This window comes from Cryptotermes secundus, unplaced genomic scaffold (assembly GCF_002891405.2).
Source record: "Cryptotermes secundus unplaced genomic scaffold, Csec_1.0 scaffold417, whole genome shotgun sequence".
In the NCBI taxonomy this organism is placed as follows: Eukaryota; Metazoa; Arthropoda; class Insecta; order Blattodea; family Kalotermitidae; genus Cryptotermes; species Cryptotermes secundus.
Genome location: NW_019739949.1, coordinates 502,952 through 575,040, shown reverse-complemented (window position 1 = coordinate 575,040; position 72,089 = coordinate 502,952). Strand labels below are relative to the sequence as shown.

General features: G+C 39.6%; 1 protein-coding gene across 1 annotated transcript; it reads left to right on the top strand.

Annotated features, from left to right (window-relative positions):
• Positions 1-29,136: 29,136 nt before the first annotated feature.
• Positions 29,137-60,108, top strand: LOC111872114 (UPF0183 protein CG7083). Its single transcript, XM_023865688.2, has 11 exons — positions 29,137-29,329; positions 29,600-29,682; positions 29,903-29,986; positions 30,100-30,143; positions 30,235-30,394; positions 37,801-38,017; positions 38,876-39,087; positions 39,636-39,718; positions 41,564-41,666; positions 44,272-44,418; positions 59,859-60,108. The coding sequence occupies exons 1-11, from the start codon at positions 29,266-29,268 to the stop codon at positions 59,925-59,927; spliced, it is 1,266 nt and encodes a 421-aa protein (XP_023721456.1). The 5' UTR covers positions 29,137-29,265; the 3' UTR covers positions 59,928-60,108.
• The last annotated feature ends 11,981 nt before the right edge of the window (positions 60,109-72,089 follow it).

Genomic DNA, 72,089 nt, shown 5'->3' with positions numbered 1-72,089 from the left:
AATTGTTATTCATTAATACCAAATTCTGACTTTTATCTATTACGTGTGGTTTTATAATGTTTAATACTCACTGTGCCCTTTGTTGTGTCTTGCTCCTGTGACTGCGTGCATTATACTACTGGATATGTGTGTGTGTGTGTGTACTGTCTTCATTTTGATTGAGTTATGACGTTGTGGCGGTAGGTGGTGGGGTGTTGTTATGTTGTTCTGTGTAAATAGTGTGTAATTCGTGAAATATTGGGTTATATATTTCTTTATTTATATTGTTCATTTGCGTGTTTTTCTTTGTCGTTCTGTATATATGATAGTTTTCCAATGTGTTTAAGTATTGCCCTTTCTTATTTGTTGCTATGATATTCATAGTGTTTTCTATAGTACCATATATGCATGTCCTGTTCTGAGTATCTGAGTGTTCTGAGTATCCTGTATTGCTGTTATTGTGTCTTATGTCATGTATGTGTTCTTTTTAAATTTCCTCCCAGTTTGTCCTATATATTCCATGGGGCAATCTAGGCATTTCATACTATATATGCCACTATTGTTATATTTATTTATTCGTGGTCTTGATTTTAATATATGTTGTAAATTGTTCTTAGTTCTAAATGCTATTTTTAATTTTGTGTCTCGAAATATTTTTGTTATATTTATTGTTTCTTTTCATATATGTGTGAATGTTGCCCATTTCGTTTTTTGTCCTTCTGAATTGTCTGTAATGTTCTGCTTTTTTGCAATGTTTTGTTTTCTGTTATTTATAGTTAGTTTTGTAATTATATCTGTGTTGTACTTATTATTTATAAGTATGTTGTTTATAGTATCTATCTCATTATCTTTTGCTATCTTGGTAATGGGGTAGTTATTTACTCGATCTGTGAGGTATTTAATACCAGATATCTTGTGTTCATGTGGGTGACATGGGTCACTTGGTATTATTATGTCCACTGCTGTGTGTTTGCGGTGGACTGAGAATTGTAACTTTTCCATTTCTCTATATATTCCTATATCTAAGAAATTTTTAGATTTATGGTTCTCTTTCTCTATTGTGAAATTTATCGTTGGCCGCAGTGCAACAGGACGCTAAAATATAACAGTCTTATATCTTGCTAAAATTGTTGCACTGTATGTCAAAATTTCGTATGGCGTGTGAACGCGGTATTTCCTTATTAAAATAAATTAACCTTAATTAAACTATGTAAATTAGCATCACAGTATTTTCCTTATGATCGTCGTCCTCTCTTCTCACGCCGTCTCAACCGGTCTCAAGTACCACCATATTATGACAGGATCAGTATTGTTACCTTCCTTTGCAGAAGGTAATTTCGCAAAATTAAAACGTACAATCATGCATTACGTCGGACGAACGCACCCACTTCAGATGACGCGAGGAACTAATCGAATATGACATATCATGGACAAGATATAAGACACCTGATGATGGCCGTATACAACCAAACCTTGTAATATGGTAGAAGGGTTACTATATAATAAGTTGTATCTAAGACTGAAATATATGTGAAATAAATGCTACTTTAATGCAACTGGGTGCCTAAATACAATATTAGGAAAATGAAACATTGGGTGCATCCGTTTTTCTGTGACAATTTAAACTGAGGAGCTTATATTGTTTCGAAAGAACTTAACCTTGATCCAGACTCCTTCGTCTCATGAGAAATTATTTTCGGAGCCAAATCTGTTTTGACCTGCTTAGCATAGTCTGAGTCACGTCTGTCATATACGGTTACAGAACAGCTGATTCTAAGAAACCACGCGGCAACGCAATTGTAAGAAGACTGGCATGCTCCGTTACCTGGAAGTTGAGTTTCTCAGTCTCTCCGTGAGTTGCGTTGCCGTATCCTCAATTTGCGCTGCTCTATTCACTAACATGGGTTCAACTCAGGCTGATAACAATTCTCGGAAATCGCGGTTGCTTTGCGGTTGCCAGTTTCCATGGTGTACCTTCGTCCTTATTGTCCATACCGAATGAGCCATGACGTGTCCTCCGACTGATAAACCAGCTAGCTGTGAAAGATCCGCTGTTATCCGCTTTCTTCGCGCTAAAGCATGAGTGGAGTGGAAATCCATCATGAATTATGCGCGGCGGTTTACGCCCAAAATGTAATGAGTTAAGGAACTGTACAGTTGTACTATTTAAAAGTGACAGTCCTCCGACGCGAAGTAGGAGAAGTATTGGTAGTGACGGGGAGAGCTCCAGCATGCTGACTAGTGTGGAAGGGAAATGCAGTACAGGCGTTCTCAAAAGGAAATAATTTCTTACCGCACTGTGTTGCATAGTGTTGGCGGTTTAGTCTCGTTGATGTTCACACAACCGATGTTAAGTTTTAAGTGCTGAATGGCAGACTATTATGCACTATACACTATTATACACTTTTCACTCTTATATACATGAAGAGTTTATTTACAAATTACACAGGTCTATTCTAACACCGGCAATATCCGCATAGAAATCATCTCCACATGCCTGTCCTTCCTTGTCACCACCAGATGAATCGGAGCTATCATCAGAACTGTCATCACTATTACCGCCAACATGGAAGACGAACTCCCGTCCTGCGTCCAAAAGGCCTTCCCAAGCCATTAATTGTTGCTCAATGTTCCTTACATGTTGGCACCTACGTTGCCATTTTTCTGCAGTTATGGAAGCCAATTTTTGGTCTGCCAGTTTAATGACATCATCTATCTTAAATGTGGTATTGTTTTGAGCAAACCAGTTTTTTACGGTGGCCCATATCAACTCAATTGGGTTAAGTTCTGGGTGATACGGAGGGAGTCGTAAAATATTGTGATTGTGTTCTGCAAAGATTTCATCTATTTTATAGGAAAGGTATTTCGGTTTGAGTGGTAGGATCATATTATATATGTCTGGATTCGGCAAGGATGGAACATCAGTGTTATTGAAGGTAATAGATTTAAGATGATATTTTGGCCATGATATCATAAAATCTCTTCTTGAATTTGAGTTAGGGGCTCTGTTTAGTTGTACGATGTTAGGGAGCATTATCAATGACAAGGACAGAATTTGGGGGAAGGTTAGGAATAAGTCGGTCCTTTAACCATTTTTCATAATTGGTGTAGTTCATGTCACTGTGGCAGTCTCCTGTTCTTTGGTGGGATCTGAAGCGGACATAGGCATTAGTGATCAAAAACTTGCTCTCCTCCTGCATGGATAACAATGAGCTGATGGCCTTTGGACACAGGGGAAAATAATCCCTGGATGGATCCATCACTCCATGCATATGGGGTGGTGTGCGATGAATGAATATAGGTTTCATCCATGTAGATGATTGGGCGGACCTCTTCCCTATATTTTTTTTAATTTGCAACAAATACTGTAGACATTTGGCTCTGATATTATATCGTTCCACCAGTATCTGCCGATTATTTTTTGTTTTCTTCCAGCGGAACCCCAGTTTCAAAATCACTTTCTTTAATGTGAAGATACATCTCTCAAAAATCTAAAGTTTTCTTCAACTTTTCGTGAACCTTTTTTTTCAGGGTAGGTCTCTGTTTTTCGACTATGTAAAAATCATTAATTGTTCTTTGCACCACAGATTCGTTAAAGTCGCCCAAAGTGGCTACTGGAGATTTCCTAGGTCTTTCTTTATGGGGTGTCGAAAAGGAAGTGGAAGCCCCAGATTTGATATTTTTTGTTTCTCTTGTTATTCTTCTGACACTACTTTCCGATACACCTGTTGCCTTTGCTACTTCCATTCCTATGTTCTTCACTGTAATTGTTGGCCCAGCCTCTTTCATATACTTATATACATTACTAACAATCTCTCCTGATTGTGAATGCAGCACTTTTCCTCTCAATTTACTTCGTGTAGGTGGCATGTTAAAGGAGAAAAAATGTACAAATATAAATAAACAAAAAAGAAAATCAACGAATAAAATAAAATATTAATACAGTAAATAGAGAATAATACACTCAAATATGACTCCAAGAGTCAAAACTTTTTAACTTGACTGTACAAGGAAGAATGCTTTTGACTGAACTTGAGACGTCTGCTCGCACTAAAAACAGACAAATGACTAATCACAACACCCCTCAGCTTTCACGAATGGACCTGCCAATCCACTGCGCAGCTTTTCCTGGACTGTCACTTCTAAATACTACAACTGTAATGACCGTGGGGATCCGTTGCGCTGACCACGCGACATCCTTTATTCGCTAAAGTTGGCACTAATATCGTCGACAAGCGGCGGTCGCTCGGTCGGTATAGTTCGCTTGTGGACTAAAGCCACAGTGTTTTGGGGATGGGAGATTTCCATATACCATTTATTGACTATAAGAAAGCATTCGATAGTGAAAGAAGGAATAAATTAGCACAAGCTATGCATGAAACGGGAATACCAACAAAACTCATTAACTTAACAGTGATGACACTACACCAAACTTATGCTAAGGTGAAATTAGGAAATGAGACTGGAGGAAGGTTCAGGTATTGTAGTGGCGTTAATCAGGGCGATGGTCTGTCAACAACATTATTTAACGTAGTATTACAGATCGCGATCAAAAAGGTAGACAAAAGAGGTAACATATTCACAGAACTCTGTCAAATTTGTGCTAATGCTGATGATGTAATAATTATGACCAGAACAAAAAAATTAATTACAGAGAGTGTATCTGGCTTTAGAGAAGGAAACAAATCAGCTTGGCCATTTTACAGACATAACAAAAACAAAGTAAACTTGGTCGTCGACTTACGACCGACTTCCGTTCTGACTGACAGGTCGTAAGTCGGTCTGGTCGTATGTCGGCCATATATTTATTAACAGTATTTTAACCTTTCTAATATTTTTATCATTTTTATTATTTATTTTTTAAAACTTTTACATTTTAATCATATTTTATTTTTCATTTTTTTTTGTGGTCGTAAGTGCGGTCGGTCGTAAGTCATATAGGTCGTAAGTCGACGACCAAGCGTACATGCATCTTAATACAAATAAAAGTGCAAATATAAGAGAGAGGAAGTTACGTATTGGATACAAAGAATTTGAAATGGTACAGAAGTTTAAATATCTAGGTGCAGTAATAGAGGAGAAAAATAATATAACACACATCATACAAGAAAGAATACAACCGGCAGTAAGGCATTTTATACCAATCTACAGTTACAAAAATCTAAGTACAAAAACAGAAATATGAGCATGAAAATATAACAAAACATTAATACGTCCCGTAGCTCAAGAGGTTATTCGCTGGTTTCCCACGGCGGCGGCCCGGGTTCGATTCCGTGTCTGGTCAAGTTGGATTTGTGGTGGACAAAGTGGCGCTGGGGCGGGTTTTCTTCGAGTACTTCGGTTTCCCCTACCAATTTTCATTCCACCAAATTCTTCATCATCATAACCACCCGGGGCAGGCTACAATAGACCCATCAGTGGCCGCCGTGACGAGTGGACCCAACTGGGCTCCATCGTCCACTAAGAGAATTTTAAAAAAATTAACATATAGCAGTGAGACATGGGCGTTGCAGAAAGAGGACGAAAGTAAATTAAGAAGATTTGAAAGAAAAATTATTAGGAAAATGTGGGGGCCAATAAATCAAGAAGAGCAGTGGAGAATTAGAAACAGTGAAGAAATAGATGAGTAACTGAAGAAAGAAGATATAGATAGACTTATAAGGGCAAGAAGAATCGAATGGCTGGGACAAGTAGAAAGAATGGATGCCAACAGAATGCCACGGATAATCTTGTATGAGAAGATCTACACTAAAAGACTAAGAGGTGTGTTATGCCGCAGATTTCGAAAAGGGAAATTTGAGACATTGCCCCAAATGTTGTGACCATTGCAAAAGTGTTTTACTCCATTAGGGCAAAGATGGCAACACATAGACTGTGGAACTCAGTCAAGAATGTCTTAGTCAGCAGAGGTGCGTAATCGCACAAGCAGGAAGCTCGCTTCAGTAGCCCACTGGTGAGAACGAAATTACCAAATGCACAAGGGGAGACACCGCGGATTTGCCCGCGAGAATAGGAGTTGAACCAATACAAAGCCACCACCCTTAATGAGGGCAAAAGGAAGCTTTTGGAAGCTGCTTAGTCAGCTGCCTTAGAGTATAAAGGTGGGCAAAGAGGCTCCGGGACTCTTTGGACACTTGTTTTTGTGATCAAACGTAATATTTAGAAAAGTGCCAAAGGCCCTTTTCGGCATGGGTGCAACAAGATGGTGGTTGGTGGTAGTCGCCTGCATCTCTACTTCAAGTAAGTCAATTTGCTCATACTATCCATGTATCATAAAACTCCTGTTGTTTGTTAACTTGTTGAAATGAAATCTCCAGTGTGCCCTGCGAGCATTATGATAGGATAGGGTCGCAACTACGCAGAGAGGGTAGGAATGAAGGAAAGTGACAGTCCCAAGCCAGACTCCCTAAGTGGGAGACCAGAGTGAAAGTGAGAACTAGTTAAAGGGCCGATACTATANGACAGTCCCAAGCCAGACTCCCTAAGTGGGAGACCAGAGTGAAAGTCCCAAGCCAGACTCCCTAGGTGGGAGACCAGAGTGAAAGTGAGAACTAGTTAAAGGACCGATACTATGTAGACCCGACAGAACGTCGGCATCCTTATACTGTATCTGTACATATGTGTGTAACTAGACCAGTGTTATTAGGGTAGGATGTAACTCAGAGTTGTAATTTACCTCCACTACGGAACCCTTCCCCGACCGACGCGGAGCTATCCTAGTCCAGACAAAAGCAGATCTGACCCCCAGGCAGCCAACAGCAGCCGCATGCCCGAACAGTTAAGGGTGACGAGAATCCAAGTTTCGGAAAATTAAATAACACTCCAGTCCTTGGGGGCGTGACAGTTAATGGGTAGAGACCGGATAGAACCTACACGCCCTCTATATCCATTACGAAGTGGTGCCAGTGGTGGGAGTAGCCAACGAAGGGACGGTTGGCGAGCGAATTAGAACTTTCTTTACCCCCATCAGGCAGTACAAAGTGATTTGATGATGTCAGAGAAGACTTTGGGGTATTAAAAGATAAAGATTGGAGATCCACGGCGAAGGACAGAGATGCCTGGAGGCCAAGACCCACAAAGGGCTGCAGAGGCAGTTGTTATGGTATGGTATAATTAATAATGTGACGTGCGGGCTGAAAGGCTGCAATCTGCCCATTTGCTGGACGGAGTTCGCGGAGCAGGTTCCCGTGGTAACACGAAATGCTCCGTTACTCTGGGTTTTGATGGAACTGTTGAACACATTTTTTCTTTCGTTGGCACTACAGCCCCAGTGGGCCTAGGCCTACCTCCATGAACTTCTCCGTTCACCTCGGTTTTTCTAGATCTTACACATTCGGTAGGACTTCTTGGGCGGGTGATCAGCTCGTCGCAAGGCCTCTACCTGTACACAAACACAGAAAAACGCAAATACACAAACTAAACATTCATGCCCTGAGTGGGATTCGAACACACGATCCCGGTTTCCAAGCGAGCGAAGACAGTACATGCCTTAGACCGCTCGGCTACCGTGACCGGCTATTGAACACATATCCATGGTATACTAGGTAATCTGTACCAACTTTGTCACTTGAAAAACAAATACTGGTATTAGAAACAACAAGTAATATATCTTTCTTCTCAACAGTTTTAGAACTGTACAGTGAAACAGCTCTATCTCGGAAACCGTTCGAAAAAGGACACAAGTACATATACGGTTCCTTGCTTAGAATGACCGATACTATGATCTCATGGGACGCTCTGTATATACGTAGTAGGATGAGAAGGACAGGGCATTTAGAACATGGGGAGAGGAAGATGCCAGAAGAAAGCAGGCGACTAGGAAGACCTAGGCGTCGATGGAAGGATAGTATAGTATTAAAATGGATCTTAGAGAAATAGGATGGGATGGTATGAACTGGATTGATCTGGCCCAGGATGTGAAATGAATTTTCAGGTACCGTAGAATATTGGGAAATTATTGAGTAGCTGGGCGACTGACGGCTTCAGACGGACTCAACTCTGTGGAGTCAATTCATTCATTCATCAGTAATCTGTCAAGACGACAGGTCCACAGTCTCTTCCAAAACAGTTCCTCTACTTAATGCGATCTCAAGCTTTCTCCTTCAAATGAAAATATCCTCTTCTGTGCCCAAGGTCATCCAGCATCTTCTTACGTCTTCTTCCTCGTCTTCTAGTCACTTCTATCCGCCCCTCTATCTTTACTTCAATAACTTCTTGTTGAAGGCAGTTACCGCGTAAGATATGACCAATCCAATTAGCCTTCCGCTTTCTTATTTCGTGTAGGATATTCCTCTGCTCACTGACTCTAAATAACACTTCTTCATCTCTCACATAATCGGTCCAACTGATCTTCTCCATCCTTCTCCAACACCACATTTCAGAACTTTCCAGATGTTTGTGATCTACTGCCCTAAGTGTCCATGTTTCAGGCCCATACAGAGCTATGCTCAAAATGTAGCATTTCACTAGTTTCTTCCTCAAGTCCAATTTGCTGGTAAAAAGATTCTTCTTCTTGCTAAATACAGCTTTTGTCATGGCAATTCTGGATTTAATTTCACTAGTACATCTTCCATCATTTGTTAACAAGCTACCCAAATATTTAAAACATTTCACATTTTCCAGTTGTTTTTTTATTGTGACTGGGGTTGGTTGTCTCGAAATTTTCATTACTTTTGTTTTTCCACATTCATTTCCATGCCATAACACCTTCCAATTTCAGTTAGTCTATCAATCATGCCCTGTAGCACAGTTTCTTCCTTAGCTGTTAACACTAGGTCATCTGCATATTTCATAGTTTGAATAATTTGCCCTCCTAATTTGAAGTCTCCAAGCCCGTCCAGAGCTTCTTTGGTAAGACATTTGCTGTACAAGTTGAACAAAATTGGTGATAAACAGCATCCTTGTCGAACTCCTCTTCCAATCTTCACACTTCTTGTCTCCCCTCTGCCCAGTCGTACTCTAACTTTCTGATCCATGCACAATTTACTAATCAATCTTCTTTCCCACCAATCGATACCTGTTTCCTTTAGGATCTGCATTAATTTGGTCTAATTTACGTCAAATGCCTTCTGCCAGTCTATAAAGCAAGCAGGAGTCAATTATACATATATTTCCAAGGCTTCCGTCAGCTTATCAGTAAGAATTGTGCTTTATCTTCAATAGCTCACGCTACAGCGGTAGCCTAATCACTTGAATGCTGATAAGCCTGACTTTATAGTATCATGAAATGCATAGTTGTTGTATGCAGTTTGCAAGGAAAGTGGTCTTTTAGGCCAAGGAAGCGAGTAAAAATTGGAGTTAAATCCAAACCGATGGGGATGATGGATAGTAAAATGGCCCTTTTATGGGCCACAGTAGTAGCTTTTAATCAAAGGAGGGAAATATAATGAGAAGAATGGACGACTTTTTCCAAAGACAAGTATTTTTTCAGCTTTGTACCTGGATTTATATAAGAGAAACACGAAATCATGTTTTACACGTTAAAACCGCTCGGGCGCTGGCAGCAAATGGCGTCATCTGTGTGTGGCACGCGAAACCATTTGAGCACGGTGGTTCTGACTTCCTCCGTGAAATATTTGCAAGGATAGGTCAGCAAACCATCTTAGCAACAGTCTGTATATGTAAACTCTAAACTAACTGGATTTCAGATTCTCTATGCTGTAACTACGAAGAGTCATGTCTTCTGAACGGTGACACAATTAGTGTGGTAGAATGTAACCAACACTTCGAAGGAACGTAGAGCCTCTATCTTCAGGGTGGAAGATGGGCTAAGCAAACAATAATCAAGCAGAGCTCCATTCTTCAGGCTGGTTGAAATTTGAGGTATATGTTCCTCTGAAATCTCGGTTAAGTTCTGCCAGACTACACTGTGTCACCCACAGATGACTGTAAACGTGTTCAAAGTCACGTTGCGTCAGTCACCGTATTGCGCCAACATAAACAAAAGGCTGCGAGGTACTGGTGATGTGTCAATATACACAAAACTTCCCTCACTTTAAAACGCCAAGAAGACGAAAGGAGTGGGATAACATAGAGACAAGTTAAAGCAATACAGGCCTGAGCCAGCCAATCGGTTGAAACCCGGGGAGAAACCAAAGGAAGATGGTCACGGAAAACAGTAGGACTCAAATATCTGAACCAAGTCCTAGCAATGTAGAGAAAACAAACAGTTCAAAAGAGCAGGCAGGTTTAGAGAAACTTTTTGACAAGTTGGAGACCATTCAGATGGAGGACGAAGTCAAGAACGTATTGGTGACAATAATCAACTTCGTGATAAACTCCGGGAACACTAAAACAATGGTCAGACACCTGTGGCAAGCCGTCGACGTGCAACATTAGAAAATAATTCAACAGGAATCAACCAATTCAGATTGTTCAGTGGACCTGTAGAAGCCGAAGAAACAAAATATTAAATAGTAAAGTATACTATTAGAGTTAAGAGATGCATTACAAGATGGCGGGTTACCTCTATGGCAGAATGAGATGTTTGTAAGAATGTGCTACAGTGGGCCGGATGGGCATTGCTTAGCCCTTTTGTGTATATACATTTATTTTTTCAAAATAAAAATAAAAAATATGCTGTTGACGTGTCAATATAAACGAAACGCTGAGAGGTGCTGTACTTAAAACAAGCTTGTTTTCCTTATTCTGCAACACTAACCCAGTGTATCAGAGATGAAGACACTGAGAATGTGCCGACACGCTGCTTGCCCATGGCTGTAGTACACCCGAGGGAGCAGTGTTGGAAGCGTCCCATGGTAGTAACGATGGAATAATACAAGTAATTAGCAGATGAAAACAGAAGTAATCCGGGGAAAGAACTATCCAGTGCCGCCTTGTCCAGCACGAATCTTATGTGAAGCCACCCAGAACTGAGCCTGGGCCGTGACACGGTGACACAGCTGCGTTCTAAAACGCCACGATTTTAAGTATTTGACATATTTCCAGATCGGTTTTGCGAAGCATGGCGGAAACATTAATGAGGAAATAACGGGAATAAAACACTGCTTTGGTATTATAAAATAATGTTGTTATCATGTGTGCAGTGCTGTTATCTAGAGGTACGCTATGATTTCTTTTTGGCAAAAGTTTACACTGCAACACCAAATCAAACATACATTCTACTATCCTTTTTCTGCCACTTTCTGCTTCTGTTAGTAAATGCTTACTAATAAATACTAATACTAATAAATAGCAAACTTTAGACTTTTGTGAATGCTTGATTTATGTTCAAAATAACATATTTCGGAATGGAGCAGTTTATATATCTCAGCCTTTGAGAAATGGAGTTTATTAAATATGTCACTCGAACAAAGTATTTACTGATATGGCTAAAAATTTTACAAATATCGACGTTAGTTGCGTGCCATCAACAGACTTTCACAAATGAGATCTGTAAAAGTAAATTTTACATATTTATGAAGTAATACTACTTATGGACAATGGTCGCCATTCATTAATTTAAGGACAAAAAAGAAAAAGGCAAGAAATGTAAAATATCCTTCACAAGAATGTAGAAGAAGTTACATAAAAACGCTTAAAATCATCAATTGATCATATTGTTATGATGGGACTTTGGGGTGTCGTACACTGGGCTCACTACACGTATGGGTGACGTCATAGTAACAGTGCTCAACTGCTTGCGGTTGCATTGTTATAACCTGAGCTTAAAACATTTATCACTTACCTGTAACTGCTCCCGATCGCTGTTCTGCAACTGATGTGGAGCAGCTGCTCACAGCAAACTAAAACTTATTAATACAGTTCTTACGAGAGGTCGCCAGCATATTCAAAAGCCACAACTATTGCCACTTGGCGAAATTATTGTCTTTTTTTTTTCTGCAGTAGTAGCGGGGACAGATTGTAGTACGCAAGTGTGCTCCTATTGCGCCCGCACTAGCTCGAGGTTTTGTAGCAGTTCTTGTTTTCCAGTTCTCTTGAGTTAACAGGAGTTGTATTTAAGGAGCTATTGTAACTGGAGCACTGGAGATGTATTCTTTCGTTATCTATGTACCTGACTGCAGACTAACTTGTAGATATGTAATAGACTGAGTCTGCTTGCGAGTTGGCCTTCAGTCAGCTACATGAACAGAGAACCCCATCATCTCCAGTGTGCTATTACCACCACTTACACGAGGCCACAAAACAATACCACTAGTTGTCTATTGCGTAATTTCATCTATAGCTGTCTTGTAAACACCCTTTTACACATCTCGCTGATGGCACATAATTAGTGGCAAGACGTGTAGCCTTGTTAACCATTTCAATAAAGTTCTTGTTCGACTGACATGTTCAATAAACTCTGTTTATTCAACATACGCAAGGTACCAGTTGAAGAATTTCTAAGCTATGAGGAGGAAGGAGGGCATTCATGTTTTTGCTTGGAAACTTGGGGGCACGCGGTAGTGTAGTTGGTTGAGGCATTATGCTACAAGCCGGAAGGTCGCGTGTTCTATTCCCGATGAGGTCATTGGAATTTCCAATTGAGCTAATCTTTCCAGCCGCACTAAGCCCCTGGGGTCGACTAGCCTCTAACAGAAACGAGCACCAGGAATATTCCTGGAGGGTGAAGGATGGTAGGCGCGTAAGGCTTGAAAACCTTAGCGCCATCTGTGAGCCGATTGTCTATAAAATGTGGAAGCCACAAGGTCTCACAACCCTATGGGCATCCCCGGCCGAATACAGGGCTAGATTTACCTTTACCTTTTAGTTGGAAACTTCAAGGAAATGACAATACTACTCGTATATGCAAACCTTTAAAAATAATCAGATGAACTTTATATAAACAATAAATAAAAATAAAACTGCTGGTATCTGTATAGACGTTAGCGCTGACCGCTCCCAAATTTTTACTCTTTGCAGGATAATGCCCCTACTGTTGATTGTATCTGGTAACAACAAGATTTACTACTCTTTGCAATATACACTCAGTTTGAGGACTGTGGCTATGTCCGGCTTTTCCGGTGTATGCGATCGCTGCCAGTGTTGCCACCTTTCATAATCTGCTAGCTATGGAGTACAGAAACACTGTGCTTTAGAGGGCACATCGTACGCTGGGTCAGAAGTAGTGATGAGAGGAAGTGGATATCAAGCAACGTACATGTACAGTTGCGCATGCGCAAATGTATATTTCATTCTTACCTAGCACATGCACAAGTAACCGAACATTCCTATGGAACCTAATTAAAATACTTTCTTAGAAATATTTTTCTTATAAATTTCACTAACTTGTCTTCTGTCATGAAAATCGTGTATACATCTGAATATTCAAATAAAAATTGTTATAGTTTTATAGTAATTTTTCTATAGTATTTTTAAAAATAAAGCAACTATTGTACAAATCGTTAAGAATTGAAAGAGAAGTCTTGTGATTCGTTGTACAAGATTTCATACTATTACCTTTATCGCGTACTTCTATTGTCACATGTCGGAGTGACTATAGGCGGGGTTTGGATTGGTAATTTGATTTATTCAAGCCTTGCAGAACGTAACTACAAGTAACTTTAGCGCTATCGCTAATTCACGCATTCTACAATTCACTACAGCACGCATTAATTCTGTCCAGTCTGTTGTGCCTTCACCAATCGTTGTCTGGTAACGGCTTCCAACGTCGTAGCTTGCTCAGCTTCCGTGTTCACGCCCTTACCGGTCGGCGATGGTCTCCCAACTAAGAAAATTCTAAACTTGTCCTGCTTATAACATTTCGCCAAGGACCATATAAAAAACACCGCCTCCAAGAGTTCTATTGTTGCGTCACGCAGCTGTCCCACGGACAGGGTACAGAACACCTCTTCCAAGTTAGTCCATTTAGCTCAAGCGGTTAGTCGCTGGCTTCCCACTGCGGCGGCCCAGGTTCGATCCCGGGTCTGGTCAAGTGGGATTTGTGGGGGACAAAGTGGCACTGGGGCAGTTTTCCTCCTGGTACTTCGGTTTCCCATGCCAATCTTCATTCCACCAATTGCTCCACAATCACCCTCTCATATCATCTGGGGCTCGTACAATAGGCCAGAAGTGGCCGCAGTACAAGAGACTTAGTCCCACCCCACTAGCATTAAAAAAGAAAGTTAGTCCATTGGTGCCTGTTATGAATTTGTTGTCTAGCACACGGCGTTGTTGACAGAGCAACGGGTCTACATGTTACGCTATGATACGTTGAGGCCGACGCTTAAAGCCATCTCCCACGGATAACATGCATAAATAATCAATCGCAAACCATTTCATTTATATACTATACTATATTTCACATATCGAAGTCAAAATATTGCCGGTACTCACAGAAGGGACTCGATATAGTGAAACAAAAGACTTCTCTGTAAGATCCGAGGTCATGACAGCGGTGACTAGGAACAATGCTGCAGCCACCTGCTCACGCTAGTTGCTCGCTCGAGGATATTTCTATCCTGAAGAGGGAGGCGATGCGTTCCTCCGAAACGTCGGTTCACACAAGATCTACACGGCGCCACATCCCAGAAAACGCGCATTCTTCAAAAGACTTCGCGTTCATTCGTGACCAACTACATAACTTACGTTCATTTGTATAAAAGCTCGACAATACGTTGCTATGGTAACCAGAAATTGTGTAATTTCAGAGCTTGAGTTCGCCTTTACATTACCTTCTTACACATATCTCTGTAAAAGTTACGATTCAGATCAAACTTTTCTCGAAGTCCTTCTTTCGGGCCTGGTTCTAATGCTTTTAGACAGGGGCTCTTGTGAACATGGTCATGACTTTTGAATTCCATAGAAAACTAGAAATTCCTAGCATAGTTCAGTGACTAAATCCGGTGCATTTATTAGCTCTGCTTTGTTGTCAAATCAACACTTATTCCGTCGAGCTCCTCGTCACGGGTATTTGTGTCTTGGATTGGTGAATAGGTTTGTTAGATACTCACATGTCGCAAGTACAAGTAATTATGACACTTTCAAGATTACTGCAACTATAACACATAAAATCTTCAACTTCGTTAACACTTCAACTAATGAGCTACCTTCTGAATTCTCTTTGGCTGAATGAATCACACATAACTCGCTGACTGAGTGAATCAAGTAGGCAGAGTCAGACAAAGTTATGTTACGACCGACGGAGAGTCGGCCAGTCTGTTTTGGAGTAAAGCGACCTTCTGGGGCGTACGACCAGATTTTTATTACTGTCAGACAGTTGCGGGTTTGTTGATGTGGGGCGCTCTCTCTGACGAGAGGACAGGTTTGTTGATTACAGTTGCTGCTGGTCCTCGCCAACGCAGTCATTCTCGGGTCTGAGTCCCGTGGTACTCGTGACTATACTGGGTGTTCCTAAAAGAATTGTGGGGTTTCAGATATGTATACATTTCGTATTTCTTACCGTGTACAATCATAATAGCTTAACTGCCCAGATTTTATGTGCATCCATCAAAGTGCCTCTATATGCCCATTTTGCTCTCTCAGATTCGAGACTTACCTTTTCGTTGGCTCCTACGACTCGCAGGGCTAAGATGGAGGTATTCGAGTCCACCTCCAAGGCTTCTTATATAGCTAGCTAGTTCTTATCCATGGAAATTTCTTTGCAACAAATCCATTGTCAGCATAACACTCGAAACATTTTTCAACTCCCCTTGTAACGGAAACGTTTTTCAACAAGCTGTTGCCTAACAATGGTCATCTTTTCTGACTGCGCTATTCCGGCTTTCAGGAGTCATGATACAATATTTTTTTTATGTTTGTTACCTGTTGATCTTACACACAATAGCCTATTTCGTGTCGTTCGTGACGAAAATTATGTTTGTCAGACTGTCTACATGTAACAACTCGAAAAACACTTAACAGATTGTTATGAAAACTGATATTTGGAAATGCTACTAAAATCTGTGGAGGCCTGCTATTTTAGTTACAATCCCATTAAAATAATGGGCACTTTACCCGAGAGAAAAATGTTCAAGCCAAAGCTGCGCAGAGAAATGGGGGGTTTGTCCTTGCGAGTGTTTCAGTTTTACAGAAAATTCGAATATGGTGCAAACGTGTCAGAATTGCTGCGCTCTGTATATAATTTCTGTTTCGTTACTCGTGATATTTTATTTGTTACTTGTATTTTATTAGTCGCTTCTAAAGTACATTTAATCTGCTCCGCTTTTCTGCCTTCTGCACCGCCTTTAACTGCAATGATTTCCCAGCAAAAAAAAAAAAAAAAGCATGCAGCCAGCTTTCCTACAGCACAGTTTCCGGCGCTACTAGTGCTGTTCCGTTAATATTACGAGTATATAGTGAACATATATATTTATACTGACAGTACAGTTCATTATACCTCATGCTTCAGTGTGCTGAGATTATGTACAGGTGGTCATAACATCGATTCCTAATACAGTCCTAGAAATTTTATTTGCTTTCAAATAAAAATATGTTTCAGACAGTTGTCTATTATTGTTATTGTTATTATTATCATCATCGTGGGGGGGGGCACACGGTAGCGTAGTTGGTTGAGGCAATATGCTGCAAGCCAGAAGGTCGCGGGTTCAAGTCCTGATGAGGTCATTGGATTTTTTTTAATTGACCTAATCCTTCCAACCGCACTATGGCCCTGGGGTCGACACAGCCTCTAACAGAAAATAGTACCCAGAATATTCTTGGTGCTAAAGGGCGGCCGGAGCGTGGGGCTGACAACCTTGCCGCCATCTATGAGCCGATTGTCTAGAAAATGTGGGAACCTCAACATCTCACAACCCTATGGGTCTCCACGGCCTGTTACAGGGATACCTTTACTGTTTTAATCATCGTCATCATAACCACCATTATCATCAATATGGGGGGTGGCATGCGGTAGCGTAACTGGTTGAGGCAATATGCTACAAGCCAGAAGGTCAAGGGTTCAATTTCCGATCAGATTATTGGATTTTTATTTTACATAATCTTTCCTGGGGTCGACAGAGCCTCTAGCAGAAATGAGTACCATGAATCTTCCTGGGGTTATAAGGTGTCCGACGGGGAAGGCTGGCAACGTCACCGCCATCTATGAGCCGATTTTCTAGAAAACATGAGAGCCTCGACGGCTTACAACCCTATGGGCCTTCACAGCCTATTACAGGCATAGCTTTACCTTTGTACCTTTATTATTATTATTATTATTATTATCATTTGTCATCATTATCATAATCATTATTTGGGGGAAGAATATGAACTTGAGATCACATGTGATTTACAATGTGGTATGTTAAATTTGTTGGCCATGACCTCACCAATTTTCACTGTAATCATGTTTGTAATTTTTAACTCTTAAAGAGCATTTCACATATAATTTATAAGAATGTGTTTAGCGCACGGCACCACCATACCAGGTTTTATTTTCCTAACTCCAGTGATTCATTAGTTACCTTCTCAGCGCCGTGTTCTCAAACACCCTCAGTCTATGATCCTCCAGTAATGTCAGAGACCAAGTTTCACACCCATACAGACCCACACGCAAAATTATAGTTTTTATGTTATAATTTCTGCCGATCAAAGTGGCTGCGCGGTGTAAAGTATCAACTTTCTTCGCTTGCTCGATCACTGGGATTGTGGGTTTGAATCCTACTCAAGTCATGGATATCTGTGTGCGTTTATTCTATGTTTGTGTTGATGTGTGTGTGTGTGTGTGTGTGGGTAGAGGCCTTGCGACGGGCTGATCCCCCATCCCTACTGCCTGTGTATAGCATTAAGTCCAGTAATGGTCTGTAGAGCCATAGATAGATATGTTTCAATTTCTATGTTCTTACACAGCAGAGGAGAAGACAATAGATTCTGGATTGAATGGTAACAAGCATTATCTGAATTCGATTTACTCTTAATTTCCTGATGAATAAAATTTCTACTTGTTACTGTCGTTCAGAACTGTGCCACATTTTCAAAACATCTGTTAGCTGTCTTTATGTCATGATTTTGCCCTGCATTCTGACGATGATAATTTAATATATACTCGCTTTATTATTGTTTTACTTTAGTCAGGTTCAGGTTGGAATATGCCTAAGTAGTTTGGAACTCCATCACCTCGACTGATGCCAATAAGCTTGAGCGCATGCAGCAGAAATTTGCGTCCGTCTGTTTTTATCGTTTTTTCCCTCATATTTCATATAATTATACTGATGCTTTAGAGAAATTAAGTCTACAATCTTTACATAAACGGAGACATCACCTTGATGCACTTGTTCTTGTTCAGGTCTTTCGTGGTCTTAAATCCTGCACTTCTCTTTTGGAAAATGTTAGCCTTCGTGTTCCTCCCAGCAGTCTTAAGGACTTCTCATTGTTTTGTGTTTGTCTCTCTAATAAACACTGTCCATCTGTTCGGTGCGCCTGTGCTGCCAACGCGGTGGGTAAAGTTCTCGACATATTTGCAATCGAAACAGTTTCTGTCAGTGACACTGAACCTAAATTGTTAATAATATTTGTTAATGATACTCTTAATATTGCTTGTGTTTATGTGGTCTTATTTTATTGTTCTCTCCTGTTAACGTTAACTTTAATTTTTCTTGGCATTGTTATTAATGTATTGTCATTATGTAGACTCTCAAATTTTGTATTTGTTTTTAATTATTTTTATGTAATTCTATGTACTCATGCTAACCTTTTAATTGGCCTCTGTGCTGTTAAGTTGCAAATAAATAAACATGAATTGAATTGAATTGAATTAGGATGTTGAGCTGCCACACGAATAAATAAGAATTAATTGGGTTATTATTATCAATAACTTCTATGTGTGTATGTATGTGTATTGTCCTTTCTCACCACATATTGGAATAACCATTCGAAATGTACTTATTTTATTTTCTCACCTGTTAATGCTAACTTTAATTTTTCTTGGAATTATTATTAATTTAATGCCGTTTATATAGACTCTCTTATTTGTATAATGTCTTTTAGTTATATCTGTATTTCTATGTACTCGTGCCCACTTTGTTATCGGCCTCTGTGCTTTTAAGTTTGCACGTAAATAAACACGAATTGAATTGAATTATTATTATACTGCAGTTGGGTATTCACCCCGTGGCAGCAGGCATTACACTGATACAGAAAAGGAAAGACTATATAACATAGAAGGAACAATACAAAACAAAGCACATAGAAGAAGCGAGGTACGCATAGTGCAAATCAAAACATATGAAGTCATAAAAGGGCACGTGCTTGTATTCGTTTCACTGCAGTCGAACAAGGACACTTCACATTACTTCAATTTTTTTTCCATTCAAACTCGGCTTCATTACTTGTAACTGCTTTTCTATCCCTCTTTCTAAAAAGATTTAGTTTACAGGGGAAAGACGCTAGTATGCGTGCAGGTAAACTGTTTCAATCTTTATGGTTCTATTTACAAAGGAATATTTGCCAACATCTGTCCTTTGTTTCCTACTCCTAACTTTCCAACTATGATCGTCCCTACTCACGTAGCATGGTTTATGCAGGCTTTTCAAGCCGGTCTCCTGGTGTACGCCTTGTAGAGGGGGTACAGACGGGCTATCTGTCTACGCTGTCAGTTTCCCAGCCAGATTCATCTGTAGGATTTGCTAATATAGCTGCTCTTCTTTGTACCCGATTTAAAGCACTGACCTGCCATTCTCTGTATGGATCCCAACATACCGAACCATATTCAAGTATCGGTCTCACTAGTGACGTATAAGCTAGACGTATCGTGTTATTATTTCGCTGTTTCTGTATACGCATTATTAAATGAAGAGCCTTCCGTGCTTTTCGAAGGATATACTTTACATGATTTGCCCATCTTAAATCGTTCCGTATGATTATTCCTAGGTACTTAAAGGTATTTACCTCCGGAATTAGTTGGTCCCCAAAATATTACGTCAGACGATCCTTCACCCTAGCTCTCGTGAAACTTGCCGCTTTACTCTTATCTGGATTTATCTTCGTTTTGTTTACTACCGCCCATTCCCCTGATTTATTTAGATCCGGCTGCAACCTGCCAGTGTCAATGCTATCCAGTATTTTCCTGTATATTATCCAGTCATCTGCTAATAACCGTATATCTGAGACAAGGTCCCTCCAAATATCGTTACCACAAGCTAGGAATTGTTTTTTATTGCTAGTGGGGTGGGACTAAGTCCCTTGTACTGCGGCCACTTCTGGCCTACTGTACCAGCCCCAGATGATAGGTGAGGGTGATTGTGGAGCAATTGGTGGAATGAAGATTGGCAGGGGAAACCGAAGTACTTGGAGAAAACCTGCCCCAACGCCACTTTGTCCACCACAAATCCCACTTGACCAGACCCGGCATCGAACTTGGGGCGCCGCGGTATAGCCATTCACGCTTTTCCCAAATTTGTCTTAGATACTGTAACCGTACGTCCCTCGCTAAAATTATTTAATTGAGGGTATGACCTATTTTTGGATGGCTTCACACCCTGAGAGACGCTCCTCCGGCGAGATACCATCCCGGGACCGTCTAGCTATAATTCAACATGTCCTTCTCAGGCTTAGGGTGTCACTATTGTCATCAACGTCGCCAATTTGCTTCTAGTGTCGTAAATCCATGGACTGACATTTTGCGAGACCGGTCAGTAGGGGTCTTGAGTTGAGGGCTCGTGTGCCTTGGAGACCTGGAAAGGTTTATGATGGACAACTCAAAAAGAACGAATGTAGGACAAATGCCGGGCTCGACCCCCGGCTTTTTCTTGTTTTTTATGCCCACTGGGGGACTTGTAAAGAAAAGGCAATTGGTTATAGGGAGCGGAGGTGGACCGTTTAAAAAGTAGACGGAGAACAAGGAAGAGAATTACAGGAGGGTAGCGAGCTAGTGGTGTGCACGGTCAGCGAGCTTGTAGAGAATTGGTGTGAAAATGTTAAGAGTGACGGAGCGGCTAGCTTGAAGGACTTATGTAAACAGTGACAATAACTCTAAGCTATTTTAATGTAAAAGAGTAATACACGGTGCAGGTTCTGGAGGCCCCGTAATTCATAAACCCCGAAGTGTGTTCCCTTCCTGTATCCGAAGCCCCTGTACCCCTGGGACAAAGGTCTCATCTCGAGCGTTAGTCGTGGCATCTGTACGTCGGAGGTCTGCTATAACATGCTCCATTTGTTTGCAAACCTGTGATATTAAACCGATCGGTCTGTAGTTCCCAATTACTGTTCGATCTCCTCCTTTGTAAATAGGGACCTCTATAGTCTTTTTCCAGTCCCCTGGGATAGCTCCGTTGTTCTTTATTTTTCCTTGTAGACTAACCTCCTTATTAGCGTCAATTAAAGTTTGTGTGTTTCTCTTTATAGTATCTATTTTATCACCCAGTAGATTCACATCAACATCCCAGACCAACAGCTGATGTGTCCCATTTAATTTCAGTCCTACTTGGTTTTCTTAATGGCATATTCTAAAGCAAAGTTAAAAAGCATTGGCGATAAAGCACCTCCTTGTCTTAGACCATTCTGGAGAAGAAAATTATCAGACAATGTTTACCTACTCGAACTTCACTATACGTTTTGTTTAAACACATTTTAATTAACCTAACTAGTTTCATGGGTATCCCAAACTCTATCAGAGTATTGTACAATACTTCCCTCCTAACTGAATCATAGGCTTTCCTGAAGTCTATGAATAGCTGATGTACTGTCTCATCGTACTCCCATTTTTTTATCCAGTATCTCACGAATGCAAAATTATGGTCAGTAGTTGATCTGTTACTTCAAAAACCACACTGATGATCCACAATAATTTCGTTTATGAAGGGACTTAACTATTGAGGATGGCTATTGGATAATATGTTGCATGAGGCTGATAGTAATGATATGCCTCATTAATTATGGCAATAAGTTTTCTCGCCCTAATTAAACGGTTTTAATAATAGGCTTATTCCACTGTTCAGACAATTCTTCTTTATTCCAAATAGAATAAATAGATTATGGATCTCACAACATATATTTCACCTCTTGCTTGAATCAATTTTGCTAGACTGCCACTTACACTTGATAATTGATAAGGTAAAGGGAAAACTGTACCTGTGCTCAATTAATATCATGCCATGAAGATGTATGGGGAGAGGAGGTATTAATCCACAATCCCTGACCTCGGCTCTAAATGGAGGTGAATTGTCTGCCGGTCTCGACGCTGTAGAAAAGACAAGTATCGCTTGCATCTGACAGGAATCAAACACGCGCCATCCATCACCATACTTACTGATCTATCTCGGCTACAGTAATTTAATTTAAAGTGACTTAAGTCGTACCACGAGAACATTTAAATTCTGTGCAGTTTTCTTTAAATCACAATCATAATAGTTGCCATAAAATCGAAAACCTCGTTTGTCTCGTACTGTAAGGTAAGATAAAGCTATCCCTGTAACAGGCCGTGGAGATCCATAGGGTTGTGAGACGTCGAGGTTCCCACGTTTTCTAGACAACTGGCTCACAGATTGCGGTGAGGTTGTCAGCTTACCCTCCGGCCCTCCTTTAATGTCTAATTTCTCTGGTCGGAAACTGACATGAAACTTCTATGATGTAACCCAAATTTTCCCCTACACGGAACACTGTAATCAGTTAGTGTGGACCTACGATACTTCCATTTTGGGGTGCCGTTTGATCTAGGACCGGCCTCTTGCTTATAGTGTTTCGAAACTAACCGTAGGACGAGGGAAATTCTGAAGTGACATATTTTATGTTCTACTGAGCGACTCTTGGATTCACTGGACACAAGATAAAAGTCTCCATCCGTTGAGAAACTCTCTTCGAAAGAGAAAAATATTCGGCATACTGGATCTCTCATCATCCTGAGATGAAAGACGGGGAGGGGGAGCAACTGCTCTGTTGATATGTTAGGAAAAGCTGACTCAGTCGCTGGGCAATCAGTGAAATGTACAGTGAAGTGCAGTGTAGTCATTTGTTCTAGGTCCTTGTTAGCACAATTATTTTTGGTTTCGGGTCCCGTGGGACTCATGAGCAAGTATTTGTTCGTTCCAAGACCCCTTTTGTGTTCGGAAACGGGGCTGAAACTAAGACAGAAATGGAAGTGGGAAATAAATGAATGAGAACAACCTAGCAACCAAATCCAGACACACAAATGCACCTGAAAAATCGAACCCAGCCACCGCTGGCGTCATCTGTGGATCAAAAATTCAACCCGCAAACTGAAATAGTAGAGGTACCTGTGAAGACTATGTCAGATCATACTGACTTTATTTATAAGTTTCTAACTTTATTGGTGAAAAGCTCAACTCATATGAGAACAATTTTTAAATCGGTTTGGCTGAGCAGTTTTGCTTAACACGTCACATTGACCGATTCTTTGCATTTCTTGTACTTTCAATTTAAAAAATCCTGGATTTAGCCCAGCCTACACCATGACCTTCATAGGCATGTTGTGCTAATTTTGAATAACCCAGAAAACCCTCTTTGAGATTGTTTTTACGTTGCAGGGCCTCGCTGCTAGCGGTATGCTTAATTTTGCCACATTCACAGGAAATGTTATAGACGCGTTGTGCCGTCTATGGCGGATCTCTTTCCGGGCTGGTTCTCCTGAGCGAGCTCCTAAAATTTCGTTTAGGTTTGAAGATTGTCCTACTTATGTAGCGATTCCTTATACCTTGAGCTTTTCATAAATTCCCCTCTCAAGAGAAACACACGGAGCCATGAAGTTTTCCCTATTCTTCCTGAACACTACCATCCTCGGAATTAAGAACTGATTCAGTGGAACGTTGGAGATAAACACTGAGCTAAAGATCGCATCTCAGTTTATAAATATCATTAAACGGATTTTGTCGTTTTTGGCGTATAGTAGATGCTCTACTGTGTAGAATATGAATTATTTTTCTGTTAACTTGTGGAAGGCACGTAATTAGATTCGACGTTGAAGCAGCGTTCAGTGTGACTGGATTTTCTGTAAATCCTAGTGTCCAATGACGACCCATTTCTGATGAGAAGAATATACAGAAAATGAATTGTACATGTTTGTTTCTACTTCCATAGTAAACTGGAGAGAAGACCTTAGGGTACCGAGGTTCCTGAGGAAATTCTGCAACCTATTTGTACCATGCAGCCGAACCATAAATTTTTCATCTACATACCGCAGTGACAACCGACGGGTTCTATTGCTCTGTGCCGTGATTCCGAGTGATTTCCATATCCATGCCATGTTTCTGTTAGAATAACTTGGTGTCCTGAAAGTTCGTTCTTTGGTAGCTCCATGACGGTTTCGGCCTGCGAGTGTACTGTTCCGTCAATGTGTGATCGTTGTGGACCTTATTTGTGAGGACCTGTAGGACTTTGTTATCTGGTATGTTAGGGAAAACATCAACGCTGAAAAGTGTATCTAGATTTCGAAAGTTTACAGATTTAAAACATTTTTTTGAAGTGACTTGATTTCTTTAGGAAGGATTCTGATTTATTGGAAAGAAGATTCAGCACCTTATGAAGGGGTCCAGCCATGAAGTAACACGAGGAAGAAATTCAACTCACCAGGCCCGAAGAAGTGTCTTGTTTGTGAATCTTAGGATGGCCGTATAAATATAGAACTTTGCTGCATTATGGAGTCAACTTAGGTTTTTGATCAGTAGGTAGAACAATTCTTGCGCTTCGCAAGGATTTTTCTGTCCTTCTCTGTCAACTTTGGCTGTAGGATTTTTAGCAAGGGTTCATAAACCCCAGATTCTAGTATAGCGTTTTTCTTTTGCTTGTACTCAAATTCGTCCAATACCACAATGAAATTGCTTTTGTCTGCCTACACAATTCTAATATTTCATTGAATTTGAAGTGTTCTGTACCTTTAAAATCCTGTGATGAACAAATTCTCCACAAAATACGAACGTCTTAGAACAACTGATTAAACAACATATGCCGTGTCTAGGTTAGAGTGTAACAACGGGGTTATTCAACCCGTTTCTAGGCAACAGCCCAGTAAACACGTTCCCGTGGGATGGAACACGCGCGCAAGAAAAGAAGTGTGTGTTTCTGTGGAGTCCGCCCCGAGGCTATATAGCGAGGACCCCAGACCGGCTGAGTGCAGTTCAGTTGAGTGAAGTGAAGTAGTTGGTGGGCGAGTGAGAGTTCGGTTGCGGGATATTCGCCAGACAGTAAATACGTGAACACGGGAAGCTGAAGAATCTCCCCTGTTATAAGGCGTTGATAGGCAACGGCTGCTGAAGGAACGACAAGATGGAAAAATGCTTAGTGGGTGCTGTGGTGATCTGTGAGTTGTGGAGATTGGCAGTGGCGCTGTAGTTCCGAGTGGTGTGTATATAAGTAGTCAATAAATCCATTCAGCAATCTGTACCGCGTCTATACTCACACACCTAAATCGTGACAGCATATAAGAACGTGTTTCAAAAGATTGAGCATCCATTTTCTCGAACCAGAAACTGCGGTAGACAACGCCATGCTCTGCCGATTTTTTAGCAGGAGAATTTCCGGATATGAATCTCTTTTGCTGACGAAAACATTTCTGAATGAACCTGCCTTAGCAGTGAATATACGCTGTTGGGGTGCCTTGTTATACCACTGGAAGAGTCTGCTCCCACTAAGGACTGCCACACTGGCAAGTTAAAGCATCTTCGAAGAACGATAGATTGTGGGAAGAGCCCTAGGGATAAATCCTGAGATTTCAATCACATGAGGAAATTGACATGGTTTAGGGCTCCTTCTAACTGAATTTGTTGGGCCTCTAGTTTCCATGTCCTTTGCACAAGTCTGGTTCTGACGATGGCGCATAACACTCGCGATTACTGTACTGAACTTTCAGACATAGTCCTCCTGTCTGTCGTGATTATAGTTCCGCCACTGAACAGCGAAGCACATGTATGACAATGCGCTATCACGGTGTGTTCTGAAACAGTCGATGATCACATGCCGTAGTCAGCGGAGAGATGGGCACGAATACAGTACAAGCACAAACAGAATGATGCCCACTCAGCGAAGCAGAGCCGCCTCATAACGTGTAAACTGGAGAGACGTGTTTATAGAAGCACTGCGTTTTGGGGCATTATTGATCGTTCTGCTCTTTTGGGTTCTTTAAACAACGTTCTGGAGACTGGAGTCTGTCTCCGTCTTCAGGTAAAAACCTACTCAGTTAGGCCCAGTCGATAGAGCTAGTCCCTATCCCGGGAAGGATGTGGAAGGAAGCAGGCGTAACCTTTCAAGGCCCTCTCCTGCTATTTGCCTGGACAGGCTGAGGAAAAGAAAAACTCAAGTTAGTCGGTGTTCCGAACAGAGACTCGAACCGGGCACCATCCGAATGCAAACCAGGAGCTTTACTGTCTTATCAGTTCGCTCACTTCTTTTGTCTTAAATTTGTCACTGTGGGCTGTCATACAGCAAGTGACTAACTTGTGTAAACAAACACATATATTAAATTAATCGAAATCCTCCAGCGCTTTCAGCCCAAGACTCTCCGATCCATTCTGAACGCAGCTTGGTACATAAACAACCACAGGATCCACGAAGACCTACAAATGAACACAGTGCTCAGTGAAATGAAAAAGTATGGAATACCAAATAGTTAACAAAATTAGAAAACCACAGTAATGCACTAGCAGCGAACCTACTAGACAACAGCGAAACTACACGTAGACTGAAAAGATACACCGACCTAACTGCACCAGACAGACCTGAGTAAAACCCCAGCACAAGAATTAAAGTGATACATAAACGAACAGAAAAGAATGAGTATACGAGTTACGCCACTGGGCATAACTCATTCATGAGCCAGTATTTATTGAAGATATGCATCTATTGCAGATTCTGCAGATTATATGTAATAAACATGTGAAAGAAATATTAAATTACTTAAGTTTTATGGGGCTGTCTTCGCTCGCTCTGAAGCCGGGGTTCGAATCCCACTCAGGGAATGGATGTTTAGGGTTTTATGTGCGTTTTTCTGTGTTTGTGTACAGGTAGAGGCCTTGCGACGAGCTGATCCCCCGCCCAAGGAGTTCTACTGATCTAAGATCTAATAAATCGAAGTGAAATGGGGTCTTTGAGGCTATAGAGCCAAAAGGGTAGTTTTAAGGGGATTTTTTCATTCACAGCAAACACTTTAAAAGCTCAGATTCATGGAGAGCTACTGTGGGTAGGAACGGCCTTCAAATAGACACAAACCTGCAAATATCACGAACTTAATAGCACGATAAACAGAATATTCAAGGCAAAAAGTGGATTTGTGTCCTGATATTTTGGCAAATGACTTTTTCTGTCAACAAGCGTTTTCATTCACTGCTACCGACAGCTAGAATCTTACTGAACACAGTTACCCCACTGCGCTGAACATACGTGCAAGATGCGGCCATGGTTTCAGATTAATTTTTTTGGGGCCTTTTGTAAAACTGTGTTGGAATTTTTAAGCCTGGTTACAATCGGGAAAAAAATAGCGGTCACTTTACATAGAGACATATATGCGTTCTTGAATGCTCCCTAACATCTATCGAGACGAAAAATATTTCGAATAAACGTTGTAGAGATAAATGAACCACATATTTTGTGCCCAGTACAATTTAGCCGTAAGTCAAGATTTTTAAACAAGAGGGAAAGAATGCACCAGATTTTTACGTCATGCGTACATTTTCGAAATTTTTGTGTGTGTGGGGGGGGGGGTTGCTACAGCTACATACCTATCTTCACTGATAATGGTTTTCTAGATCCGTTTTGAAAAAATGGCAGTAATTCATTGATGACAGATTTTACCACCACATGCCAGAGCAGAATTATGCGAAGAGCCATGCCAGCCCCGAGAGGGTTTTGAACTTGGAATCGCAGTGTTCGAGCTGCCAAGACCACGTGCAGCCTTCACAATCCGGCTGACTCAATTTTGGGATGACAAGAACTATTAACTGAGCAGATTAAGACACAAGTTAAGAAAATCACTGATTCTGATGACGATTACTAGGATGTGACGTTGCGTGCCTCGTAGATCGTTACCAGTGTTTCGGAGGAAGTTTTTACTTCTGTCTTCAAGAGAGAAGAGTAAGCCGAGAGTAGAAAAAAAAGTTGTAGGTATACAAAGAGAGAAAAGAGCGGAGCACAGAGCGAACCAATAGGAATAATGTCCTTCTTTTGTCTTATTTTGGACTTCACCCATCGTCTGGACAGTGATTGAGACTAGCTCTTTCTAACGGGCCCAACTGAGTAGGTTTATCCTTCCCTATCCACCTGAAGACGGAGACAGATCCAGTCTCCGAAACGTCGTGGTCTTTTGTCTTTTACATACCAGACGATGGGTGAAGTCCAAAATAAGCCAAAAGAAATACAGTATACACCATCGTCAGAATCCTTTCAAGTCTATCCAAGAGGAATAAGGAGAACAGTGTAAGGGATATTGGGCCGTTAAGAAGGATCGTGTTCAAAACTGTTACCTCATATCGTATTCTGTTGCTTCTGGTTGCTACTGCTTCCTACTACTTTTTATACCCTGGAGAAGGGCTCAGTAGGTTTATCCAAGACATTGGTAACGAACTACAAAACTACAAGGCGTCACAATACAGAAGACAGGAATCTTTAGTCATTATCCCGCTGGCTTTGGTGTCCCGATCAATAGTAGAGAGTTAAGACGCCAGTAACTCCACAGCCCGAGGGCAAGGGACTGAGACCAATGGAACTGAAAGCAAACGACTTTGTGGTACAAGGACAGTAAGTGCACAGGAGGCCGTCAACCTGCCATTGCAAGGTTACGTTGACGTTAATGGCTCAGCATGTTAGTACTTCCACTTGCATAAAGTGCTCTCTGTAATCCAGCGCTATGTACAATTATATGTACAAGTAACTTCCCATACCACCCTGATATTAAAAAGCATTTGTATTCGGCTTTATAACATGTATACGTAATTTCTGATAAGCCACATTTGCCAAGAAGTAATATTAAAAAACGAAATACTAAATAAAATGTGTATGTTTACTTCAGAACCTCATTGTGGAAACTTGCATCATTTTAGTTCTTCTCGCAGTGCGTAAGTCAGGGTCTCGATTTCCCCTGCCTTGAACGCGTTATCAGTGGCGTAACTTGGGGGTTTACCAGCACAAATCTATTAGAAGTTACCTCACTGATTCCTTCTCATACTCTTACTGAAACATGAAAGAATGAAGGATAAAAAAAATATAGTGATTTTTCAAGTCAGGACAAATTTGACTACATAGCTCACCTGTAGAGTAAAAGAAATAGGAAAGGTGTAAGCACTTGAATTTTCATACTCTCCAGCTGTTCTTACGTCATTCGTTGACAGCTGAGACATACAACAATCAAGATGGCGCCGTGAGGAGACAAACAAAGGAGCTGCGTATTAAAAGAAATATATCTGGTTTTCTGGTTGTCATTGTGACAGTGCTGTAAAGATCAAGTAATCACTTGTGTGAGTGTACACTGAAGAAATGCTAGAACTTGAAGTAGTACCAGAAAGATCTCTTGGATGCGAACAGTGGGAGTTTATTTTAGGTAAGCCTTTTTACATTTTTACACTTATTACATACGTATTAATGTGCATATTTTGAAGACGTAATTAATATGTGACAGTCACTAAGTACATTACAAGACGAAGGATGAGACAGTTACCTTCACATTAAGAGTCCATTTGACACTGGTAGTGGTTGTATTCCCAACTCAATTGTTGCACCATTATATGCATCATGCTAAAAAAAAATTCCAGAATTATAAATAGTTAATATTTTCGCTTGGTACATGGGACTGTGTCCATTTTCTTTCTAGGAATGCACTTCTCGCAGGCAGTTGCAATAATTCAGTCACAGGTTGGGATAATAAAAGGTGTTCAAGTCTTATATAGTGATACGGTGAGAATTTGTTACAATTTATTTTAAGTTAGCTGCATTTTTATAAAAGTGTAGAAGTTTATGATTCCTCAAAATATAATGTAGTTATCATAATCGGATACTAAATTCATGATTCATATCAGTATAATGACTTCTTTCAATTCGTTACTGGTCTCTATGCGTGGTGCAGCAGGTTGTATTATAGAAGGCAGTTCTAATTTGTGATATTATTTTATTTCAGAATCCTTTAGCTGTTGATCTTGTAATAAGCTTGCCACAGGATGGTATTCGGTTGATATTTGATCCCATAGTTCAGAGACTGAAGGTTAGATTCACTGAACTCTTCTAAAAGTTTGATATGCACCTGAATTCTGTAGTTATTCACAGAAGTAGTTGACATTTTTATTCTGATCCAGAACTGTTTACCTTTCTTTTCAGATTATAGAAATATATAACATGAAGCTCGTAAAGTTAAAGTATTGGTAAGTTACTGGCTGAAAGTGAAAGTAATGAACTAATTTAATCAGAATGATGCATTTAAAATGCTCTGATGCTGTGCTTTAAATGTTTTAGTGGACTGACTTTCAATTCACCAGAAGTTTTACCAAGTATTGAGCAGATTGAACATTCATTTGGGGCCACGCATCCAGGTGTATATGACACTGAGAAACAACTGTTCATGTTGAACTTTCGAGGTCTCTCCTTTTGCTTCCCTGTTGAATCAAAGTTTCAGGTAAATATAGTATTAACTTTCAGCAGCATGAGTTCCTGATTAACACCATCCTGGTGTAATGAACTCTAATGTTTCATGTAGGCAGTAGAGTAACATAATTCATACATTCAGAATAATGAATAATAGCTCAGTCACTGTAGTTGTGGGCTATGGGCTGGACAGCCAGGGTTTTATTCCTGGGAGGAGCAAGAGATTTTTATCTACACAGATGCAGACTGCCTCTGGGGCCCACCCAGCCTCCTCTTCACAGGGTACTGAGGGGCTCTTTCCCAGGAGGTGAAGCGGCTGGAGTGTGAAGCTGATGTCAAGAGTACATCTTCATGGTGTAATGCTTAATTGCTTAATTAATTAAGCACAGAGACATCTTTACCTCTAATGGCCATCACTTTGAACCACAAACATTTTGAAATTTATCAGAACCAGCTGCAAACTCATCAGAGCTGGGCAATTTTTGGTTAAGAAAGAAGTTTTTACAGTCCCCGTTACTAGTGGTGCTGAGATTTCCACTGCCTTTATCCACTGAACCACTCCAGTAAAAAACCAGTGGACAGAAATTTACTTCTGCTGTATTCTGGAACCAAATTATTGATGTATTGCCAAGTACACTCGATATTGATATTGGCCCCCATCTCCAAATTGACCTACGTGATGAATTTGTGTTGAATTAAGTTCTTAGTTTATGTTTTAGTTCCTATAGGAATAATATGGGCACATGGTAGCATAGATGGTTGAGGCACAATGCTACATGATAGAAGGTTTCACGTTTGATTACTGAATAGATCATTGGATTTTTCATTTGACATAATCTTGCCAGCCTCATGATTGCCCTGGGGTCGACTCAGCCTCTAACAGAATGAGTACCAGGAATTTTCTTGGGGGTAAATTGATATTTGTTGTGTTGTGACGGTTAATAAAGAAGTTGAATACCACCAGACTTCATTTCAGAATCCTAGATTAAGTTGCATTAGTGTCACTCCTACCTTATAAGTTCATGCATTCACCTTGATGTTATTAATAATTATAGAAAATTGAAAATTATGTGGAGGGGGGGTCACATTCAGTGCCAGTATAGCCATAGCAGATTTTGTGAATATTGTTCACTTCATTCAAACATTGGCATGAACACACAGGATACTGCTTTCTTTCCTGAAGGAAAGCAAAAGAGGTTATCCATGTATGTAATAGCTAATGTCCATCTGTTTGTCCATTCTGTCCCATTTTGTACAAGTGGCACATTATATAAGAAAATTGTAAATACATAAATGTTCCTACTGGAAAGAGAACCGTGGGAAAATTGTTTATTTTCCATTTATGTTCATAGTTTTGAATCCAAGTTAGATTTTTCCCTCATTCTTTCCTCCACAAGAAACCCATTAGGACCATGATTACAATGAGTTTATTTTCATAGAAACATAGGTAAACAGCACATCTTCTGAAGGTGACAGAAATTAAATGTATACAACTCTAAGAACCTAGAGATTTTAAATGTAAGTAACTGCTTGGAGCAACAGAAATTGTTCTTCAGATTGCAGTGCAGATTTTTCTGTATAGCCACAGAAAACTTCTGTTTTCCCGCTTGGCCCGCTATGTTTTTCAAATGGTGCATCCCAGGAAAAAAAGATAAACACAGAAACAGGTCCTCTCAGAGAGACGATCCTGAAGATATAAATAAAATTTGGTATATTAAAAATACTGGCATAGGTGTGGCCAAAAAAGCTACCTCGTATTTCCCAAACCATTCTTCATTATAGAAAAACATGTTAAATAAAATAAACGTCCCTTGAGGTGAGCTATCATTTGAAAAATAATTTCTCTGTTTCATAACGAGGCACAGGATGCTCAAGAAACTTATATGACAGACACTTTCAAATATGAGGGGAAGTCAATAATTATCCGCAATGCAGTTGTATTTGTGTTTCTGTTGGCAGCACTGTCGTTTTGCGCAGCATCGCCATGTGTGGTTTCCTTGTCATTATTTCTGTGCAGGTTTGATGTTGCTAGGTCAGTTCCATCGTTGCTGCCTTGCCGTTAATCATGGCTGCTCCACTTTCTGTTTGCACCAAAGAAGAGCAACGTTCAGTGATCCGGTTTTTGTGGTTGGAAGTGTATCAGGGGCCGCAATCCATCAAAGACATTCAGCACAATATGGGAACAGTGTCTTGCCACAACGGAGTGTCTACGAATGGATTGAAAAATTAAAAAATGGTCGCGCAAGTGTTACGCATGAGGAGGGAGCCGGATGACCATCCACGGCCACAAATGAGGACAGCATTGAGCGTGCACGTGACATGGTTCTGTTAGACAGATGAGTGACTATTGATGAAGTGGCAAGTCGTCTGCAAATCAGTCATGGTTCTGCCTACGAAATCATCCAAAACAGACTTGGGTTTCATAAAGTCTGTACAAGATGGGTCCCAAAACAACTCACAGTGTTGCGTAAACAAACGCGCTTGGACATCTGCCAACAACATTTGGATCACTATGGTAACGAACATGACGTCTTCTTAGAGAGAATCATCACTGGTGACAAAACATGGGTACATCATTGCGAGCTGGAGAGTAAACGGCAGATGGAATGGAAACATCCACAATCGCCCAGCAAGAAAAAGTTCAAAAACCAACCATCCACAGGAACACTGATGCTTACAGTTTTCTGGGACTCACAAGGTCCAGTTACTGGAACATTATCAGGAGAGGGGCACAACAATAAACAGTGCTCGTTACAGTTAGATGCTTACTGACAGGCTAAAGCCTGCAATTTGAAGCAAACGCTGAGGACTACTGTTGAAAGGTGTTGTGTTGTTGCACGACAATGCCCGTCCACATACTGATGCCAACACTGCTGAAACCTTCCGGAAACTCAAGTTTGATGTAATTGCTCATCCTCCGTATAGTCCTGATCTTGCCCCTTCCAACTACCACTTGTTTGGTCCACTCAAAGAGGCAGGGGCCGTTGATTCACCTCGGACCAAGAAGTGAAGGAAGCGGTGCATGCTTGGCTCACTGCTCAGCCGAAAACCTTCTTTTCTGAGGGCATCAGGAAGCTTGTGCAACGATGGACCAAGTGTGTTTAAAAGCAAGGGGACTATGTTGAAAAATGATGTTAATGTAAGTTTTCTATTTGTATTGAAATAAAATTTATAGCTACATTGCGGATAATTACTGACTTACCTACGTATTTCTCATGTTATGAATAATTTTACATTGTACCATTTAGAAAAGTGGAATTCTATGTATAACACATTATATATGTGCAGTTCTTCAAGAACTTTCTGTGAAGTATCTTGTGAGAAAACTGAAGTTTCCAGTTGTTGTGGGATGATGTTTTTTCATATTTATGTATAATAAGGTAACTGTGTTGTGTTTGACTAGTTGTACATAGTGTATTACAAGTTTATGCATGTGGAATTCTGAAGGCAGGCCATTCCAGTCTGAGAATACATTCTTCTTTTTAACCAGTTAAATGTATATATTCCATGTTCTTATATCTCCTGAACTGGGACATTAAAATTCCCCAGACACATAAATTTGTTACTGCAATATTTAATTTTATAATTGTTGCTAACTTTTTAAAATTCAATATCTCAACCATGTGTCATTATAAAATATGACATAAACAGTCTCAGAAAGACCAATTATCAGAGTTCATTCATCCTTATTTTCATTTATATAGCCGTTACATTAAAGTTTATACATATTTTTAGTAACATTCCATAATTTTGGCTTTATTCTAAAAAAATACACCATTGTCACCCTGACATGTGTTTCAGTTCCCAATGTGTGATCACAAAGGTATGTATGACCCATGCACATTCACTATATGGAGTCCTTTCCTGATCCTCTGGTGTTTGGAAATGAAACACAGATGCTGACTGACAAAACTTCCTCCAGCCTAAACACACACTGGCATGTTTGATTATTGTGACATTTCACTATGAGCTACAACTCTGTCTGCTTCATTGACAACAGACTTTCTTATTGTCATGTGGGCTGAATTTGTACTTCCTTTGCAAGTTCCAGCCTACTGTGGATGAGTGTACTGTGCAACAAAAGCCATTTGCTCTTTCAAACATACACTGCAGAATTATCTTGTACAGATTATGAAATCATCACTAAAATGATTATACCATTGGAAACATTTTTGCAACTCCAGTGGCATATGCTTTGAGGTCATTATAATTATGGTGTAGTTTTCAATAACAGTCCATAGTACACTTTCTAAACACTAAAATCTTACATTCAGACACTTCGTAGCCACTTGCTGAATGTCAACCCTTTTTCATGCCTGTAGAAGTCAGCTTCCATATGGTAATGTTGGAAACAGGGTGCAGCACACATGGCCACCCTACAGTTTTCGCAGTTGTACCTTGTTTCACGACATTGACCCTTTTTGTAGCTCATAACACAGTGCTGAATTGGACTTCACGTTGACACTGGCAGTAATGTAGGAGGGAAAATGAGGTGCATTCATCCTTGTCATTGGGGCAGTTTTTGGTGGTGAGCCTAATGTTGTCTCTCTTCTCTTCTATGATATTTTTAAATTAAATTTTAAATAAGTTTCATTTGAAATTCCATCATGAAAATGCTGCTGCCCATTTTTATAAAGTAAATATGAATTCATACAACTGATATTAGTCAAATGACAGAAGTGCTTTTGATAGTATTTTTTAGTCTTTTCCTTTTGCTGCTATATTTTGTCAAGTAAACATAACTGCGGCCCACACCTCCCATCCTAGTGACTACTTTGGGCTTCTCTGTCTGTGTCTTTCCCTCAAACTGTAGTTGGAACCATTTTATGAAGAGTGATACTTATAAGATAAATATCTTTTTTTGTTTTTCCACTTAATTATCATTAGTCTGTCTCTGTAGACAGAAACATATTCTTCCTTTTTCAGTTTTGTGCTCTTTATTTCAGCATGAGCACCCTGTATTGACACAGGGTTCCCATAGCATCAGTCTGTTTGCTGCACAAGTTATGGAACAAATTTGGGGTTGAAAATCAGTTGTCCACATTTACACTTTACCTCTGATTCAGTAGAGGAGCCATTGGTTGTGGAATTTCTTTTGAGCCATATGGTTCATTTTTTAGGGATTGTCCAAAACAGTATCCTGCCCAGTGTAAATAATAAAATTCCATAGATACACAGATTTGGCATCACACAATTCAAATGATTTTATACCAAATGTAGCACGTTTCGAAAGAGTGTATACCTTCAATGACAAATGTCCCTTTCACATCATCAAAGACTTTTACTGAAGCATCACACTGTGACGTATATACTCACCTAAATTTGCATTTATGTGCTCCAATATGGGTTTAAGTTTATACAGTCTTTCTGAACTGCAAGTGGCCTAATTGTAATTTTCGTTGTTAGCCAAATGAAGAAAATCTTGAGTAGAATGTGAAACCTTCTTACACTGAACAGGTCCAAAAAAATGCGTGTTTCCAGAATTTTCCTCCAAGAAAAATAGCCCTTCTTACATTCCACCTCATATAGCTTTTTGAGGTTGAATATCTCTGTAGAAAGGTTTAGCATTGCTTCTATACTTATTACCAAACATCGCAGCTGAGTGCAACAGGTGCATTATGTTCACGAGGCATCTGGTTCAGATCTCATTTAGAAGACCAATTATCTTAACGTTTTTTTGTGGTTTTCTTCGGTGTGCTTATGAAAATGCTGCAGCAGTACCTCAAATTAGGTCAACTGCTTCCTTTCAAATCCTTTCAAATTCAGTATTCACAAAGTCATCTTACTCTTTGATGTTTTATAGCTTGAGTTACTAACAGCATCATTAAAAAGACCACAAATTAATAAACCATGAATATTTCATTTCATTTATTCACCTTCCATAAATCCTGTCGAGATTACTTTCTCATGCGGATGTGGAGATCGTCCTAGTTACAGTCACAATTAAGAATTACAGTTGTCATCCAGTAGCATACACATTTGTGATGCAATACTGATAAATGTATACAATATAATAAAATAAGTTAATTTTAGTAGTAAGAGTAATGGCAAACCTTATACAATTTGTACAATTTTATACAAGTCTATTAATTAAAAATTCAATAGTTAGAACACAATGTCATTAATGAGTTCTATATAACATACATTAATAGTATAATAAATTGAAATAAAGACTAGTATACAGTGATATAAAGATTGTGCATATCTAAAATAAGTAACTAAAAGCTAAACACAGACTGACAATCTTGTTTTCTTTTAATTATAAAACAAGACAGCTACTCGTGTCTTATAAAAGCTTTATAACAGAAATATTCCTGTAATGAATAAAAAGAATGTAAATGTAAAAATTGTTTTAATTGTTCCCATACTGACAAGACTGTTCCTGTTCTGTTGCAATAACAGGAAGTGGTACCAGAGTCACTTCCTCCAAAACCCCTAGATGTCAGTCACTGAATGCCATAATTTGTTTATCAAGGGATGATCAGTTTGATTGTGTTTCACCCCACTAGAAAAATTCCATGTGTGTTTACAAATACAGCAATGTGGAATTATTGTACTCTTGATAATTAAGTTTTCTGGTATGGTGAAGTTTATAATCTAACCCCATTATGATGCCTAGATTCATGTAAACTTTTGTTCCCTGTTGTCAGTTTGAAAACATTTTCTTTCCATACTTTTGCATTGGAATTTCCCAACATAATACTTATGTGGTACTTGGGGAATTATGTCCATCTAGTGCTGAGGTCACAAATGGTGGAGCTATACCTCCACTGCCCCAGACGTCTTTGTGACATGCTGCTTAATTTTTTAAGCACAGGAACAACTTTACCTTTACTTTTTTTGCATAGGGAATTGATTGAATAATTGGTCTAGTTCAAAATGGAAGCTATCCTTTTTGTCATTAGTTTTATCCTCAGTTGGGCATGCACATTCAGAACAATAATGTCACACCAGCGTCCTCTTAGTACTGTATACATGTTGTAACTAACATATTCCATCATCTTAACTGGTGATGTGATTTCCTGTTGTATGAAAGAAATTGATGATTGTCATTCCTGCTTGCATATAAAAGTGTATAATCATCTGGTCCATTGCCACCCTTGTTCCATCTGACCTTTGCTTACATTAAATCTAATTCTAAATCTGTTCTTTCCTAATTCCTAATTGCTGATTTCACTGAACCTGATCTATAGAAACTCCCGACAGTCAAGTTCCTGATCTCATATTCATTTTGTGTTGCATAGGTTGTTTCAAGGAGTTCATTGAACTCTGAGGCTCTGTGTAACATCTTGTAATCTGAAACAGAATGGAATTTATTGACCAGCTCATTTACAATGAAATGCTTAATATAGACTCCATATTGTGGATTTCTGTAAGATTGGCAGTAGCAGAATGTACATTCAGCATTGGAGCTTTGTATTGTGATTTCTTTTTCAGCCAGGATATGCCCATGGTTTAGGTTCCCTGCAGTTCCCAAATGGGTCATCACCCGTGGTGTCACGCACATCTGTGTATACTGGCAACAATCTTGCAGAGAGTCGATCACCAGCACTGCCATTGTGTTGTTATCATAATCACTTGTACATGGAACGGGCTGAGGTATTGAGAGAACGCCTCCGCACAACAGGAATACGCTTGTATTTGTTTACAGAGGGTATGTTCTATACAGTAATACGGTAGCAAGTCTCAGGCAGTTGTATCCTAGATTTAAGCACGCAAACAATAAAGTTGTCCTTGGACTTAATTAATTAAACACCACACCATGAAGTCTGAAGGGGAATGGAGGTATAGCTCCACCATTCTTGACCTCGGCATTAGAGATGGAGGTGAGTGGTCAGCTTCATGACCTGCTGCTTTACCCTCGGAGAAAGAGCCCCTACTACTCAATGAATACGAGGCTGGATGGGTGCCAGACCCATTATTGACACTCCGGCATAGAGAAAACTCTCTCACCCTGCCAAGAATCTAACCAGGCCATGCCTGTCCCTATACAGACTGAGTGATCCCAGCTCCCCAGATTGGAACATGATAATTCATAATTTCACTTTGTTTATGTACATTTTAATATTCCATAAAGGTGGTATCAGAAATTTTGGTGAACATATGGCAGCTAATTCAAAATTATGCATGAATAGCATTACATAAGAGCAGCATTTCTTATTGATAGCAAAATTATGTTTTTTTTTTGAGAGTACAGCTTGGTTTCACTAGATTAGACCATCCACAAAATTCTGACAAGAGAGGAAGAATGAAAGTTGAAAGTTTGGAAAAATGATTTTGAAAGAATGGAAAAGTCCTGGTATTCCACTAGTGACTGAGGGGTCATCAAGACTTACAGTACTTAGAAAATAATGATGACTAGTGCCATCTTGGAATTGTAGGAACATTCTTTAATGTCATAACACTACAAGGTTCATAATAGTGGTGATCAAGCAGTAATGAATATTTTTCGTACAGTGTACATGAGTCCTGAGCATTAGGCACAGTAACCTATGTTTTTAATTGTTCTCAGGTTCATCCCGTCTCCTGGAACCACGGAAGCAAAATCTTTGTCGGGAGGTTCTGTTTGGAGACACGTGCCAGGATGTGGCTACAGCTCTTGGGGCACCTTCACGTGTGTTCTACAAGGCTGAGGATAAGATGAAGATTCATAGTCCAAATGCCCATCACCGTGTTGCTGCGCGAAGATCAGACTTCTTCTACAACTACTTCACTCTCGGCATGGTGTGTCAATGCCCTACACTGAAATATACAGAAGCCTTTTCACCCTTGTGTCATACCCACTGCTCATGAGCACTGAATGTACTGAAATTGGCACATAAAATTAAGATTTCCTTTCAGTAATCTCAAAGCATATGCCACAGTATAAAAAAAGTCAACTCAAGTGGTAATGCTTCTAACTTAGGTGCCTGGTTTGCATTTTAATGAGAATAGAAACACTCCTGACTTGAGATTTTCTTGTGGTTTTCATCAGTCTGTTTAGGCATATTATAGGATAATACCTTAACCACTTTTTTCAGTATCCTCAGTATCCTTTCCAATTCATTATTCAGTCACATAATCGTTTGACATTATAGGCAGTAACCTGACTTACTGTCATTGTCATTAAATAAACTACTAATACATGAATGCAGTCCAAAATATGTTGTTAGATTTCAGGTTTTTACAGCCTTGACTGTGAAAAGCACACTCTTCATAATTAAGAGTATAATTGAATTTATTCCCTGAGGCTAATTAAATGCATAACTTAATGTGATTCTTTTCTCTTGCAGGATATTCTCTTTGATGCTAAGACACAGAAAGTGAAGAAGTTTGTTCTGCACACAAACTATCCTGGACATTACAACTTCAACATGTAAGTACCAGACTGTGCGACTGAGTTAGCTCCTTGTTGCAAAGCTGTGAAAGTGCAGGTGATGCTGAGCAAGTTGACTCAAGTGGTAATACTTCTGCCTTATACTCTGGAGGTGCCCAGTTCAAATATCAGCCAGGACATCAACTCTCAGTGCAGTTATTCTTGGCTTTCCTCAGTTTCTCCAGCAAAAAATACCAGGATTGCACCTAAAATAGTGTCATGGCTGCTTCCTTCCAGGCTCCTTCCAATTCATTATTCAGTAACACTGGTGCTGAATATTCTGAGGTACTGACAGTGATGCTAAGCAAACTAGAAATAGGTAAATAAGAGTGATGGAATTACAGTGTATTATTATTATTGCTTTGGACTGGGAACTGGTAGTAAGAAGTAGAGACCCAAGGCACTGATCTTGGGCTCAAGATGAACTGTATGCCCATGCCTTCACCATTCTGAACCTCGAAGTAAAGCTTTGTTAATGTTGGGGGCACTACATGTTTTTTTGGAATCCATATTAGAATGTTTTAAGCAATTGTGATCCTACCACATGAGTGTTCTTACTTCCTTACTAAATTCTTTTGCTCTCTGCAGGTAGGCAGGTGCTTAGAAAATCAAATTAAATTCAGAGCAACTTTTTTCTACACTGGCTATGATTTGTTATGTGTATCTTGCTGCAAAACTGATATATGTGAGATCTGAAGTTGTTGTAGTGTTACTGTCATGGACTGTCATCAATACTGTCTTCAGGAATGTGGCACCTTGTAGTTTGGGAAACTGTAAGCAACATTTTTGGAGAATGGGCAGCATGTTCCCCTAAAATCTCAGTAACAATTTACCTGTCTGCAAGGTGTCACATTCTAGAAGACAGCAATGTTCAAATTTGATATACAGCCAGTGTAAAGTGAAAGTGTTGCTTAAACCACGAATGTCAACTATCGAAGTTAAACACTAGACAGATGTGGGACAGGGAACAGACAGACAGTACTCACATTCATCATTATTATTGTATTTCAGTTTGAGCCACTATTATACGTGGTGCTATCCAAAAGTTCCCGAAATTAGAATTTTTGCAGCATTAAGTCCATGTTGATCTGTTTTTTTTTTATATTGATGGGATTGTTCATAAAGAGTTCGTCCCTCCTGGCCAGACAGTCAATAAAGAGTTCTATCGCGATGTTCTAAGGTGTTTGAGGGAGGACATGAGGAGAAAACGTCCAGAGAAGTGGCGCACGAACGACTGGGTACTACACCATGACAACGCACGACCGCATATGGCTTACATTGTGCAGGATTTTTTTGGCTAAAAACAAGTTTGCAGTTGTTCCCCACCCACCGTACTCGCCAGACTTAGCTCCATGCAAATTCTTTCTCATCCCCAAGATGAAAATAAAGTTGAAGGGGCGAAGATTTGATACATTTGAGGAAATTCAAGTGGAAAAGCAGATGGTACTAAACACTCTAACAAAGAAAGACTTACAATATATTTTGGAAACTTTTGGATAGCACCACATAGTTTTGTCACTAAGTACAGACAGCATGTTGGGTGATAACTCCATTTTCATTTTGAGTTTAACAACAGTTTTTCTCAATAGCAGACTGTATACAACATGGAAGAAGAAAAAGGGCTTTTGAAAGAATGAGCTCATATAGGAACCTCCAAAATGTTAATGAAATGTTGACCCGCAACTGGAAGTTGTGCAGGACAAATAGAAAGAATGTAACAGGTGTAAGAAATCAGTGACTTTATCATAGGAATTATAATGATGATCCTTTGTTGGAATCACAATATTTTTTTAGTAGCCCACATTTTTGTAAGAGTTAAATTATTGTTTTTTCCTCAACCCACAGGTATCACCGTTGTGAATTTCACCTCACTGTTCCCCCAGATACCAGGCAGCAGTCTTCAGATGCTGGACAGCTCATTGATGTATCACCACCAGGACCTATTATGGTGAGATGTTTGTAAAGAAATGGTGGGGTAAAAATTTCTATAAGTGGACATACTGTTTGTATATCTCTATGTATAATTTGATTTTATGCAGCCACTTTCAAATTGTTGTTAACTGTGATTAGCAGAAATATCCAGTCCTGGCTTGGGACATGGTATGTGCCTTTTCAGCATCACAGTGTATAGTAGCTGAAGTCTGAAGAAGGAATAATATTCAGATTAAGAAAGGAGAGGATGCTCATGTGATTAAATAAAAGATTGGGCTTGAGGATTTAAATTGCATCACAAAACACCCTGCAGTACAGTGAACCCCCATTTAATGTTTTCCCTAATTTAATATTCAATTTCAGTGATCCCAATTGAAAAAATTCATTATTAAATTGTCTCTGTTTAAGATTCTCCTCAGTTCAGTGTCCCAATCTACTGGTCCTCAAAGAAACAAATGTTTATTTCAGTGTACTTGTGCATCATTGTAATAGCCATACATATCAGCAGGAATTTGGGGTGATTTTTGTAATTTCTTTGGCTGTACTCTATTAGGACTGCAGTAGAAAACAGGAAACAGAAGTAACAGAACAATCAGGCTTTTATATACAACTCGGGGAAATCTTAAATGGGAGAAACTTATTGCTGAGATTATTGGCTAGGAATTGAATGTTAAATGATTGAAAAATCTTATATTTAGCAACATTAAGGGGGGGGGGGGGGGGGAGGGGGTTCCATTGTACACTGGATTTACTGTTTTTGTTGAATTTCGCATTTCATACTGATATAGTAATACCATCTTGTAAATGCAGCACTTTCATAGCTTGTTGAATAGAACACCATTTAGTCCATGTTTGGGGCACACAGTAGCATAGTTGGTTGAGGCACTATGCTGCAAGCCAGAAGGTCACGGGTTTGAGTCCTGAAGAGGTGAATTTTTTCAGTTTACCTAATCCTTCCAGCTGCACTATGGCCCTGGGGTCAACTCAGTCTCTAACAGAATGAGTACCAGGAATCTTCCTTGGGCTTAAGAGTGGCTGGTGCTTAAGGCTGACAACCTTACTGCCATCTGTGAGTCAATTATCTAGAGAAAATGTGGGAGCTTCGACATCTCACAACCCTATGGGCCTTCACAGCATGTAACAGGGATAGCTTCACATTTTTTACTCCATGTTTTCATATTGTCAGATGATTGAGTAACTCTAAATGGAGTTCAGTTTGCTAATTGGATTTATTGGACTCTTACAGGTTGTAACTGTAGCACCATCGTTAATTCATGCACTCTGTTATTCACTATGGCATGTGCTAAGTCTTCTCAGTCTGCTGTATCTTCACTGGTTATTGTCTGGTGATGGATTCCAGTGCTTCTTTGTTAATGACCTTACTGGCCAGTGACTTGCTCACAATTAACTCGGCGTTGCTGTGCAGCAGCTTACAAAGATTGGTGCTCCTCTGCCTCCCATGTCTCCACAGGGTTGACTGTCTTGCCACAGTCCCAGACTCAGACTGATCTGACTGGCTGCAGACTGTGTCTAGAATCTAGACTGAGACTCATTTTTGGTTCTTCAGATATAGCTGTTGCATGGCTCCATCAGAAAACACTGTTCCTCTGTTGATGTGGGTGAGATGGTATTACGTGTTCCACTGTAGTGGCACTGTTGGCCTGGTGCTGGACCGCATGACATCGTGGTATCCTGCAGCTCTCCTGTTGTTGCATGATGTTACTGCCATTGTGGAGAAAATGTGTTTACCGAACTATTGCCTTGCAACTGCTGTCTCTGCTGATTAAACTATTCTGACTTTCAGTAGACATGCCACAATTTATATTTATGAAATGTTTTGGGCACATGGGGCCCATCATCCAGAACATACTAGCCACCACAGTGTACAAACATAAAAGTATCTAGAAAATGTAAACATCGTAGCAATGGCAACAAAGGCAGAACATGAGAAGAAATTATGTAGAACACACAACACATCATTTAAAAATTTAACAAGAATCAAACTTGACTTTTTTAAAAAGGAGACTTTTAGACTGGCATGTGTAGCATGCCATTAAATATTTGATTTGTTAAAGATCTTTTAGACCTACACATACAACATGCAATGAAATATTGAATATAGTGTAGCAATTTATGTCAATCTTATATGTCCAGTGATGTCCCCATGTAGCCAGAACATATCGTAAGTACATATGAAAACAAGGACTAAGTGGTGGTCTACAAAAGTGTTGCATTTACATGACTGTATTATACACACGTAACAAGTGCCTAACAAATGCAAGTGGATGTTGAGATACAACATTTCTCTTTGGTACTTAACAGTTGTCTTTAAGATTGCAGTTGTTTGTCATTCCTTTGCAAAGTTATGTTATTTTCTGGTCAGATTTATTTCATAGACATCTATAGATATGTTTTTATCATTGATTACACTGCTTATTAAGACAGCTGGTGTGCTGGATAGGTAATGCCAGGGAGTGTAAATTAAGCTGCTGTGAATTGCTGATGTCCAGATTGCTAAAAGTGCTGATGAGAAGAGTGTGGTATTTCAGAGCCCCATGCAAGCGTAATGTTAATGCTGATGAGCGCTCATCTTCTTGCTTGATTAAGAGTGTTTGTATCAGATCTCAGCGTACACCAAATGGGACACCATTTCGGAGCAACTGAAGCCAAGTGAAAGGCCAGTGGTGCTGAACAGAGCGAGTTCAACAAACACTACAAATCCTTTTGGTTCAACGTTCTGCTATGGTTACCAGGATATAATATTTGAGGTAATTACAAGTAGTGGCATTCCAATGGCTGATCAGGCACTCACATCAGTGACTGTGAGGATACTCTTTTTATGGAATGTATTTTATTATTATTATTGGAGAGGGTGGGTTTCCCCATGCACCTCAACTAATAGTCTATTGTAGGTCCCCCTTTGATATTCTACCAGTCTCCATACCCTGCCGGTACTGGTGCTCGCTATCAGCCCCGTTCAGCCAGCAAGGCTGGCTGCGGTACCCGATGCTTCCCCATCTACTGGAGGCATTGGAAACTACTTGGGCAGGAAACTTTTTACCTAATTTAGCTGAGATGTCTCCTAGAAATGTGAGGATCTTTTATGTGCCGTAAATCTACGACACGGGACCCACGGCTTAAAGTCCTTCCCGGAGGACTTGTTCCCTGAATTTTTCCGCCCTTAAAAATTCCACGACATCCGCCAGGTTTGAACCCGCGTAACTTGAGTCATGAGGCGGGAACGTTACCCCTAGACTATGAAGGCCACTTTTTATGGAATGTAAGTCCAAGTATTCTGTCAGATTGTTACCAATACTTTCCTTGAAATTGGGCTTCTAAAGGGCTACTATTTCCTTGCTCTGTTTATCCTGACTTCTCTTAACTTACTATTGGTTGACTCAGCCATCATTTCTCCAACTCACTCATACACTTGGACAATTACTGTTTAAAGGGCCAAGTATTCTTCTCACTGTTTTCACTGCTCTTGGTTCCTTTAGGGACTCAGCCCCAGTCCTCGCTCCTCCTATAGCAGTGCAACTTCCTTCTGTACTGAGTATGTTCTTGTGCTCTGAAAATGAAGATTGTAGGTTTCTTTGAAATGTCGGTATTGATATACCAAATTACACAGCATCACATTCTGGAAGACAGAAATCTTCATTCCATCGTATGTCTTCACAGTAGTCACTGCAATAGAGGAATGATCTTGTACATTCTGTGGGAGATTTGTGGAATAAAATTGAATGAAACTTGCCTTTCTTCTAAAAGGTTCTGATGATGGTACAGTATATGTTGCTCAGTGGGTTTTTGGACTTTGTCCCAGTTTGGACATTTCTCCCATCTGGAGCAGCAGTGAGGTTCCCAACCCACAGAGAAGATCTGTATAACATGACAGAATCTTCATGTGTCTTAGTCTTGGGCATTCAGGTTTTACTCCACAGATGGCTGCAGCATAGACACTGTGTTTTCACAAATTATCCATATAATTCCATACATTGGTGGTCATGGGCTTGGTTTATTGGCTAGGTTTGTAGCATAAATTTCTATCTTTTTGTCCTAGTTGCACGAATGTGCATGCTTTATGACAGTGTCTACTGTATATTTTCCTGTTATCTCCCTTTGACACAGTCTAGTCACAGGTGTTTAAATAGCTGTAGGGAATCTGACTTGGGTTGATTCCATGTGGAGGCGGGGTCAGATACCTCCACCATAGCAACAAAATGGAAAGTATTGAATCTGAGACAGTAAAATATGGTCGGAAATTCCCAGGGGACTCAAACCATAGAATGACTGCGCTGGCGAGGACCTGCAGCAGTTTTAAATGACAGACCCATCCTCATTTCAGAGAGAGCACCCAATATCAACAGAAATGCAACTGTATGACAGCAGTAAGAATCTGGCCATAAGCCCCAAATGGGTGCAACCATTGGTTGTAACATAAGACTCGACTTGACATGTGTTGGAAACTTAAAATCTCAAGAGATATTCAGGCTGAATAGTCTGAACCATATTGTCATAAAGGTAGAACCAAAAAGAGCTCAGACTGGCCTTAGCAGTGCTACAACCGTCAAAATTTTGGCAAGCCCCTAGATGTTTGTGGTGCAGTGATGGCCACCTGCATAGGGAATTCCCTAAAAAGGTAAATACAGAATCTTCGCCAAGCTGTTATAATTGCCCTCTAATAGAAGGAGAGAAACCTCATCTAGCATTGTACCAAGGCTGCAGCCACACAGAAGGAGAAGGGCACAACGTGCTTCCAAGGGATTGTCTAGGATGCTATTATCTAAGTTCACCTCATCAGAACAGTCCTCTGCAGCTTCATTGTGTCGAGACACTCCACAACAACAACCACAGACACCGCAGACAGACAGGAAAAGTGTGCAGCAGCATCTGCCACAACAGACATGTCAGCACAGGCTCCCAGTTCGTCTGACAGTGACACTGTAGTGCGACTGATCATGAATGAGCTTATTGAAGCTGTATCAGAGGAGGGCAAAGTAATAATTGTTACAATAATGGTACCTTACTTAATGCAATAAAATGGCTGCTAGAGTTTATATGCCAATAAGAGTCATAGCATTTGATGCAAATGGCTCTATGAGTTCAGTGAACAGCTGCAAGACTTACATATATATATGACTCTGCTTTCGGATACTCATCTAAAACCACACGAGAGGTTGTATATAGTTGTTCATAGTGCAAAATGAAGCAATTGAATAAAATGCTCTAAGGCCAAGCTCATACATAAGTGATAAACCCATCTTCTCATCAGAGAGGGTGTTACGTAAGGACTATTACCGCAAGTGCTCAGTTGAAATAAAGAATTCTGGCCATGAGTCTCAAGGGACTTGGCACCAAGACAAACTGATTTGTGGTAAACTGCCAATCATAAAGTGACTCTGACTCTGGCATGGGTTGTCTAGTGATTGAGGTTATCTCTTTCTAATGGAGCCAAAAGAGTAGGTGTCTTCCCCCTCACCTGAGAATGGAAACAGATCTGAAACTTTGTGTTTTATAGTTTTTAGAATACTGCAGGATGGATAAAGTCTGAAAACAGTAATTCTGACTTGCCTTTCTTGTACTTTGCAAAACACTCATTTTAATGTGGCCATAACGATGATATGAGTACTATTGTGATTATATGCTTTTTATGTACTGCATATTTCACATGCTGTAAGGTTTCATGAAATGCACAAAGATTCATTCCTTTTTATTTGTTGCCACCTGTCTGCAGAGTGGTAGGCTGGATAGTGGGCAGCTTCCTTCCAGTAAGAGAGTAACATGCTACCACAGATCCAATCTGAGGGCTTGTCTGTGCTCAATAATTGCTCTTAGTATAGCCACTTTCCTTACCACATACTGTAGTAGCTGCTGGAAATCATGTCTTAAAACATCCACATACATTTCACACTGATGTAAACAGTTCTGCAGAATTTGAGGCTTTCACGGCGGTGACTATGAAGAAAGCAGTCTTCTGGGATTTGGCACCGTGTATAAGTGGTGTTAACCGACGTTTCGGAGGAACGTATCGCCTCCATCTTCAGGAGGAGATGGAGGCGATACGTTCCTCCGAAACGTCGGTTAACACCACTTATACACGGTGCCAAATCCCAGAAGACTGCCTTCTTTCAGTTCTGCAGAATTTTGAAAGTCACTTTCCATTATTTCTAGCATAACATTCTGTAAGTTGATGTAAAGTATGGGTTCAGTATGCTTTTTGATTTAAGTTTCACTGCAAATAAAGAGTCACACATCTTCATATTAGGGAAATGTGGTGGCAGTTGTGCTGTACTGTTTGTTTCTTGAACAGAGAGCCCATAGTGCCTGCATTGAATTTTCTGCAGTGTTAGCGCATTGTCCTCATATTAATCATAACCAGTTCTCAGTAATTGTCCAGCACTTTAGCTCATTATGGTTGGGAACCACAAATTGAAAGGATGCTCGCAGCTGACTGGTCTTGAAAGGAAAAATGCATCAGTGAACATTGCACTTCATATCACTTGAGCAGTCTGTTTGTATTAAGGTATTCCATTAAGTTACCCAGATTGGAGTGTGGCTGCACATATGAGGGCATCATTTTCAGCAGCTATGGCTAAGTACGAGGGTAAGTCAATAAGTAAGTTACAAATGGATATAGAACTTGAATAAGAGTACTGATTTGAAAAGTGCTTTTATTTCTCAACACAATCTCCCTGTACACTGAAGCACTTGTCCCATCATTTCACAAGCCCCTGAAAACCAGCAGCATACATTTCTTTGGGCTGCTGTTGGAACCAGGTGGTGACTTCCCTTTCTACAGCTTCATTGTCAGGAAAATATTCAGCTGAAAGATGATGTTTAAGAGGGCCAAACAAATGGAAGTCGCTTGGAGCAAGACTCATCACCTGTGACAATTCGGGCTAGCATATCATGTCCTTCATTGTGGTAGCGATTGAGATGCTGTAATGCCAGACCCATCTTTGCATTTTGTGTTGTGGGGTCAGCATGCGCAGCACCCATTGTGCACAGACTTTGTGAAAACCTAACCTGTCATGTGACTTCCATTTGTTTGGCCCTCTTAACCCTTACACTGCTGCAGTTGACATATGTCAATCTCTGAAAAACATGGCATCCTTGCTGCAATCGACAAAACCCGTATTTCTAGAGTTTTAGATCTCAGGTTTTTTTGCACCAATCTCATTCAAACTTGGTGGGTGCATGGAGTCATCTATTGGGAACATATTGAAGCATCATTCATTTCAATGGGTGCATTTTTCTGACCTCTAGCTTAACACTTTGCGGACCGGCAATTTAAATATTTAAATCACCCTGGGGACCGGCATTTTTTAACCCACTACCCTAACTTGCGCACTGTTCACTTTAATAATTAATATAAAATATCCTAATTAATTTTATGAACTAAACTTTTTGGAGAACACTTACCAATGCTTCTAGAAGTGCTTGAGAGTGTGATATTTCTGGAAACATTCCCCTTCTACCTGCACTTTCGTTGGAGCTTGAATGGTCAAAGATAATTTTCCTTTGGAAGGGGTACCCAAACAGTGAGATCAAGTTACTGCCTACTAAGCAAACATTCCGGAATAATATTACGCAGTAGTCATTTTATTTAGGTGGCGCCAGAGAAAGGTATAATGTGTTACAATCTAACGTGTCCTAAAGTCATAAAAATATGCCACCGGTCCACCACGTTTAAAAGCGCTGGGCATAAAAATATGCAACCAGTCCGCAAAGTGTTAAGAATTGTAAAAGGTTGCATCTGCACAGTGAGGCATGCACTCTGTGGTCATGTGGCATGGGTATTTCACAGGGCTAGTAAAAATGGCTTCATATAGTGATAAGACTAGGATAGTGAATTATGTACTTTTTTGGCCACCTGGAATAGTGATAAGACTAGGATAGTGAATATGTACTTTTTTGGCTACCTTGGACAACCCTGATTTAATGGACTTTTCCCCTATGAAAAATACCGAATAATTCATTTTTGTAACTTCTCATGCCTGTTCCCTGTCTGAGGTAAGATTAGTTACATTTTATCACAAATTTTCATACTTTGCACTTAAATTATTTATAAAAGATTTATTCAAAAATAATTCAGCATGGAGGGTACTGAGAGTTACTTAACATACTAGCAGTGAAAGGGTTAAACATGATCTTTCGGCTGAACATTTTCCCAACGATGAAGCTGTAGAAAGGGAAGTCACCGCCTGGTTCTGACAGCAGCCCAAAGAATTTTATGCTGCTGGTTTTCAGGGGCTTGTGAAACGATGGGACAAATGCCTCAATGTACAGGGAGATTATGTTGAGAAATAAAAGCATTTTTCAAATCAGTAATCTTAGTTGTTTAAGTTCTATATCTATTTGTAACGTACTTATTGACATACCTACGTAAAATGGCTTTACTGGAAATGTTTATCAAGAATAGACAGGACTTAACAATCAAATTTATGTGATTAGTGTGTTACAATATTTTGTGAAAGAAATGTCCCATTTTGCAAGCAGGCAGCAAAGGTTACAAACAAACGAATGAACTTGTGCTTTGTTTATCTACTGCCCCAAAGTAGAGTCTGTGTTGACGTTTGTGGTGTGTGCCCACCTAGGCAGTGTTGTAGGATCTATTTCTGAGCTTCAGGCACTCATAGGGTGAATTTTATTGCCCCTGGTCATAAAGTGATATTGATGGTCAGCAGAGGGAACATGGGGCTGGTGTTCTTCACTTTCCAAAAGTTTTATCATTGATAGAGGAGAGACTGAAAATCTTAGTCTCTGGGCAGAAACGCCTTCACACATATCTGACTGAGGACTGAATTCGGAAAATGTGGTGAGAGTCCATTGTCTTACACTGAGAACAGCAGGTCTCCTGGTTTAATGAAATATTAAAGTGTTCATTGTAAAAGCTGACAGATAGACTTCACTTAATGATAATATGAAACTTCATAAGGACATAGAATGGATGTGATTGCACATCAGTATGTTAGTTTTTGAGGCTCATATGCAAAACCTCAGGAAGATGAATTTATGCTAACATTTTGGGTTCTTCATATTATGAAATGTATGAGCTTGTGTAAAAATGCAACTGAAGTCCAAAAATTATAACATTTATGTTCGATTACATGCATGTGAACAAGAGACCTTTTCATAATTGCCTTGCATTGGTAAATAATTGATTCCTTCTGAACCAGAAGAAGTTAAATAAAAAAAGACTCTGTTTGTATGGTACATTCAGAAAGCATTAAATTTGGGGACTGCTTGCTACCATTCAGTTAAGTATTTCTGTTACTTGTAAATGTAAAGATTAAGATATGCAGAACTGTAATTTTGCATATACTTTTGTATGGGTATGAAATTTGGTTTCTTACATCTAGAGAAAAGCATTGGCTGAGGGTTTATTATTGGCTCCATTACCATAGTTTGTATGTAAATTATATATATTATTTTAAAGTGTTTTGACCCTTTATGACCATCGTCAGATAAAATACAGAGGGGTCCAAAAAATGTACTCACTCTTTGATAGTCAGTATCTTTGGAACAAAATGACATGTAGTTATAATTCTTGCGTGGAGAGACAGAGAGAGTCACTGTATATGTTTTAAGTGACCATCATCAGCAGCTAAACAGCGCCGATGCCGCCGAACTGCTGAGCGAACTATGGCTGCCCGCGTGTCTGGTGTGATGGCTGCACACGATGCTCTGATGGTTTCTTGTAGTGTTTTCAGTGTAGCTGGCTTTTGTCATTAAACTTCATCCTTCAAGTTTCCCCATAGGTAGAAGTTGAGAGGTGTTAGGTCTGCAGACCATGGTGGGTACTCAATAGCGCCTCTTCGACCTATCCATTATCCAGGTAGAGTGTCATCCAAGTATGCCCTGACATATCGATGGTTGTGAGGTGGAGCACCATCTTGTTGTAGGTACACTTGATCAGCTTACCTTACTTTCGCGTGCACACTGATTCACAGATTTTTGCGGTGATCGTGTAAAGTGTTGCAACACCACAGCATGGGAAGCTGGACTTGTTACTATCTTTGGTCGCCCAGATCTTTGCTTATGCACATCATGAACAGTACCATCGCCTTCAAATTTATCCCGAATACGGGCAATTGTTTGACGTGTTGGTGGCTGAGTTCCAAACTCATTCTGCCATTGTCGTCGTACCTCTTTAATGTTTTCGTACTTCCAGTACCACTTCAGTACAGCCTTGCATTGCTCAAAGAACAACCTTTCAGCCATTGTAGCTGCTGTCTTCTGCTCACAGTGTGCACGCGGCACGACACTCACGTGACTCATGTGACCTTCGCCATCTGTTGAGAAAACATTACACTACACTACCGCGCAAGAATTGTAACTACATGTCATTTTGTTCCAAAGATATTGACTATCAAAGAGTGAGTATATTTTTTTTGACCCCCCTGTATTTGCTCTACTTTTCTGCTATTTCCTTCTATATATTGTCCGTTGTGTCATATGTGTTGTTTGCCAGTATTAATGCCACTGTATAAAACTGTATGCAAATATTAAAATATTACCATATTAAAAACTTTCACTTTTTGTAATTTTGTTGTTAGTAAATAATGTTGAGTTCTTAATCATTCCAATGCCAATGTATACAATTGCAGGATTAGGCAGTTAAGTTCCAGGACTACATCAGTTTTAAGAAAACCACGTTTAAAACCAAACAAATAATATTTTTCAAGATAATCTCCTTGAGATTTCACACACCTCTGTGCTCTCTTGTAAAATTATTGTAAACATTTCTTGAACTCATTTGCTTTCAGCACGGATTTGATTTTTGGAAATAAAAAGAAAGTCTGGTGGGGATAAATCAGGAGAATATGGGGAGTGTTTTAATTCTGGAATCCCCTGTTTTACCACAGACTGCTTTACTGATATACATTGTGAGGTCTCATATTGTCATATAAGAGGAACCAGCTTCCTCTTTCCTGAAACTGAGGTCCTAAATTGGTGAATTCTTTAAACCAAACAAGGCAGTCCTTCCACATAATATTCCTTATTCACCACATGACCTGGTGGAACAAATTCTTTGTGAATGATTTCCTGACTGTTGATGTAAACAGCATCACTGTGTAGATTGTAAATTCTTCTGACAGTAGTTTGTAACACTCAGAAATATTGTCTTTCCAGACTGAAAGCACTGTAATTCTGAACGTTACTTTGTTTTTTTACTTTTGAGATCTAAATTTCTTTATCTTGTAGATCACTGTGAGTGCCATACCTTGCTATGCTTTTTGTTTGAAGATCATACTGAAAACACCAGTCTCATTACCCATTAAAGTTGAGTCAGGCAAGGAATGATCACCATCCACAAATGGGATAAATTCTTGAGAAGCTTTCCATGGTATAGCCTTTGGTTCATTAGTCAAACAGTGTGGAATGAACCTAGTGCAGATCTTCTGTTTTGTGAGACGTTCCACTAAGATTTTGCCAGTTGTTTCTCTGCCAATTTTGAGTTCCTTTTCCATCATCTGAAGAGCCATTTGACAATCAGTTGAAATTAATTCCTGAACTGTTTCAATCATGTCAGGTGTTCAGACAGCTGTTGATTGTCCACTGCAGTCATCATGTTTGAGATTTTCATGGCTGCCCCGAAATCTTTCATACCATTCAAAAACCTACATATGAGAGAGAGCACTGTCACCATAAGCTCTTTTTATTAGCTGGAAAGTTTCAGTAGCGTTTTGTCCAACTTAATATTTGTTTCTGCTCCATCACTATAAACTGTCACAACAATCAGCATTGTACAAAATCTTAAAACACAACTAACAATGAACAACAAGGTGACTGACTCTGTACAGGTAACAAGATGGAAGAGCATACTTACATGGACAAGTTGAAACATGTTTGTGTGTGCTTTTAAATGCATGTAATGGACTCAGTCCCAGAATTTAATTGCCAGACCTTGTATATGCTAAAATATAATTTATTGTTTTTTTGTTGTAGTTTCTGTTATTAAATAATGTTTTTTTTTTTTTCAATCACAGCAGAAGTGATCTTGTGTTGGTTTTTAGATTACATGTTCCACTTGTTATGTGCGTTTCTCTATTTGTTTTCTGTTGTAGGTTGATGTTGTTGAAGGTATTTTGTCTGGATGAGTGCCTGTGTAAAACTGTAAATATTTTACCTGATAACCATAAAGAACCGAAACATACTATAAAATAATATATAAAGTTTATACACAAATTGTGGTGACAGAGCCAACGATACTTGTAAGTTCTTCCCACACAATATGACGCTGAAATACAATATCACTGTTGTTTGGCAACAGGTTTTAGAGGAGAATATTTGGTTTGAAGATGGAGGAAGTGACAGGAAATTGGAGAAAATTGTATTATTAAGAAGAGCTTCATAATTTATGCTTTAAGAGGACCTGGACATTGGAGATATTGGAGTCTCATTCAGAGTGTTCTGGTTTGAGTCACCAGTCAAATCTTCGCAGATTTTGCTGCCCAGATTGGAACCTTAACCTCTACCTAAGAGAAGTCTTTGGGAATGTGAAGAAAACCAGCCCCCCCCCTCCCCTAAACTTGGTTCAGAGCCTATGTCAAGCTGTGGGTCCCATCTGCCAGCCAATGTTCTAATGAATGCTCTCTCACTGGAAGTAGCAGAATCTGCTGTATGAATACCTCCACCTCAAGAATTAGTTCTGCACCCCTGCCTACATTTGCAGGAGCTGGGAAAGTCACAGCTGACCATATCTGGAGGTGCACAAAGTAAATGAGAGCATCTTGTGTGAGCTCATGTCTGTCCATCTGTCTGCGACTTAGAATCAAGGCCCTAAACTGTTTTGACAGATTTTCTTAAAATTTGCTATGTGAGATTTTCACATGAAGTTTTTGGGCATATAAAGTTTTCAGCCATATTGATTCATAATAAAACCTAGTTTACATTTGACCACAAATGAACCTCTCCATATATCACTTACTAACCATTCCATGGCGATTGAAATTTTTGCTGGTGGGGGGGGGGCTTAAAATTACGCTTTTCTCCTATATTGATATATAATAAAGCCTAGTTACATAAGACTATAAACTGACTTTTCTCTGTATCCCATAAACTTTTCAGAGATTTTGTTTGAATTCAGTATGGGAGACAGCTGTGAAAGCTGTTGGGAAATTCCGATTTTGAGCCATATTGATGCATTGTACATAATAAAGCCTAGCTTACGTAAGGTTATAAGTGAAATTTTACACATAGCCAATAACCTGTTCCACAGATATTGTTGAAATTCATAATGGAAGATTTCCATGAAAAATTGCTGAGAAATTCCGAGTTTCAGTCATTTGGATTCATAACAAATCTGATTTACATAAAACCCTAAATGGACTTCTCAATATAAATTGTAGAACTTCAATAGATTCTCACTTGCATACTTGAAATCATTGTCTGTCAGCAAAAAGTTATTGTGGCTTTTAACTAACAATTTAATGCTTATGTTTCAAAATATGACATCCTGAATTTAAAATTGAAATTACAGATTCAAGTACCAATACTGGACCAAAATTTGATGAAACCTTACACGTGGTTTCTATCTATTTATGGCTGTACAGCCCTTGTGGACCTTGGCCGATTTTTCAGTTTCTTAATCCATACACAGTCAATAGGACTCCTTGGATTGGGGATCAGCCTGTCACAAGGTTACTACCTATGCATGGAACAACACAAACGTAGAATAAACACACAAAGACATGCATGTCTCCAGTGGGATTTGAATCCACGATCTCACTGTTTGAAGGGCCAATGACAGTTCATGCCTTAGACTGCAGGGTCATTTTGATCAGCTTACATGNTATCAACATCTATGTCGTTGATATCTGTCTGGATGTAGATCACTTTACACACGTTAATTCTGACGTACCTGTAGTAGCACTATAAAATCTTTAGTTCTAATTTTGAAATCCTTTAAAATTTTTTCCTCAAATTCCAAATTTAAAATTGTTAGGGTTACTCGCCCTATGTCTAAAGTGCTGTAGCGGCTAGTTCTTGTTCCCACACTGTATAGGTGTTATCCTGTGTAGTCTTCCTGTGTGCGTGCCGCTGTTATTCACGTGTTACGTGTTACACACGTAGTAAAGAATAACAGCGGCACGCACACAGGAAGACTACACAGGATAACACCTATACAGTGTGGGAACAAGAACTAGCCACTACAGCACTTTAGACATAGGGCGAGTAACCCTAACAATTTTAAATTTGGAATTTGAGGAAAAAATTTTAAAGGATTTCAAAATTAGAACTAAAGATTTTATAGTGCTACTACAGGTACGTCAGAATTAACGTGTGTAAAGTGATCTACATCCAGACAGATATCAACGACATAGATGTTGATAATAACAAGGAAAGTGTTTTAAATGTTAAATTTTGGGCTGAGTGCAGTGTGACAGCGACGTGAGTGTTATACACCTGATGATGGCCGTCTGTGGCCGAAACATGTAGTGTGGGTGAACAAGATCAAGGACACATAATATATTGTTTGCACTTGAGACGGAATTTGTATCATTATATCATTTACATGTGGTTACTTCTGATTATTGTTTATAATCATGTATGCTGACAACCTCACCGCCATCTGTGAGCCGATTGTCTAGAAAATTTGGGAGCCTCAATATCTCACAACCCTATGGGCCTCCATGGCCTGCTACAGGGATACCTTTACTTTACTTTTTACTATACCACAGTGACATTTTCTGCACTTTTCTCTTGCTATGCAAGTACTGTATTTCTTCTGTGCAGAAGTAGTACGAGGAGCATTCCATATATAATGCCTAATTTTTTTAATGAAAACTACAACAGATACAGAAAGCATAATAATGCAGTTAAATAGAGCAAGATTTCAGCTACTTACAGTTATTTTTCCACATAATCACCACCATTCATTATGCACTTTTGCCAGCAATGAACAAGAGCCTGTATGCCACGCCCATAAAAGTCTGCACCAGCAGAGGCTAGCCACTTTCTTACAGCTGCAATGAGAGCATCATTGTCTGGAAAATGTTGTTCATGTAGTCCATCTTTCATAGGCCCAAAGAGATGGGAGTCTAAAGGTGCTAAATTGGGGCTATAAGGTGCATGTGGTAGGACAGTCCAGCCAAACTTTGCAATGTGCTCTGTGCTCAGTGGTCGCCAAACTAATATGGGTTCTAGCGTTATCATGTTGCAAGGGAAAGGTTGTCTGCTTCTCTGGCCTGACTCGGGAAATGTGGGCTTTCAGCTTAGTCAGCATCATCTTGTAGCATTCAGAATTGACAGTGTCACCAGGCTCCAGGAAATCCAACAAAATCACACCCCGCCTATCCCAAAAGACCATGCACATCACTTTCCCTACCGATGGCTGTGTCTTGAACTTCTTTTTTCTTGGGGAATCCGGATGTTGCCACTCCATGGACTGTCTTTTGGATTCCGGCTCGTAATGGTAACACCACATCTCATCTCCGGTGACGATGCTGTCCAGAAACTTGTCACCTTCAGCCTCAAACTGGTGCAACAGGTCCTGACGGACTTCCATTCGATGAGTTCTGTGGTCCTGTGTAAGCATCCATGGAACCCACCTGGAACAAACTTTGCAATAATCCAGCTTCCTCAACATCGTTTCCAATGCATTACAGCCGATATTAAGCCGTGCACACAGTTCCCTAGTCATTATCCACTGATCAAGGTGCTGTTCATTGTGAGGAGTGGCAGCTGAGCAGGGATGCCCAGGGTGTGGTTTCTCGTGCACATCACTTTCACCACTGTTGAAACACACTACCCACTGCCTCACTGTGCTGACATCCACTGTATCGTCTCTGTACACCTTTAGCAAGCGTCAATGGATGTCAATGGGTGCAATTTGTTCAGCAGTGAGAAATTCAATAACACATCTCTGTTTTGTACATACTTCTATGTCAGATGCCATTTTGGTAGACTGCTCTGCTGTCACTATCTGTCGCACAACAACCAAACTAACCGTACATTGGCGGGAAGGTTCAACCTTTACTACAACACCACCAACATCCAGCTGAGATGTTACATATTAACACGGGCATTATATACGGTATGCCCTTCGTATTTTGAAGACTCAATTTTGAGGCATGATATTTGAGGTTCCTGTGAATATTAAGATTATGGTCTTGTGGCATAAGATGCCATGCAGTGTGGTGGATAGGTGCCAGTGTTTCAGAAGAACTTCCTGCCTCCATCTTCAGGATACAAGATGGAGGCAGCAGGTTCCTCTGAAACACTGGCACCTATGCACCACACTGCAGTGTCACATGCCAAAATACTGTAATCATTCGAGAGGTATGGTTGTATGAATAATTTGTATTTATACATTGCATGAAATGGGCATAATCCTAATTTGCATTGATCTCTTGAACATGTCACATGTATATGTGACTGTAGACGAGGTTTCGATGGTGAATGGATTTACTGACCACTTATACACACAACTTGTAACTACAAGTAATTACAGCACCCCCACCACTCATCTCCACAATTCACAAATCACCAGCACACCTGCTAAGCCTTTCTCAGCCTGCTGCATCTTCACCAGCCATTCCCTGGCAACAACTTTTAACAGTGAGGATTCTTCAGCTTCACACTCTCAAGTCCTATCTTCACAGCCTTCTTTGCAGAACTCATTGCTCCAGCTGCCCTGGTTGTAATATCTCAGCACGGGCCACATAGAAAACACCCCATTTCCAACAGTAACTCTATCGTTGCATGCATATTCGTTGCAACTGGCATGTGTTTACCAAACTGTTGCCTAGAAACGGTCATTGTTTACAGTCTTTGCTTAGCAACGGGTCTGTACACTACAATATTTATTATATCAGTGATAGAATAACAGGTTCTGGCAAGAATTAATCACTTAACTTTCCTTTCACTACAGATTATTTCATTTGACAATTGTTGCTTGTGTATTTATTACTATGGGAACATGTTTAGTGATCCATTGTGTAGCAGTGGCCATCTCTTCTGGTTGCACTGTTCTGACTTTCAGGTGTCATGTAACATTGCTCCTGAGTAGCCTACATTCATACTGCCATCTCTTCTTCTCCGAGGAAGTGTGCCTGTGACATCTGTGATCACCAGCCTTGCAAATGGCGCCATGTCATACTGGTCACAGTTCTCTTCCTCCTCCATTACATGCTGGTGCAGTCTAGCACTGCTTTTATCCAACTGCTGCCTTCTTATCATTGCTCATTTCACGTAGGCATTCAAAAGTTTGTTGGGGGGGGGGGCAGAGACAGCAGTCTTTCACGCCTACCCTTATTTTTAGCATGCTTTCCTTATTTTATAACAAGCAGGCACTCGAAAGTTGTTATGTGAAACACAAAAAACACAGCCAGCAAGGTGATCTCATAAGCCTACATTTCTTTCTTTCTTTCTTTTTTTTTTTCTCAAAATAAGTGAAATTTGTAATGTTATATTTTAGCATCCTGTTGCACTGATTTTCATCCATGATATGTATACAGTGGCCGTCTTGTAGTGCACTCAATTTCACCTGTCACTTCACAACATGTTTCAGCAACATAGTGCCATCATCAGGTGTCCCAATTACATCAATCTATTGCATTGCTTGCCCTCATATATCTTCACACCATTTAAAAAGTCCGCATTTGTCAACTATGACAAATGCGGACTTTTTAAATACTTTTTAAATGGTGTTGTGAAGATATATGAGGGCAAGCAATGCAATAGATTGATGTAATTGGGACACCTGATGATGGCACTATGTTGCCGAAACATGTTGTGAAGTGACAGGTGAAATTGAGTGCACTACAAGATGGCCACTGTATACATATCATGGAAGGGAAATTGGGCTGAAATGGCATATAAATAAGAAATGTATGGTTTTTTGTTTGATGGAAGGTGTTAAAATTAAACTGAATTCATTAAAATTATGCAGTCATGTTGCTTGAATTATATCATTTTGTTATAATTTTCCTGGGATGTGAACACCATGTGGTTTAGTGGATTTTTGTCAGCATTTCGAAGGAATCTGCTGCCTCCATCTTTAGACTAGCCTGAAGGTGGGGGCGTATGTTCCTCTAAACATTTGGTACCTATACACTGTATTACACAGTGTCATATTGAGAATACTGTACAACTTCAAACCGGTCTTCCTATAATATGCATTATATTACCAGCCTGGATGGCTGTAAATGCCCTAATTTCACTTCATAAAACTAGATGTGAACTTTACTACATGTGTTTCTAGGTGATGCCGAACAACTACATAGCATCTGTGACATTGTATGCTGGCGAACGTTCCAATCCAGATGTATGACGATGGCTTTCTGCCACCTACCTCGTGCTTCAAGGAAGGTACTGGCAATTCTGACGACTTAACAGACAAATAGAAAAATGAATATCATCTCAACAGATAGAGCCTGCAGTGTACCATTTCATGATTACAGTCTACAGCAAGGTTGTCTGTAAAATTGTGCTGCTGTGCTTTGACATCGGTATGTTAGTTTTCAACACTCATTAGTCAAACAATTGAAGGACTAGATTAAGTTAACAGATTTGGGCATTTCATGGTATGAATGTGACCTCACACTGTAACAAGGACTGCTGGAATATTTCTGTTTCTGTGGTGGCATAACACTCTAGGTGGCAGCTTTTATAGACAACCTCTTTATAGAAAAAGGATCTGTTTCATCTAGAGTGAGAATCACAAGACTTTCAATGTTACAAACTCATATTTTGCAGAGAAAGTTGTTGGAATTTTCCCGCTAAGAATATACAAGGGTTGGAACTTTAATAGTGGCAACTATTTACTTACAACTGATACAAAATAGATGCATGTTTCGAAGTTATACTGTCCTTCAGTGTAGTCACCAGCATTGTGTACAACCCATTGCCAGCCATGTGAAAGTCGTAGGATACCTTTAGCAGTGCCTGTTGTGTTGATAGTTTGAATGGAGCAGTCTACTGCCCGAAGAATCTCTGGAACAGTTCTGAAGCGAATGCCACGAAGTGGTTCCTTCATCTTAGGAATCAAGTCGAAGTTACAGGCACTTAAGTCCGGGGAGTATCGTGGATGGTACAGCACTTCCCAGCCCCATCAGTCGAACAAATCAGCAACAGCTTGCCATTTCTGCATTTCCGTCAAATCATGTGGAACCCATCATGATGCAATTTTTCTCATGCCCACGTGTTCCTTCAGAATGTGAAGCACAGTCGTATGCACTAATCCTGTCTCTCGGGCCAGCTCATGAATAGTATGGCATTGATCACTCTCTAGTAATGTGGAAAGAGCATACACTTCTTCTTCACTGACAGTAGGATGACCTGGCCAATGCATGTCTGCCACATTTTGGCGTCCCTCGTTGAAGGCTTTTACCCACCTTGCCACTGGTCTGTAAGGCAATGCAGATTCCCCGCAAGCCTCTTGAAGACCTTGATGACAGTGTCGTGCTGTACAGCCTCTGGTACATTCAATCTTTATCCAACTCCATTGTTCCTGTTTCAAAAACATCATGACAACACTACATTAGACCGCCAGCTAACACGAGGCTTTGTTCTTCTTGTCACTGCGCATGCACGTGATGTGGGAAGGGAGAGTCCATTTGCTCTGAGGTAAGATAGGTATGTGACTAATGTGTGGTATAAGCGACATTATTTGGTTCAGTTGCATGGTGTCTCTACAGCAATGTTGCCACTATTAAAGTTCCAATCCTCGTAGTTTGAAAAAATAAAGAAATAAAAAGCCTTAAAAAAAAAGAGAGATTGAATGAGCTTGCTGGCAACAATGTTGACATCAAGATGTAGAAAAGGCATATTTACATGTGCCATGTTCAGAAGGAGGAATATAAGATATACTTTCTTTAACCCTTTCCCATCCTTGTTATTTGTATGCTCATTTATATCAGCTGTAAACTTGCTTGAAAATTTAAAAATTAATACTTTTTAGAGTAAATATAAAGCTCCTGCCATCTGTTGTTCCTGTATGCAAACTGATACAGGATATATCCAAAGAATTTAATGAGCAAAGAATGTGATTATATTGTGGCTGTAAATTCATAAGTTGGTGGCAGAAGGCTTTGGATAGGAAAGGGTTTATATCTCATTAAAAAAACAGAAATTTTGCCTCAGATCGCAACTATTCCCATTGGGCATCAAAGAATTTTATTGGGCAGTTTTGGATATCGCCATTGTTGTAAGGTCTTAACACTATTCGAAGTTGAAGAGACCAAAATTGGTTGCTCATAATTTGCAATAGTGACATGCTCTGAGTAAGCATATAGCTTAGTTGTTTTATTATTATAATTATAATTATAATTATTATTATTATTATTATTATTAGCATTATTTATTGCAATGATATTACGTAATGTTTTGTTTGTAATACAAATAATCTTTATCTGTGAATTTTAACATTTATGCTGCTACTGTGTGAACTGTCAAAATTTGAGGATGTTAATAGTCTTGATTTGTATTATGTCCAGTTTATTTAATAATTAGGAACTATAAGATATCTTAATAACAGTTGTATTAATTATTATTCATCATTATCATAATATATTATGCCTTAAAATGTATGCATGTGAATGTAAAGTAGCTGAAATAATTATGATGTGGAACTTCAATGTATGGTAGATATTTGTTTCCAAAATATGTTTTGAATAAGAGTATTCATTTAACATTCTAACTGCCAAACGTATGTCTGTAGATAGCGCTGAAACAACTCACTTAAATCTAGCACATGAGAGACTTCTGAGCCTAAGGTACTGTCACGTATCCTGGTAACTAGACAAGTAATTAATGGGTTCTGGATTAGATGAATTCATTTATTGGATGGTCACTAGGTGGAACTACAATTAGTTCTAACACAATATTACTGTAACTACACCACATAAAATAAAGGCTTCACTTCTTACTTCTTCTTCTGGATTGTCAAAGTCACATTGCAATTGATGGTCAGTCAGTCAGTAGGTCTTGGTGTCAAGCCCCATCTGAGGCTCATGACCATATATTTATTACTGTTCGACAGTCACGGTCTTGTTTCTTGGGGCGCCCTCTCTGACGAGAGGATGGGTCTGTCTTTTGTACATGCTGTTGGCTTTTGCCAGCACAATCTTTCTCGGGTCCGAGTCTCTTGGGGCTTGCGACTGTATTTTACTCTCAGATCTGAGATTTTCCTTTTCGTCACCTCCTACGACTCTCAGGGTCATCTCTCATAATCCTCTTGAGGTAGCTCTTGGCATACTGAATAGAGGACACCAAGTCAAGCAGTTGATTTCTCTGTTGTCATGAGAACATCCTTTCCATTTCTGTGAGAACAGTGTTTACCTAGCGATTGTAACAGAAACCTGTTTCTGTATTCATTGCCTAGGAATTGATATCTTCAGTAGTTCCTCTGTTGCCATGATTATTGAGACCTTTGCTACTAAGTAACCGAAGTTCTATTGTTGAACGCGTTACATTGGTTTTTTCTGGTTCTGTATCTTAATGCTTTGAGCAACCCATCACAGTATACAGCAGAAACGATTGAATATCTTATATATTGCATGGTTATGCCATCTATTTAGGTATACATGAACTACATGCACTGCAAACCTAGCCATATTGATTCAGTCAATTCACTAGTAGGGAATGGGTTACACAAAGCAGTGTGAATGATGTACGAGTATAGTCTGTGGGGCACTCTTGTCAACGTGTCTTTGTCATTACTCCTATGACAACCCACTTCTTCGGAACAATTTGTTGGCCCTGAAAAGGACCGTGGTTGCTGAGATGATTGACCGGTGAGGTAGCGCGGCGCGCGCCGGTAAGGAGAAAGGCTAGTGGAAAGGCTAGGCCGTGGCTGGAGGTTGCTTGATCGCGGCGCGGCAAATGGCGGAGGTTGCTGCCGGTGGTGAAAGGCTAGTCGAGCGCGGTTGTAGGAGCCATGAGGCAGTGGCTACGCCAGAGGCCCAGTGGGTCGGACCGTAACGCGACCACCGGCGAGTCCAGGCGCTGTGCCCCAGTGAGTCGGGTGTGAGAGCGCTGGAGGGCCGAGGCAGTCGTGCCCGGCGCAGCCTGCCGATGTATCCGAAGACCGAGCGCTGGCGACGAAGCCTGCTGGCTGAAGTTGCTTGCTGAAGTGAACTGAATCGAACTGAATTAAACTGGATAACTCGGTTCTGGAGTCGCTCCTTTTTATACGCTGGTCGGTGGGGCGGAGCCAAACTCGAAAGTGAGGAGCAAGAATTGATTGGCTAGCGCGCGTAATGGTGTAGACGCGGGCTATCGCCGAGCGTAGTATAAATGCGATCGTTTGAAGCAATCTGATTGGTTAGCGCGCGTGATGGTGAAAAGTGATGTGAAGAGCGAGCGTTGCAGAAATGCGTGATAATGTGGGATGTTCCCACAAGTCCATCTACAGTGGGAACTAGGTGTGATGTAGACAGTTAAATAATTATTAAAAAGTTACTGGAGTCTCTTTTGTTTCTCTAGTGGGTAGTATGGATGTCATAGCAGTGCTTTGTTCATTGTGTCCACTACTGTAGAAGTACCTCCTTTCATATAATGCAGGAATTATTTTGGAAATAAATATCTGAAATAATTTTATATAATATTAATGTAAGAAATGTTTGCTTTGGTTTGACTGTTTTGGAAATGTATTTTATCACGTGTATAAGCTGTCAAAGCAGTTATTCTTTAATGGAGTTTTGATTCAAAAGTATGAACTATTGAAATGTTAATTACATTTTATATCTCTTATAATGATGAGTTTTGATGAATCTTCTGGGTTGCCATTCATCGGTGGGAAATACGTATGCACTGTACAAAGTTTTCTAAGATGTCTGAACGTATAAGGAAGCCAGCTGCAGTAGGAATAATTCATATAACATATTGTTTGAAACAAATGAAAATCAAAGCTTTATTACTACTGAAGAGTTACTTCTAGTGTTGGTGTTGAAGTGCTTGGTACTTCATAGTCCCATGGAACCAGTTACATTAAGTGGCTTCCCATATTAATTTTTTTAAAAACATGCTTTTATGTTAAAGGGACCATTTTGCTAATAATTATTGGTAATATCATCGTATGTGAAAGTTGTGTGGGAGTCGAGAAAAAGCAAAGCTCTGACTACTATCGTTTATGCCATATTTGTTTAATGAAGTGTGTATTTCCTGTGGTTCAGGGTTTCAGACTCCAGAACTGTGAAACATTTTTATTCTTCGTACCTTGCTGGATTCGTTTCTGTGAAATGAGTGTGGCTTGTAGTGTAGTATGAATTGACTGTAGTTGTAGACTCACCAGCATTGTATTGGCAGCAGAGGAATGGTGTACCCCCGCCCTTACACATTATGAAGGGCGGAACAAAAGACTGTGTCTGTTTAGACTTGTCAGTATATTAACTTGATGTGTCCAGGTGATATGGAATGTACTGTTTATATGCATATGAGGATTTCTCATACTTTAACGTTTGGATCTCAATAGTTAATTTAAATATATTGTAAATATGACATTTTATTAATTTTTCAGAACATCACAATTTGAGGGGAGTGGTTTGTTAAGTGTTATTTTGAACTACCTGCCATGTTTTAAGTTAGCAGAGAGATGACTGAATGCTTTGAAGTTAAGGTAACCAAATAGCAAATGTGTGTTGGGGGACTTTGTGTATCCCCTTGTCATATAAACTACCAAAACAAAATAAATTAGACTATGTTTTTTAATAATTAGGATAGATGATGATATGCATGTGACAGTTCTAAAGTGGTATTGTGTATATACATTTGTGTCTGAAAATTGTGATGAAAAATTGCCGTGATTTTGTGTGTTCATTTAAAAAGTAGACCCATACACTCTGCAGTAGTCAACAGTAACTTCAGCAGTAGAAGAAATGTGATCCGTAGACTTCATTGTGAAGGATACATTATTTTGCTTTGAACATGATTAATTTTATACTATTTTCAGGTTCACTGTTACTGTGCCACTTTTCTTGGCATTTGTTATCCTTCAGCCAGAAGTTAGTCCAAGCCCATGGCACTTTAATTAGGTATTATATAGCAGAATTTGAGTCCACTCATGTTCCGGTGGGTTGGCTAAAGGAAAAACAGCTGTAGGTACTTTCCAGTGAACTTCCGAAGCTATTGAAATATGAAGTTGTTATGTGTGAGCATGTATATGCCAGGAGGGGAGAAGCTCATGTCAGATTTTGTACGAGTGACTATTACTGTGAATTAAATATTTTCTATGTCCTACAGATGTCTCAAGTTTTGCAAGTGTGATGTGAACAAGGTTTGCAAAGAACCAAGTGTGGAAAAGTGTGATTTGGTTTGTTGTATGACTTATGACACAGAGTATTCTGGTAGTGGTACCATTGTCTCAGAGGTAAATGAGGTAACCACCTACCAGACTACATGGTGTCGTAACCCAGAAGACTATTATCAAAATTTTTGCATATATACATTTTGCAAGTATGTTCCTTGCAGTTTTTCATCCTTAATTTGTGTTGATGTTTACTCACTGCCCATACATATATATTGTTGACAGAGCCGATCACTAATAAAGGACTGACCCTTTGACGCCTTTAATTGTTCAAAAAAATATTTAAGAATTCAGTTCCTACTTCATACAAAACATTGCATCTCCATTACAGAGACAAACCTGTTAGTGCAGTTGAGGGAGGTAGTTCCTGTTTATTCAAGGATCATATGAAACACTGTGCAGGATGCTGTTTTTTTTTAATGTTGAAGCTAGTGGTACAGGTAGTAAGCAATGTGCCCTAAAGGGTTAACCTGCGCATAAATTATGTTGCTGAGAAAGTTAATCTACAATACAGAAATGCATTACTTTTTTCCTTCATGTTCTATCAAACTTAACATAATATTGGAAAGCTATTTAAATAAAAGTTGTATGTATTGAAGAACTTTCTAACATATACTACATTTTCATTTGTTTTCACAACTTTAAGTAAACTTTTAGCTGCTGTGAAGTACACTATTGCACTAATGGAGACCAAAATAAATTTCACCATACAACTTGTTTACTTCCAATACCAAATTTTGTCAAAACCTCTTAATTGCTGCTCTGCTTTATGTACAGCTTTGTTTTTTCACATTCTCTCTCTCTCTTTTTTTTAAAGCTGTGCAGAGAACTTACAGCAAAAGGCAACCCTGACACACAGTAGCAACAGTGATGCAGTCCAACCTACACTGCTAAGTTCTGCATTAAAGAAACTCCCATACTTTTTTAGATGAAATACGGTTTGATAATTGAATGGGCAAGTGAACATGAATTGTCCAGTATGTACTCATTTCATGTACAAGGAACAAATACAATGCCAAAGGGGTAAAAAAACAACAACTTTGTTGACTGAGTTTGTCATGTGAAATTTAAAATAACTGACTGAATGTTGTGGCCAAGTGGTTTGCACTCTTTCATATTTTGGTACACCTTTGCTACCATTATTGACCTAAATGCCTGGATAATACCTCAAATTAGGGCATGACCACTTCCACATCCTTTCCAGTTCATTTGATGCTATATAGTTTGAGCTACTGACTAAATAAGTAAATAATGTTGGATTTCAAAATAGAGGATTTATAAGAGCTTGAAAAAATAAAATTAGCTCTCTTTCCTATCTTCAAATATCAAGTGGGGTTTCCCAGTTCTTTGAATATAACAAATACAGCACACATTGTGAGATGACATGACAGGAACTGGTCATTAGCAGAATTATTTTCCTTAGCAGAACTGAATGATGATTTGCAAGAAAGATTACTGTGAGTACATTGTTTAAACAAACAAATCAACAATATTTTGATAGATAGGAGATGGCATTCAAGTATACTTGATGTCCGATCATTCAGGGCAGCAGATTGTGATTCTGACCACTACGTGGTGGTGGCAAAGGTTAGGGAAAGACTGGTAGTGAGCAAACAAACAAAACACATTTCATATGGAGAGGTTCAATCTCAAATAGGTTCATGACTCTGGAAAACTTTGTCACAGGTGGATATTAATAAAGCTTGGGAAACTATTAGAGAGAATATAAAAATTTCTGCCAAGGAGAGTCTACGTTATTATGAACTGAAGAAGCATAAGCCATAGTACCATGAAGGATGATCAGAATTATTAGACCAAAGAAAGCTAGCCAAATTGTAATGGTTACAGGATCCAAGTGAAATAAATGGGGATAATCTGAACAATATAAGACGTGAAACCAGCAGGCATTTCAGGAATAAAATGAGGGAATATCTGAAAGACAAAATTAATGAGCTTGTAATGAACAGTAAGAATAAGAACATTAGAGACCTGTATAGAGGAATAGATTACTTTAAGAGAGGTTACCAACCTAGAAGTAATTTAGTGAAGGATGAGAATGGTGATCTGCTTGCAGATTCCCACAACATTTTGATTAGGTGGAGGAACTACTACTTTCAGTTATTGAATATACATGGGGTCAGTGCTGTTAGGGGGATAGAAGTACATACAGCTGAGCCGTTAATACCAGATCCTAGCCCTTTTGAGGTTGAAAGTGCTATTGCAAAATTGAAAAGATATAAATCACCAGGTAGTGATCAAATTCCAGCAGAAGTAATTCAAGCAGGAGGCAAAATATTATGTTCTAAGTTTCATAAGCTAATTACTTCTCTTAGGTATAAGGAAAAATTGCCTGATCATGGAAGGAGTCTATTAATGCACCAGTTCACAAGAATGGTGATAAAACTGACTAGTAATTATTGGGGAATATCACTGCTATCAACTTCATACAAAATTTTATGTAATATTCTTCTGTCAAGGTTAAGTCCATGCATAGATGAAATGATTGGGGATCATCAGTCTGGGTTTCAATGTAACAGATCAAATACTGATCAGATCTTTTGCATTCTTCAGATATTGGAGAAAAAATGGGAGTACAATGACACAGTACATCAGCTTCAAGAAAGTTTATGATTCAGTTAAGAGGGAAGTACTGTACAGTATTCTGATAAGAGTTCAGGGTACCCATGAAACTAGTTAAGCTGATTAAAATGTGTTTAAACGAAACTTATAGTGAAGTCCATATAGGTAAACATTTGTCTAATAAAGTTCCTATCCAGAATGGTCTAAAACAAGGAGATGCTTTATGACCACTCATTTTCAACTTTGCTCTGNTTTGCATTCTTCAGATATTGGAGAAAAAATGGGAGTACAATGACACAGTACATCAGCTTCAAGAAAGTTTATGATTCAGTTAAGAGGGAAGTACTGTACAGTATTCTGATAAGAGTTCAGGGTACCCATGAAACTAGTTAAGCTGATTAAAATGTGTTTAAACGAAACTTATAGAGAAGTCCATATAGGTAAACATTTGTCTAATAAAGTTCCTATCCAGAATGGTCTAAAACAAGGAGATGCTTTATGACCACTCCTTTTCAACTTTGCTCTGGAATATGCCATTAAGAATGTTGAGGATCAAATTTGGGATTGAAAATTTAAGTCATTACCTAGGTGCCTGGAGACTTGCGAAAGGTGTTTTGCAGTGAAAGAGCAAAGATGACAACACATGGACACGCAATTAGGTTAAGAATGCGATAATCAGCATTCATGCGTAATACCGTATGCAAGACGCTCCGCTAACTAGGCCACTGGAGATGGTCATATGAGTAAATACACAGCGAGAATACCCAATGAAAGCCTAACTTTAAGAAATTAGAACACAAGGGAGGAGCTATCTACCCCCCTTGTCGTCCACGCGGAATCAGCGAATTAAGAATATAAATGAGGGAAATTCAAGAGACTTGGAAGNCTGGGAAGACCAAGGCATAGGTGGGTCGACAATATTAAAATAGATCATAGAGAGATAGGATTGTATGGATTGGATTGATCTGGCTAAGGATAGGGACCAGTGGAGGGCTGTTGTCAAAATGGTAATGAACCGTTGGGTTCCATAAAATGCTGGGAAATTCTTGAGTAGCTGCAGAATTCCTCAAGAAGGGCTCAGCTCTATGAGTGTGAGTGACATTGTTTACTGAAATATATAGCATATTACAGAAAAGAACCTAATGCTTAACTACAGGCAAATGTCCTATGGTCAACATCATCAAACAAGTGTTAGGTCAGAATGCCTACTGTGCCTTTTGTATAGTGTCTTCATCATGGCTGAGCAGATTCTAAATTAATGAGCTTTATAATAAGAAAACAGGTGCACACAGTTATAATGTATCTATTCATGTGTAAATATGAAAATGAAGGAAACTCGCTGAACTCTTCTGATATAGAAGAATGCACAGACAGCTGTTAAAAATCGAATTGTTTTGTTCATCCTCTATTATTAAGCTATAAATGATTGTTTTGTAGAGCCTCAAGATAGGTCTGTTTTGATCGTCTGTCCTCAGCCCACTTTGGCAAGGGTTTAGAATCCATTTATGAGTTGAGGGTCTTTATGGAGCTTATTCTGTTACCTCTGGTGATAGTGAACACGAAAATATACAGCTTAATGTAGGCTCTTAACCGTGAGAAGGGACCTGATGTTCTTCACATTCGCTTTTATGTTTGGAAGAGGTGAATGATTCAGTTTGTAAGCAGGAAGTCTTCACACGGAAGAAGTGAATGATTTGTTCTCTGAGCAGAAAGATCTGACCATGGACTAGACAGAGACCTCTGTGAATGGCAGTCCAGTGGCATTTCTTAAGAGCACCAACTCCTGTTTTCATTTTATTTTATCCACAGATTATTAACTGATGCAGAAAAAGAGAGCAATAATGACAGCAGTACGGATGTAATAATGACCATAATTTTTCAACTACTGAATTTATTAAATTAATGAAAACAGTACTTCACAGCAGTTCATTACACATTCTGTGTGTCTTGTTCAAAAACTGACATCCAAATGAAGTATTCAGAGTTTAGGAACTTAATATCTTAAAAGTCTGACCTGTCATGTGTTATGTACCTAGGGCTGGTGCAAGCCTAAATGCTGCCCACCCTGTGCCCTCAATTAAACCACAACTTCATGACAATAACATGCAATTTCCATACCTATTAAGAAAGACGTTTTATTTACATTGTTGTATAATGTGTTTATATGATGGCCAGTTAATGGTAATGATATGAGTTAAAGATCAAGAAAAAGTAATCTTTATTTAACAAAAATGGTGTTTGTAAGATGAACCACCTATAAAACCATTACACTGCAGGCTCCTCCTTGGTTCACTTGTTCTGTTGCACCTCCCCCCTTTCCATTTACTCAAATTGCCATAAGAATATGAAGCCATTTTGGGCTTATTAAGTGACCTTTTGAACTTCTTTAGCGGTGTCTTTGCAGCCTCTCTCTATTGAGCAACTTTTGTTTTCTGGGTTGGATCACACCATATATCAACGTTTGTTCAGCATTTTGGTGTGTGTGTGTGTGTGTGTGCACGTGTGATTCTCCTTTGTTTAACCCTTTATAATCCTACATTTCAGATGAAATGTAGGACCCTATGTATGGGGGCATCATAATAGTCACTTGGTTGCATTAAATACTGGCCCAGGTGACAAAATCGTAAATAAGCTATGGCCTCACAATCACATAGGATATGTGTGGCTGATCCAACCTCTTCTAGGCACCTTAGACAAGTGGGATCATCTGTCAATCCCAATTAGCATTTTGGTATACACTGCAGTTATCATTTTCATTGTGAGGTGGAAGAAGGATGTGGTCTGAAGTAGAGGAGCAAGGAAAGGTATGTGGATCATGGTGCTATGCAATGGAAGGGGACCATGTGGTTATGAATAAGGTTTGAAAGAAAAGAGGTGAAAGCAGACTGCTCAGTTTGTTATTACAGTTGAAGTTTTTTTTTTTGGGGGGGGGTGACTGCTTCAGTGACTTACAAAATGATTCGAGGGCTGGAAGTTTGTATGTTTGCTGCAGCTTTTGGTTTATTGAATTTGAGATGATAATATCAGCTTAAAAAGATACATTCTGTGTGGAATTCTGACTTCATGTATGGGCAGAATCTGTGAACTTTCATTTCATACATAAGAGTTATTTAAAGTCGAGGGACCTGATAATATGGAAGTAAAATTCTGGTTTCTGTGCAGAGGTGTTGGGGATGAAACCAGTCCATATGATGTGCAATTTATTTCACATGCCTTTCCTTCCAAAGTCAAAAGTTGGTGAATATAAAGATACCCAACTCACAATTCAGGACCCATGTCAAGCTCTAAGTCTCCCACTGCTGCTTATCATCTTTGGTACTCATTTTTAAAGCATAAATCCAGCTCTCTGGAAATGTGAATTCCTGCTTTCTCCCTTGCCATCCACAGTTCAGGATGATCAAAGTTTGCATCAGTAGATGTTCATTGCAACTCTCAAGATTCTACCAAGCAAGTTGGCTCAAGTAATATTTCTGACTCATATTCTGGTGGTGTCCAGTTCGAATCTTGGCTGTGGCCCCATCAATCATAGTATTCAGCAAACATCATCATCATCATCATCATCATCATCATCATCACTGGCACGAGAGTCCTTTGTGAGCCCTGGCCTTC

Excerpts from the sequence above, each read along its gene's own strand:
- LOC111872114 (XM_023865688.2), top strand. The coding sequence starts at position 29,266 with ATGCTAGAACTTGAAGTAGTACCAGAAAGATCTCTTGGATGCGAACAG. Across the intron at positions 29,330-29,599 it reads ACAGTGGGAGTTTATTTTAG|GAATGCACTTCTCGCAGGCA; the intron begins GTAAGCCTTTTT and ends TTTTCTTTCTAG. Across the intron at positions 38,018-38,875 it reads CTTGTATTTGTTTACAGAGG|GTTCATCCCGTCTCCTGGAA; the intron begins GTATGTTCTATA and ends AATTGTTCTCAG.